The sequence below is a fragment of the Anolis sagrei genome, chromosome 1, assembly GCF_037176765.1.
Source record: "Anolis sagrei isolate rAnoSag1 chromosome 1, rAnoSag1.mat, whole genome shotgun sequence".
In the NCBI taxonomy this organism is placed as follows: Eukaryota; Metazoa; Chordata; class Lepidosauria; order Squamata; family Dactyloidae; genus Anolis; species Anolis sagrei.
This window is the reverse complement of record NC_090021.1, coordinates 4,969,968-5,041,830: the sequence shown is the minus strand read 5'-3', so window position 1 is coordinate 5,041,830 and position 71,863 is coordinate 4,969,968. Positions and strand designations below refer to the sequence as shown.

Sequence of the window (71,863 nt, the reverse complement as noted above, 5' to 3'; positions counted from 1 at the left end):
GATGCCCGCATCACATAACAGCAAAAGACAATAACATCAGTTAACAAAGACAGCAATTCTAGCAATAACAACAATTAACAGAAAACAATAGTTATTATAGGCAAAAACAACCATAAAACCAATAAAATCAATACAAACCTCATTGACGGTCAGCGTTTCACAATCTCGTAGTTAAATTCCAATTCCACAGTTGTCAGTCCTGTCAGTCCTATCCATCTGGTTTCCATATCTAATTGTCAGATTGCCCAAAGGCCTGGTCCCACAACCACTTCTTTACCTTCCTCCTGAAGGCGAGGAGGGATGTTGATGCCCTGATTTCCCCCGGGAGTGAGTTCCACAGGTGAGGGGCCACCACTGAGAAGGCCCTGCTCCTCGTCCCCACCAGCCTCACTTGTGATAGCGATGGGGTCGAGAGCAGGGCCTCCCCAGATGATCTCAAATTCCGGGATGGGACATAGAGAAAGGTGGGATAGAAATAAATAAATAAATATGCTATTCTGCCGAATCTCTCACTCATGACTTCAACTGCCACATAGTATGACTATTATGGCACAACCGGGAAGATTAAGGGAAAACTACACGTGTCTGGCTATTTTCCCAGTGACCATCGGTATGCCCTGTATGTACTTTAATTCCCTCAAAATAAAACTCTAGAGACAAGACTAAATTCAACCAATTAGGTTTACTGAATAATCAAGGTATAAAGGTGCAGTTTGATATTGATATAGAGTTAGAATAATAAGGAAGAGGTATAAGGTATAACTCTGAGGTAACAACAACTATATTTTCTATGAAATAAGCACTCTATAAACTCTGGGGCATGTACTAGCTATGTTCTATATAACATCTACTATAATCTATACACTCTAAGGCATGTAAAACTATAGACTATGGCATGTACATGTACTATATAATCTATAAGGCAAATATATTCTAATCTATGAGGCATGTATGTGCTAAGGATGGCCTGTTCAGACTGCTAGGCCAGATCAGACACTTTCTAGCTAACTACTAAAAACTATGTCCAAAAAGAATGGAATAGAAGGTCCTTCCACCAGGCTCTGAGCCAGATTGGCCTGAACCAACCGAGCTCGGCCTCTAGGGGGATCCTAAGCTACTACTCTAAAACTTAGCAGAATGGAACAGTCCACCTCCAGGGAGCAAACAGGGAATCATAGAATCATAGAATCAAAGAGTTGGAAGAGACCTCATGGGCCATCCAGTCCAACCCCCTGCCAAGAAGCAGGAATATTGCATTCAAATCACCCCTGACAAATGGCCATCCAGCCTCTGCGTAAAAGCTTCCAAAGAAGGAGCCTCCACCACACTCCGGGGCAGAGAGTTCCACTGCTGAACGGCTCTCACAGTCAGGAAGTTCTTCCTAATGTTCAGATGGAATCTCCTCTCTTGTAGTTTGAAGCCATTGTTCCGCGTCCTAGTCTCCAAGGAAGCAGAAAACAAGCTTGCTCCCTCCTCCCTGTGGCTTCCTCTCACATATTTATACATGGCTATCATATCTCCTCTCAGCCTTCTCTTCTCCAGGCTCCAGTCCTTTAGCAATAGCTCTTTTTTCCTTTTTTCCTTCCATCCTTCCTTCTTTCTATCTTAATTAATCCCTTCCCTCCTTTCGCCTTTTCTGCCTTTTCCATTTCTTCCTTCTTTCCCTCTGCACTTGGCCGCTCCCTCCCTCCATTCAGATTTAGCTCCCCCTCCTCATCCTCGCCCTCTGCAGCCACCGGGTGAGAGAACAGCAGCAGCAGCAGCAGGACAAAGGAGTGACACAAAGACCAGTATTCCATTTTTGGCATATCAGTTTTTTGTGCCAAATTTGGTAAACATCCATCATTATTTGAGTTCACAGTGCTTTTTGGATGTAGGTAAACCACAACTCCACAAAACTCAAGTCCAATGCCCTTCAGTTTACTTCAGGAGACTGTTATTGCTGTTGTTGTTGTTGTTGTTGTTGTTATTGTTAATATTGCTCCTGCAGTAATTCTGTTTTCCTGCCTGTCAGAAAGAAGGGGCTGGACTAGATGACCTTTGGGGGTCCCTTCCAACTGAGAATAATAATAATAATAATAATGATGATGATGATGATGATGATGATGATGATGATGATGTCTCTTTTCCCCAAACTCCCCCAGTATGTTCTGTTGATCATGGGAGTTCTGTATGCCAAGTTTGGTTCAGATGCATTTTGGAGGATCTCAGAATGCTCTTTGATGGCTGGTGAACTATAAATCTTCAGAACTGCAATTGCCAAATGTCAGGGTCTCTTTTCCCTAAACCCCTCCAGTATGTTCTGTTGGTCACTGCATTTGAAAGGTTGAGAACCACTGGTTTATACCCTGCTTCTCTCCCTAAGGGACCTACAGCAGCTCACAATACAATACAACTCAAAGCACATTTAATTTAAAATACAAAACAAAAATCACACAAAACATAATAATATCCAGAAGTAGGATATAAATAAATGTTACGCATTAAAAAACATGTAAAAGGAAGGAAGTGAGGGGCTGCTGTGCTATTCAGCTTTGAATGTGTTTTGATACCTTTCCATTGATTGTTTAAAGCAGGCATGGGCCAGATTACACCCTCCTTGTGTTTTGGACTTCAATTCCCACTACTGGCTGTTAGGAATTGTGGGAGTTGAAGTCCAGAACACAAGGAGGGCCCAAGCTGGCCCATGCCTACTTTAAAGAATAGCAACGATAGTTAATTCTATTGTAATGTTTCATATATTTGTAGATTTAAAATTGTATTGAAAAGTAAGCTGCTTTGGCCCCTTCTACACAGCTGTATAAAATCCACACTTAACTGGCTCACATGACAGTGTGGACTCTGATAATGCAGTTCAAAGCAGATATTGTGGATTATCTGCCTTGATATTCTGGGTTATATGGCTGTTTTGAAGGGCCCTTTCAGACAGGCCCTATATCCCAGGATCTGATCCTCGGTTTTCTGTTTATCCCAGATTTATCTGGCAGTGCAGACTCATATCATCCAGTTTAAAGCAGAAAACCTGGGATCAGATCCTGGCATACAGGGCATCTGGAAGGGCCCACAGTCTCCTTGTGGAGACAAAAAGTGGTGTATAAATAAACATAATAATGAAATTGTAGAACAGAAATCTGTTCCTAGTTTGAAAGTGTTATTTTCTGTTTAATTGTGCGGCCCTTACTCTGAAAGTAGTAGTTCTCATCCAGAAACTACTATCCAGTGTGGCTGCCACAAACTATGATGACAAGAGGTCATGGGAGTTTGGCCGATAGGCTGATCAGTAAACATATTCATGGGTTCCTGCAGTTATAGTAAACCTGTTACCCATGATGCTACGACATGCTTGAAGTCGAAATTTCATTTATTTGTAAATAGAAATAAATGTTTCACAAATATATAAAACAAATAGTCCCGTGTAAACTGTGGTCCAGCCCTCCAACAGTCTGAGGGACAGTGAACTGGCCCCCTGTTCAAAAAATTTGGGGACCCCTGCTTAATGTCTGGCAGTGCTAAGCTCCTCCCTCTTTGGCATCTATTAGGTTTTTGTAAGCAATTCCCCATTCCATATAAATTTAGTCAAATCCTTCCTCCAAGGTTTGAAAATTCTCTGTTCTGTCGCCGCTGGAGCCGAAATTAAATGCTTCTAAAAGAGGATGCAAGGCTTGCGTCCAGCGGGAAGCCCGGGGGCCCGAGAAGGAGCCTTTATAGGAACTTTTCCTATTAAGCAGGCTTTAGGAGACTTGGAGCTTAAATACAACAGTCTTTATTAATGAACAAGCAAGAATTGTAAAGTTTCTAAAGTCTATTGGCTTTGCAGTCTTGTTTGCAAGAAACAGGCACTATCTTCAAGAAAACTTTAACAGAAAAATTCCCCTTTAAAGCTCCTCCCAAGCTGCTGTGAACTTAAACCTGACTGGTTTGAGTCTGCTACCTGCGTCTCAGAACCGAAACAGACGTACCATCAAGCTTGAAATCACTTAAGTGAAGATGAAGAGCTGTTATTCCCTCTGGAGGTCCTCAGGGCTGTGAAGCTGTTCCCTGGAACCCTTTGGGAATCCGTAGAAGCCTTCAATCTGTTCTTCCCCAGGAAGTCTTAAAAGACGAAGCTTTTGGACAGGAGGAATGTCTGTATGCATCCTCTGCCTTTGCTTCTGTTCTGGAACAGCTGTTCCAGGAGCTCCAGATGTATTTGCTGTGTTTAAATGTTTGTGTGCAATCCCATGCTTGGGATTTTGCAGCAGGGGGTTTCCTGTTATAATTTGCATTTATAGGGTAAGCCACCTGCCAGTTATAGTTAGGTTCCCTGATCCCGCCCCTTGTTGAGTTTTGGAGGGAAAAAAGCCATTTTGAGTTAGTTCTCACAGAGAAGCCTCTCACACAGGACATAGAACGAAGTGGCTCCTGTAGAAAAGCTTCGTCTTTTACAGCTTGGCCGGGGTTATACAGCCCTACGGCTTGGCCAGGAGACATACAGCCACAGCTTGGCTGAGGGACTCCAGCCGGCCATCACAGCAATCTGGACTCCTTCTTTTTCCCTGGAGGTCTACAAAGCTCTGTTGAGGCAAGGGTCACTCGCGGAAGCCAGACGCAGTTGGTACTGGGTGCAGGGGCTCCACGTCAACAGAGGCAAGTACAGACTGCCCAGATTAGAAGCTAGGATTTCCCCTTTAGTTAATTATAGTTAAGAAGACAGTGCCTGTTCCCTGCGGACAAGTTTGAGAGAACTGATACTTTAAAGCTCTACAATACCTGTTTGTTCCTTAATAAAAGAACTTTGTTGGACTTACTTTAAGCGTTCTAAAGTCTCTGTTTGGGGGAATCTAAGGGCCTTTATTCTGAGGCAGCCCCGGCGTCCCGTTGGGCACAGAGAATTTATGTCCTGTGTACGGTCTAATGTACAGGCCCAGCGTGCGACAGCACAGTAAAAGACGGAGCTGGTGGCTTCTGCCACCCGGGAATAGAGAAAAAGACTTTACAGCTACAGAACAGTGTTTTAAGAAGCCTGTACAAGCCATTTCAAGTCTTCATTACCTGGATTCATCCATCTGTGTGTCTGAGGAGTTTCGGCCATCTTGAAGAGGAGCCCATCTGTCTGCGTCTCTTCATTTTCGGCCATTTTGGAAGACCAGAAGGGAGGGGCTGGCAGCCTCCTTCTTTGCTTCAGCTCTCATCCCACCATTTTAAAGATCTACTCAGTTTGCAAGTTGCTACATTTCTCCTCCAGCTTTTGCATTGCAGGTCTGCATGGAATTGCAACATTCTTCTCGTCCTTTCTAAAGTATCTACATAGCAAGCTCTGCTAGGTCCTGCTACAGTTTCCAGCAGGAGCAAGCTTTTCCCGCCCTTTTTGAAGCTCAGCTCTGCAGAAGCCTTTGGTGCTTGGCTTCCAGATTCCTGGAAAGGGTTTTTTGCAATCGCCTTTGGCTTTTTGCAGCCTTTCAGCAAGAGTTCAATGTGCATCTGAATTATTGCATCTGCTGTGTTTATTCTCTGCTTTAAAGTTATAAGGTTTTGAGTGTGTTTGCAACTGCATTGATTGAATTGCTTGCTCTGTCCTAACTGCATTGCTTTAAAGTGATAAGCCATTTGTGTGTGCACATTATTGCTTTGATATATTGCTTGTTTTATCTGTTATATCTGCATTCTTACACTGACTGCTTTGTAATTGCATTGACATATTTCACTGCTCTATTGACTGGATTATTACTATACTGACATTATTTGTTATTGTGATTGCATTTCTATACTGTGTGGGCAATTTGCTGTCATGGCTGGCATCTCAGGTTCCCCAAAGTCTGAAGGTAAAGCTTATAGCCTCCGTTCCCAGGGTTCTAGACACCCATCGCACAAAGCCTTATATGCGCTTTTACAGCAGGAATCTTTGCTTACAGATAAGCTTGAAAGTGTATGGCTTTCTATTGTTGACCTCGACAGCCAGCGTTCTGAGGATTTGGAGAAATCCCAGGACATTGAGGCAGAGCTTAAGATTTTGATTAATAAGTGGAGAGTTTTAGTTGATGACATCACTCAGTTGCTTAGTAGAATAAACAACCAGGATGCAGATTGTAGGGCAATCCAGTTTTTGAACCGTGTTAAGACTAGGGAGGCTAGCTATGCTCATTTGTTTTATGCAGCTGACTTTAATCCCTCCCCCAGAAGGGACAAAGATGGTCAAGCTTCGCCCGTTGGCAGCGTGATCCCAGAGCCGCTTAAGCATTCCCCAAAGGCTTTAAGTGTGCAGAGCAGTCAGGGAGGTGCTTCTGGCCAAAGCAAGCACAGCCACACCAGCAGGAAGCATAGCAGCAGACATGGCTCCACGTCAGGATCGTCTGTCTCCAGAAGCAGCTCCTCATCGATGGCTGCCCTTTACAACAAAGAAGCCAAGCGGATGGAATTGCAGCAAAAAATTCTTGAAGCTGAAGCTGAGGCAGCAGCGGCAGACCTAGGCCTGAACTTCGAGCGGGCTCAACTAGAGTTAGAGACAAAGCAAAAGCAGTCACAAGCCGAGTTAGAGGCGAAGCAAAAGCAGTCACAAGCCGAGTTAGAGGCGAAATTAAAGTTGTCGCGCATCCAGCAGGAGGCAGCGCAGAAAAGAGTCCGTGCCGACATCTTGGCAAAGGCGCTGCTAGGAGAACTATCTCAAGAAAATGTCAACCGTTTGCCAACGCCTCCTACCATACCTCTTTTGCCAGCCCACGTTGGTTTCCAAGACGGCAACCTGGTGCATGCGGACAGCGACATCACGCCACGCAGGCTGGTCGAGCAATTCAGGGCCAGGAGCCCACAGCCGCCAACTCAGGCACCAAAGCCCAGCCCAGAAATCAGAGTTTCGCCCATTCCTGAGGCCACAGGTGTTCCTTGGAATGGATCTTCGACATTTCAGAAGAACTTCACCTTTACCCCTGACCAAACACCCCTTCCGTTCCTTCAGACTCCTCAGTTGCAGCTTGAGTCTTTGTTTAGGAACCCGAGAAAAGATTTGAGGGACAAAGGTGTGGAGAAATTCTCTGACCGGCCAGAAGATTTCCTACTTTGGAAAAAGACTTTTCAGCGAGCCATTCAGAGTTTAAGACTCTCCTCTGAGGAACAATTGACTCTTTTGATCGCCTGGCTTGGTCCAGTATCGGCTCAGCAGGTGAGAAGGATTTTCTCAGCTCTCATCGACCAACCGGATAGAGCACTGGATACTGCATGGACGAGGCTTGATCAGCGCTACGGGACCAGCACCCAAATTGAAGCCTCGCTGATGGACAGACTTCATAAGTTCCCGGTGCTCAAACCAAAAGACTTTGAACAGCTTTGGGACTTGTCAGACTTATTGATTGAGCTTCAGTCTGCCAAGGGAAACCCACATCTTCCAGGGTTTTCCTGCCTGGACCAACACTTGTCCCAAACTGCCATCATCCAGAAGCTGCCATTCTCCTTACAAGAAGAGTGGGGCAGAGAAGTCTTCAGATTCAAGCAGGCCAACCATCAGGTCTACCCACCGTTCACCAATCTTGTGGACTTCGTCACAAATGCTGCCATGCAGTTCAACGACCCACAGACGGGATTTCCAACTCTTTATGGGACTCCAAGGTCGGATAGGCACATCAAAGAGCCCGGGAAACCTGCAAAGGACAGTGGCACCGAGAGAAGCATCGCCGTCAAGTCCACGGAGACCAACTCATCTCCAGCTGACACCAAGATGACGCCCGAGGATGTTTTGTGCCCACTGCATGCAAAGCCCCACAGTTTGGCCGACTGCAGGGAGTTTGCCAAGAAGCCTCACGCAGACAAGGTCGAGATCCTCAAAAAGTCCAGGATCTGCTTCAGGTGCTGCGGTGCAACTCCCCACCAGTCAAAGTCATGCAAAGAAAAGGTAAAGTGCGAGGTGTGCCAATCCGAAAAGCATTGCTCAGCCATGCATGACAAGGATTTCGTGCCCTCCAAGGTCAAGAGCGGGGCCACCAGTCAACGCTCCACAGAAGATTCAGCTGGACCTTCATCGGTCACTGAGGCACCCTCTGTGGCCTGCACACAGTTGTGCGGCAGCCCAAAGAAGACTAGGATTTGCCACCCTATTTGTCTGGCAGAGGTTTTTCCTGCCAGCAAGCCTTGGATGAAGAAGAAAATGTACGTGGCCCTTGACAACCAAAGCGACGGTTCCCTGGCCACCCCTGACTTCTTCAAAATCTTTAAGGGGCAGGCAAAGACTATTGACTATTGTATTTCTACTTGTACAGGCAAACAACGAAGACAGGGCCGCGTTGCGTCTGGATTTATCATTTCGCCATGTGGCAAAGACATTCGTTTTGAGTTGCCTGACCTTATTGAGTGTGCATCCATCCCACGCAATAAGGACCAGATTGCTACCAGAGAGATGATGCAAGCGCATCCTCACCTGAAAGGACTACAGGACCTCATTCCACCCTTTGAGCCGGGCATCGACATAGTCCTGCTCATTGGATCCAACTGCCCCAGCTTGATGAGCATCCGAGCTGAAAAGAGAGGTCCTCCTGGTGCACCTCTGGCGCAGAAGACTCCTTTAGGATGGACCATACAGGGACCTGTATGTGTCGACAGAATGCATCCTCCGTCTTCTCTGTGTCCAGATCAGCCAAACACCCTCAGCTGTGGCAGAGTCACCCTCATGCAGAGTTGCCTCAGCCACATTTCTGTTTGCTGCCAAGGAGTTTCATCTGAGTTTTCATCCATCTGCGATGTATCCCAGGACGACGAGAACACTGCGCTCTCCCGAGATGAACAAGAGTTCCTGAACATCATGAGCTCCGAGGTCACTCTCGGCGAGGAAGGGAATTGGATCGCCCCTTTGCCCTTCAAAGCAGACCGGCCTACCCTGCCTCCCAACAGACAGGTAGCAAAGAAGAGACTGCCGTCTTTGAGACGCAAGATACAGCGTGATCCCAAGACCAAACAGCAAATCGGTCAGGCTCAAGTTTTACACCAGCTGAGCATCCCACGCCAATTCACGGCCAGGAGCCCTTTACAGAGCTTGCACACCGAACTCCATGTCTTTTGCGACGCTTTGGAGAAAGCTATCACAGCTGTGGCTTATGCCAGACAAAAAGGCTCTAGTTCTTGCTCTTTGGGTTTTGTTAGGGCCAGGGCCGAGATTGCTCCATCTGATGCCACCATCCCTAAGTTAAAAGTGCCCCCAGATAGGACCCCAGTGTCAATAGGTATTTGAGTACAGAAAAGGTTTCATGATTGTTTAATGTACCGCGTGCATCTCACATGGGGGGTTTGTGGGAACGTATGATTGGTTTGTACAGAAAGACTTTAAATGCTATGTTTCTAAAGTATAAGAATTTGACTCACAATGTTTTGGTCCGTTTATTATAGTGTAGATTTCTCATCATTGAGAAATCTAGGCCAGGAGTGTTCTGGAACAGCTGTTCCAGGAGCTCCAGATGTATTTGCTGTGTTTAAATGTTTGTGTGCAATCCCATGCTTGGGATTTTGCAGCAGGGGGTTTCCTGTTATAATTTGCATTTATAGGGTAAGCCACCTGCCAGTTATAGTTAGGTTCCCTGATCCCGCCCCTTGTTGAGTTTTGGAGGGAAAAAAGCCATTTTGAGTTAGTTCTCACAGAGAAGCCTCTCACACAGGACATAGAACGAAGTGGCTCCTGTAGAAAAGCTTCGTCTTTTACAGCTTGGCCGGGGTTATACAGCCCTACGGCTTGGCCAGGAGACATACAGCCACAGCTTGGCTGAGGGACTCCAGCCGGCCATCACAGCAATCTGGACTCCTTCTTTTTCCCTGGAGGTCTACAAAGCTCTGTTGAGGCAAGGGTCACTCGCGGAAGCCAGACGCAGTTGGTACCGGGTGCAGGGGCTCCACGTCAACAGAGGCAAGTACAGACTGCCCAGATTAGAAGCTAGGATTTCCCCTTTAGTTAATTATCTTGCTGTAACCAACTGAAAAAATGGCCCTTTCCCGCCAAAAAGCAAAAAGGGGGCGGGACCAGGGATCCTAACTATAATTGGCAGGTGGCTTACCCTATGGTTGCAGCCTATAACAGGAAGCCACCCTGCTGCAAAATCCCAAGCCTGGGATTGCAAACAAACATTTAAACACAGCAAATAAATCTGGAGCTCCTGGAACAGCTGTTCCAGAACATTCTCCCTCCTTTAAATATTGGTAGAGTTTGGAATAAAAACAGCATTTTGAGTAAGATCATCATTTTTATCACCGCTATTCTTCCCACCCAAATTAATTGAATTCTTTGCCATTTTTTCAAATTTTCTTCAATCTCCTTCTACTTTTTTTCATAATTATTTTGAAAGAAGTTATTGTCAGAACATGTGATGGATTCCTAGAGCGTAACTTTGGAGAGTTCCTGTGACGTAGTTACATTCCAAAAGATCTGATAACCACGTGCTCTTGCTTCCAACGATGTACGGCTAGGTGAACGGACGTGTTTTCTCTACTTCTGTAAATAGTATATAGTTTGTAGTTTAGTATTTGCAATAAAGAAACCGGTCTAGGCTTTGGAGTTGATCCAAGGAAGCATGGTGAATTTGTTCTCTTTGTGCTTTCCAAGCAGACACTGGAGAGTCAAGAAGTATTGAGGTAAGAGAGAGAGGTCATTTATCTCAATAAATCAAGAGTTATTTTTGTTGTTTAGCCATAATTTTTGACATGTTACTTTTGAGGCTTCCTTACCAGCTGAAAAGATCTTTAATATATTGTTATTGTTTTTGACAGTTTTAATTAAGAACACGAACTTCTCTTTATTCACTTTAAATCCTTCCACATTCCCATACTCATTAATCATTTCCATCAAGGTTTGAATGCTTTTCAATGGCTCTTGTATAATGCACACCATATCATCAATATATGCTTTAAGTTTGAATTCCTGTCCTTTTATTTTGACTATTTTAATACAGCTGTCTTCCTGCATTCTAATATTTAATATTTCTAACATCCATATGAAAAGAAAAGGTGACAAAGAGAATATTGTTCTCTGCCTATATGTACTTCTCATGGCTCCGGTTTTTATTTATTTTTTATCCCTCAATTATTAAATATGAGGGTTACCCGGAAAGTAAGATTACAAGGCATGTAGCTCTCACGGATAATTTTCACAGGAGAAGTTGGTATCAATGCCGTGTTGCGAGAAGCCAGCAGAAGCGAACGAGCAGTACCCGTCGTCAGTGGCTCATCAACTGGCGTTGTGGTGAAGGTCAGAGATGAGCGTCCTCATTTCGTTTCCCTCCAAGTACAAAGTTCCTGCTGTTCAAAGGATATTTGGAAGGTGTGACGATGTGTAAGTTTTATTCTTTGGTTATGTGTAGTTTGGACAGTGGTTTAGGGATGGTAAGTATGGGAGATTATATTTTGTTAGAGATGGTGGCTAGTGGCTTGAGCTGAGTTACCATAGCAACGGGGGCGGAGCCAACTATCACTTCACGGTGCAGCTTTTTGAAAGTGGCAGTCTGTGGCCGGTGAGCTACAGGAAGGGACTGATTTCTCTAGTGGGAGAAACAGGGAATTAGTCAGTACGCCAGCGAGCTACTGAGTGAACTGAATCTCTTGGTGGAGATTCAGGGAATCAATTAGTGACCAAGTGGTTGCAGAGAAGGACCCGGTACAGGGGGTTGTTGATTCTAAATTAAGAATCAAGGTTTGGCTGGGTTTAAGCCTGTTGTGCCAGCTGTGAAACCTTATGAAGTGTTTGCCTGAGTTTACTCATGAAACCTTTCCAATGTATCCATCAAGATTTGTGCCTCTTTTAAAGAACAATTATACATTGTTATACTCCTGTTAAAATAAACTTGTTACTTTTTCCTCAAGCCTTGCCTGATACAGTTTCTTATAAGCTGAACAGCCTGGAATAGTAAAGTCAAGCCAGGAAAGTAAACGCTACGCTATCACTGAAACAAAGCCTTCTGTAATTAACAGTTCCTTTGTAAAGTAGTTCCTAGGCTGATATTGATCGTTGCCCGGCTTCCCTCATAGATTAGGTGGCAGTGGGTGTTTTACCACTCGCACCTTCACATTCGGTGGCATTAAAACGGAACTCCTTTACAATTTGTGGCAGCAGTTTAACGACCCCTTCACATTAGGTAAGGTTACAAGATTTTTTTTAATATAAAGAATATATTGGAATAAATAATTTACATGGATTATAGCATAGAGATTACATTATTTTTCCACACCATTCACTTCAATACATTTTGTCATCCGTGGGATGAGTCATGCTTTTCTTGACTAGTGTTTATGAAAAGGTCGTCTCCACATTTCCCAAACGGATGTGATGTCATATTTACCTTTTCATTAAGCTTATGGTGCACTTACTTCCAAATGGACCCCCCCGGTAGCGCAGTGGGTTAAACGTTTGTGCCAGCAGGACTGGAGACTGACAGGTCGCAGGTTCGAATCTGGGGAGAGTGCGGATGAGTTCCCTCTGTCCGCTCCAGCTCCACAATGCGAGGACATGAGAGAAGCCTTCCACAAGGATGGTAAAACATCAAAACATCTGGCCGTCCCTTGGGCAGCGTCCTTGCAGACGGCCAATTCCCTCACACCAGAAGCGACTTGTAGTTTCTCAAGCTGCTCCTGTCATAGAAAAAAACAACAACAACCTTATTTCCAATAGGTTATGGAATTTCCAATACTGGAAGCTTTTCGAGCTCCAACATTTTGAGTTTAAAGAAGGGATTCTCAGCAGGCAATGACCAAGTGACAAAAAGAGGGAACTTTCTGCAACTCTGCATTACACTCATGAGATTCTATGGCACATTAGACTTGAGTAAATACAACACACACAGTGCCTAGTAGGGTCTCAGCAGGGAAGGTCAGCCTGGAAGATGCCGGTCTCTCGGTAGGTGCCCTCTTCCTCCTCCCCCTCCTGTAGTCCCTAAAATGTCAAGAGAACGTGTCCCAATGGAAGCATCAGCAGAAGATACCAGCAGAGTGAGTAGGGAAGGATGAGCTTCAGCTCCAGGTGCCAAGCACTTTCCCCCGGGAGATGTAGGGCTTTTGGAAACTGGCATCCCTGAAACATCCCTGAGCAGTTGCCAAGGCTTTGCAAAGTATGAGTGGCTCCAAGAAAGGAGGAAAGGGGGTAGGGAAGAAAAGGCAATAGGGACCCATGGGAGTAGCATAGAATCCTGGAGGCAGGGGAGACCACCTCCCAAAGGCCATCTAGTCTGACCCCTTCTGCAAGGGAGGAAAGCACACAACCCAAGCCTGGTCATCCAGCATCTCTTTCACAGAACTGTAGAGAAGGAGACTCCACCAGACTCCCAGGAATTCTATATGAGATTTGGAAGGGACCTCAATGGTCATCTAGTCTGGCCCCTTTTGCTAGGCGGGAAGACACACAATGCAAGTCCCCCCAATAGATGTCCACCCAGCCTTTGATTTAAAGAGCTCCAGAGATGGAGACTCCACCAAACTCCATAGAACTCTATATTACATGTGGAAGGGACCTCAAAGGTCCTCTAGTCTGACCTCCACCCTTCTTGCCATGCAGGAAGACATACAACCCAAGCAAGCTCAACAAATAGCCATTCAGCCTCAGTTCCACAGACCTCTAGAGATGGAGACTCCACCAAACTCCAAAGAAGTGTATATTACATGCGGAAGGGGTCTCAAAGGTCATCTAGTCTGACCTCTACACTTCTTGCCATGCAGGAAGACATACAACCCAAGCAAGCTCAACAAATAGCCATTGAGCCTCAGTTCCACAGACCTCTAGAGATGAAGACTCCACCAAACTCCAAAGAAGTCTATATTACATGTGGAAGGGACCTCAAAGGTCCTCTAGTCTGACCTCCACCCTTCTTGCCATGCAGGAAGACATACAACCCAAGCAAGCTCAACAAATAGCCATTCAGTCTCAGTTCCACAGACCTCTAGAGAAGGAGACTCACTCCACCAGACTCCTTAAATGTCAGGGAACATGTCCCAATGGAAGCATCAGCAGCAGACACCAGCAGAGTGAGTAGGGAAGGATGAGCTGCAGCTCCAGGTGCCAAGCACTTTCCTCTGGGAGATGTCGGGCTGTTGGAAACTGGCACCCAAAAACACCCCTGAGCAGCTACCAAGGCGTTGCAAAGTATGAGTGGATCCAAGAAAGGAGGAAGAGGGAGAGGGAAGAAAAGGCAATGGGGACCCATGGGGATAGCACAGAGACCTGGAGGCGGGGGAGACCACCTCCCAAAGGCCATCTAGTCTGACCCCTTCTGCCAGGGAGGAAAGCACACAATTCAAGCCTGGTCACCCAGCCTCTGTTTTACAGAACTCTAGAGAAGGAGACTCCGCCAAACTCCCAGGAATTCTATATGAGACTTGGAAGGGACCTCAAAGGGCATCTAGTCTGTCCCCTTTTGCTAGGCAGGAAGACACACAATTCAAGTCTGCCCAACAGATGGCCATCCAGCCATTGATTTAAAGAACTCTACAGATGGAGACTCCACCAAAGAAGTATATATTACATTTGGACGGGATCACAAAGGTCATCTAATCTGACTTCTGGTCGCTTCTGTCCGGGAAGTAGCAGCCAATAGTGAAAGGACCAAGGCAGAGACATCTCCAGCTCATCCCCTGTTTGGGTATCAGCCAGCACGTTAACGGTTTAAATCTAGAAATATTTTCTAAGATCTACAGAGACACTCGCTGGAACACCCCAGCAAGCGAGAGTCCAAAAGTGGCAGGCTCAAACCCAGAACCTCAACCAATGGCTGATACCAAATGAGAGCTTCCCCCCTGGGCACACACAAGACTGGGCGACTTGGAAGGCGCTGAACAGACTGCGCTCTGGCACCACGAGATGCAGAGCCAACCTCAAGAAATGGGGCCACAAAGTGGAATCCACGACATGCGAGTGTGGAGAAGAGCAAACCACTGACCACCTGCTGCAATGCACCCTGAGCCCCACCACATGCACAATGGAGGACCTTCTTGCGGCAACATCAGGGAAACCAGTCAGTTGTATTACATTTCTAACAGAGCAAAACAGACAAAATACAAAATTTGTGAGTTTGGTAGTTGATTAAATGCCCTTTGACATCAACTACCAAACTCACAAATTTTGTATTTTGTCTGTTTGTTTGTTTTGCTCTGTTAGAAATGTAATACAACTGACTGGTTTCCCTGACACGACAAATCAATAAATCTAATCTGACCCCTTCTGCCAGGCAGAAAGACACATAGTCCAAGGCTGCCCAGGAGATAACAACCCGGCTGCTGTTCCACAGCCTTCTAAAAAGAGATTCCACCAGACTCCAAGAAGGTCTCTGTGAGGATGTTTGGAAGGGGCCTGAAAGGGCATCCAGTCTGGCCCCTTTTGCTAGGCAGAAAGACACACAATCCAAATCTCCTCAACTTTGATTTAAAGAGCTCTAGAGATGGAGACACCACCAAACTCAAAAGAAGTCTCCATATTATATTCGGAAGGGACCTCAAAGGTCATCCAATCTGACCTCCCTCTTCTTGCCATGCAGGAAAATAGACAATCCCAGCCTGCCCAAGACATAGCCATTCAGCCTCCGTTCCACAGACGTCTAGAGAAGGAGACTCACTCCACCAGACTTCCGGGAAGTCTATAAGAGCGGGTGGATTAAGAAAGGAGGGAGAGGGAAGAAAAGGCATTAGGGACCCATGGGAGTAGCACAGAATCCTGGAGACGAGAGAGACCTCCTGCCAAAGGCCATCTAGTCTGACCCCTTCTGCCAGGGAGGAAAGCACACAGCCCAAGCCTGCCCAGGAGATAGCAATCTGGCCTATGTTTCACAGACCTCTAGAGAAGAGATTTCATCAGGCTCCAAAAAGGTCTATATGAGGTTTGGAAGGGGCCTCAAAGGTCATCTAGTCTGACCGCTTGTGCTAGGCTGCAAGACACACAATCCAAGGCCCTCCAACAGATGATCATCCAGCCTTTGATTTAAAGAGCTCCAGAGATGGAGACTCCACCAAAGAAATCTATATCACATTCGGAAGGGATCTCAAAGGTCATCTAGTCTGGCCCCTTTTCCTAGGCAGGAAGACGCACAATGCAAATCCCCCCAATAGATGGCCACCCAGCCTTTAAAGAGCTCCAGAGATGGAGACTCCACCAAACTCCACATGAACTCTATATTACATGTGGAAGGGACCTCAAAGGTCCTCTAGTCTGACCTCCACCCTACTTGCCATGCAGGAAGACATATACAACCCAAGCAAGCTCAACAAATAGCCATTCAGCCTCAGTTCCACAGACCTCTAGAGAAGGAGACTCACTCCACCAGACTCCTTAAATGTCAGGGAACATGTCCCAATGGAAGCATCAGCAGCAGACACCAGCAGAGTGAGTAGGGAAGGATGAGCTGCCGCTCCAGGTGCCAAGCACTTTCCCCTGGGAGATGTAGGGCTGTTGGAAACTGGCATCCCTGAAACATCCCTGAGCAGTTGCCAAGGCGTTGCAAAGTATGAGTGGCTCCAAGAAAGGAGGGAGAGGGAGAGGGAAGAAAAGGCAATGGGGACCCATGGGGATAGCACAGAGACCTGGAGGCGGGGGAGACCACCTCCCAAAGGCCATCTAGTCTGACCCCTTCTGCTAGGGAGGAAAGCACACAATTCAAGCCTGGTCACCCAGCCTCTGTTTTACAGAACTCTAGAGAAGGAGACTCCGCCAAACTCCCAGGAATTCTATGTAAGACTTGGAAGGGACCTCAGAGGTCATCTAGTCTGACCCCTTGTGCTAGGCTGAAAGACACACAATCCAAGGCCCTCCAACAGATGATCATCCAGCCTTTGATTTAAAGAGCTCCAGAGATGGAGACTCCACCAAAGAAATCTATATCACATTCGGAAGGGATCTCAAAGGTCATCTAGTCTGACCCCTTTTGCCAGGCAGAAAGACACACAGTCCAAGCCTGCCCAGGAGATAGCAATCCGGCCACGGTTTCACAGCCTTTTAGAAAAGAGATTCCACCAGGCTCCAAGAAGGTCTATATGAGATTTGGAAGGGGCCTCAAAGGGCTTCTAGTCTGGCCCCTTTTGCTAGGCAGAAAGACACACAATCCAAATCTCCTCCACTTTGATTTAAAGAGCTGTGTGTGTGTGGTGGAGGCTCCTTCTTTGGAAGCTTTTAAGCAGAGGCTGGATGGCCATCTGTCAGGGGTGATTTGAATGCAACATTCCTGCTTCTTGGCAGAATGGGGTTGGACTGGATGATGGCCCAGGAGGTCTCTTCCAACTCTTTGATTCTATGATGGAAACTCCACCAAACTCAAAAGAAGTCTATATTACTTTGGGAAGGGATCCCAAAAAGTCATCTAGTCTGACCTCCTCCCCTTCTTGCCATGCAGGAAGATGGACAATCCCAGCCTGCCCAAGAAATAGCCATTCAGCCACAGACCTCTAGACAAGGAGACTCCCTCCACCAGACTCCCGGGAAGTCTATATGACAGTGTTTCTCAACCTGGGGGTCGGGACCCCGGGAGGGGTCACGAGAGGGTTTCAGAGGGGTCGCCAAAGACCATTAGAAGACACATATTTCTGATGGTCTTAAGAATCCTTTTGGCATAGTCGTTTGGGTTCACAGTGTTCTTTAGATGTAGGTGAACTACATCTCCCCTAAATCACTGTCAGTTCATCCAAAATCCCTCCAGTATTTCCTGTTGGTTATGGGGGTTCTGTGTGGGACGTTTGGCCCATTTCTATCAGTGGTGTGATTCAGAGCGCTCTTTGATTGTAGGTGAACGATAAATCCCAGCAGCAACTCCCAAATGTCAAGCTTTCCCCAAATTCCACCAGTGTTCACATTTGGGCATATTGAGTATCCGTGCCAAGTTTGATCCAGATCTATTATTGTTTGAATCCATAGTGCTCTCTGGATGTAGGTGAACTACAACTCCAAAACTCAAGGTCAATGCCTACCAAACACTTCCAGTATTTTCTCTTGGTCATGGGAGTTCTGTGCGCCAAGTTTTGTCCAATTCCATCATTGGTGGGGTTCAGAATGCTCTTTGATTGTAGGTGAACTATAAATCACAGTAACTACAACTCCCAAATGGCAAAATCAAATCCAACCCCACCAGTATTGAAATTTGGCATATTGGGTAAGGTCAGGTAAAAGTTTTCCCCTGACATTAAGTCCAGTCATGTCCAAGACTGGGAGTTGGTGCTCAATTTCTACTCCGAAGAGCTGGTGTTGTCCATAGACACCTCCAAAGCCAACATGACTGCATGGAGCTCAGTTATTGGGTATTTGTGCCAAATTTGGTCTAGTGAATGAAAATTCATCTTGCATTTCAGATATTTCTATTATGATTCATAACAGTAACACAATTACTATTAGGAAGTAGCAATGATAATAATTTTTGGTTGGGGGGTCACCACAACATGGGGCACTGTTTTAAGGGGTCACGGCATTAGGAAGGTTGAGAAACACTGCTATATGAGGTTTGGAAGGGACTCTAAATACCATCTAGTGTGCCCCCCTCCCCTTTCTCCTTCTTGCCATGTTGGAATATACAATCCAGTCGGGCAGGCCCCGCCCCTTTGGTGTCATAGAGACGCCGACGTCACCCAGGCCACGCCCCCTTGGTGACGCCATTTCTGCCAGGAAGGAGAAGAAGCAGAAGGTGAGGATTTGGGACTCTCTCTCTCTCTCCCTCCGCCTTCACCTTCCCATCCCGTTCTCAGCACAGGTTTCAAACTCTGAGCCTTCTGTTTTGATTTTAATATGTACTAGTTGTCCCCTGCCACGCATTGCTGTGGCCCAATGGGGGTTCTGTGTGGGAGGTTTGGCCCAATTCCTTCATTGGTGGCGTTCAGAATGCTCTGTGATTGTAGGTGAACTATAAATCCCAGCAACTACAACTCCCAAATGTCAAGCTTCTATTTCCCCCAAACTCCACCTGTGTTTACATTTGGGCATATTGAGTATTCGTGTAGAGTTTGGTCCAGATCCATCATTGTTTGTGTCCACAGTGATCTCTGGATGTAGGTGAACTACAACTCCAAAACCAAAGGACACTGCCCACCAAACCCTCCCAGTATTTTCTGTTGGTCATGGGAGAGCTGTTTGCCAAGTTTGGTTCAATTCCATAATTGGTGGGGTTCAGAATGTTCTTTGATTGTAGGTGAGCTATAAATCCCAGCAACTACAACTCCCAAATGTCAAGCTTCTATTTCCCCCAAACTCCGCCTGTGTTTACATTTGGGCATATTGAGTATTCGTGTAGAGTTTGGTCCAGATCCATCATTGTTTGTGTCCACAGTGATCTCAGAAGGGGAGAGAGGTGAACTACAACTCCAAAACCAAAGGACACTGCCCACCAAACCCTCCCAGTATTTTCTGTTGATCATGGGAGTTTTATGTGCCAAGTTTGGTTCAATTCCATAATTGGTGGGGTTCAGGATGCTCTTTGATTGTAGGTGAGCTATAAATCCCAGCAACTACAACTCCCAAATGTCAAGCTTCTATTTCCCCCAAACTCCACCTGTGTTTACATTTGGGCATATTGAGTATTCGTGTAGAGTTTGGTCCAGATCCATCATTGTTTGTGTCCACAGTGATCTCTGGATGTAGGTGAACTACAACTCCAAAACCAAAGGACACTGCCCACCAAACCCTCCCAGTATTTTCTGTTGGTCATGGGAGAACTATGTGCCAAGTTTGGTTCAATTCCATAATTGGTGGGGTTCAGAATGTTCTTTGATTGTAGGTGAGCTATAAATCCCAGCAACTACAACTCCCAAATGTCAAGCTTCTATTTCCCCCAAACTCCACCTGTGTTTACATTTGGGCATATTGAGTATTCGTGTAGAGTTTGGTCCAGATCCAACATTGTTTGTGTCCACAGGGATCTCTGGATGTAGGTGAACTACAACTCCAAAACCAAAGGACACTGCCCACCAAACCCTCCCAGTATTTTCTGTTGGTCATGGGAGTTTTATGTGCCAAGTTTGGTTCAATTCCATAATTGGTGGGGTTCAGAATGTTCTTTGATTGTAGGTGAGCTATAAATCCCAGCAACTACAACTCCCAAATGACAAAATCATTTTTTGAGTGAAGGACATACATTGGGTTGTTAGGTGTCTTGTGTCCAAATTTGGTGTCTCTTCGTCCAGTGGTTTTTGAGTTCTGTTAATCCCACGAACGAACATTACATTTTTATTTATATAGATTATGTAGAAACACGTTTCACTGTGCGTCCTTTTCGTCTGTGTATTTTATGGAGTTTTTATATTGTTTACAATGTGTTTGAGTTCTGCTCTTTACTTAATAAGGCGATCCCTCATTACGTTAATCTCACAAACGAACATTACATTTTTATTTATATACTAGCTTATTAGAGAAAGTGGGTAATGGCGGTTCTGTATGCCAAGTTTGGTCTTTATTGGTCATGGGATAACGGCTGCATTGTTTTCAGGAAGTGAGTGAAGGTACTTGAAGGTACTATATCCTCTAAACAGCAGCTGGATATAGAGTGGGTCATGGGGGCTCTGTGTGCCAAGTTTGGTCTTTATCAGTCATTGGATGAGGGTCGCAGTGGTTTCAGTAAGTGAGTGAATGTACTGCAAGTCCCATCATCCATGATCCACCCTCCTCCAAATGTAGATAGGGTCATGGGGGCTCTGTATACCAAGTTTGGTCTTGATCAGTCATTGGTTCAGGGTCACAGTGGTTTCACAAAGTAAGTTTAGGTACTGCAAGTCCCATCATCCATGGTCCATCCGCCTCCAATCTGCACTAGTATGTAGAGTGGGTCATGGGGGCTCTGTGTGCCAAGTTTGGTCTTGATTGGACATTAGATGAGGGTTGCAGCAGTCTTGGGAAGGGAGTGGAGGTACTTGAAGTCCCATCATCCATGGTCTGTCCTCCTCGAAAGCGCACCAGGATGTAGAGTGGGTCATGGGGACTCTGTGTGCCAAGTTTGGTCTTGATCAGTCATTGGTGAGGGTCTCAGGAAGTGAGTGAAGTGACTGCAAGTCCCATCATCCATTGTCAAATTCTTCCAAGCCGCACCAGGATGTAGAGTGGGTCATGCCGGCTCTCTGTGTAAATTGTGGTTCTGATCCATCATTGTTGGCAGTTGTAATGGTCTTAGGAAGTACTTACTTATTTACTTAGGCGATCCCTCGTTGGACGAGTAAGATGGTCTTCCTTGATGACTATTTTTGTGGGTTTGTAGGTGGCTGTGGAGCCCTATTCTTGACCTGCATCTTCTCCCACAGTGAAGGCATTGGTTTCCAGGTGGAAGGCGGTCCCGGTCAGGGTTGGCTTGACGAGCCTTCCTCCTGGCACGTTTCTCTCTTTCACCCTCCACTCGTGCCTCCTCGAATCCTGCAGCACTGCTGGTCACAGCTGACCTCCAGCTGGAGCAGTCAAGGGCCAGGGCTTCCCAGTTCTCAGTGTCTATGCCAGAGTTTGTTATTAGATTCTTGTGGGTTTTTTCGGGCTATAGGGCCATGTTCTAGAGACATTTCTCCTGACGTTTCGCCTGCATCTATGGCAAGCATCCTCAGAGGTAGTGAGATAGCCCGAAAAAACCACAAGAACCTATTGATTCCAGCCATGAAAGCCTTCGACAATATAGTTGTTATTATTCTTGTGTTGTCGAAGGCCTTCATGGCCGGAATCACTGGGTTCCTGTGAGTGTTTTCAGGCTGTATGGCGAACATGTTCCTGCAGCACTCTCTCCTGACGTTTTGCCTGCTTTCCTTCGTGTAGCTGAGACTGGAGGAAAAAACAGCATGTTCTCAAGCATCTAATACAATTATGCAATATAATAAACCTGAACATGGTGGAGATTGGAGGTCCCAAGTACATGTCAACATTTTTTTTTTTTAAAAAAAGCAAGAAAGCATAATCTCTCCTGTACTAATCAGAAGAGATAATAATTATAACAATTAAAAAAAGAAACTAAAAATAATGTATTGTCGAAGGCTTTCATGGCTGGAATCACTAGGTTCTTGTGGGTTTTTTCGGGCTATAGGGCCATGTTCTAGAGGCATTCTCTCCTGACGTTTCGCCTGCATCTATGGCAAGCATCCTCAGAGGTAGTGAGGTCTGTTGGAATTAGGACAATGGGTTTATATATCTGTGGAATGGCTGGGGTGGGGCAAAGAGCTCTTCTCTGCTGGAGCTAGGTGTGAATGTTTCAACTGACCACCTTCATTAGCATTTGAAGGCCTGCCTGAGCCTGGGAAAATCTTTTGTTGAGAGGTGTTAAGATGTGCCTGGTTGTTTCCTCTCTGCTATTTTGCTGTTGTAATTTTAGAGTTTTTTAATACTGGTAGCCAGATTTTGTTCATTTTCATGGTCTCTTCCTTTTTGTTGAAATTGTCCACATGCTTGTGGAATTCAATGGCTTCTCTGTGTAGTCTGACATGGTGGTTGTTGCTAATGCTAATGAAGGTGGTCAGTTGAAATATTCACACCTAGCTCCAGCAGAGAAGAGCTCTTTGCCCCACCCCAGCCATTCCACAGATATATAAACCAATTGTCCTAATTCCAACAGACCTCACTACCTCTGAGGATGCTTGCCATAGATGCAGGCGAAACGTCAGGAGAGAATGCCTCTAGAACATGGCCATATAGCCGGGAAAAACCTACAACAATCCAATATAAATATTATATTATATTACAAGCCCAGTGCAGGAGACAAGAAGGACAGCTCCTTTCACAAGGGGGAAGGGGTTGAAGGAGGGAAAACCCTTTCCCCCTATTTTCCTGTCATTTCCTCCCCCCCCCCCCCATGTTCTCAGAAAAGACAGTAAACACAAGACCCAGACCTTGGCCTATGTAAGCCACATCGAGTCCTTCGGGAGATGCTAGCGGGGTACAAATAAAGTTATAATAATAATAATCACCTCTCACCAAAAGATTGCCCCGGGCACTGCCAGGCCTTCAAATGCTAATGAAGGTGGTCAGTTGAAACATTCACACCTAGTTCCAGCAGAGAAGAGCTCTTTGCCCCACCCCAGCCATTCCACAGATACATAAACCCATTTTCCTATTTCCAACAGACCTCACTACCTCTGAGGATGCTTGCCATAGATGCAGGCGAAACGTCAGGAGAAATGCCTCTAGAACATGGCCCTATAGCCCGAAAAAACCCACAGGAACCTAAACTAAAAATAGACAGCAACTTCTCCCCATACCTACACAGGCATCAAAACTGCAGGAATCTTTCCCAGCTTTCTGACATATCCTTAAAATGATTTTGATAAGGCAATGGCATACGTTGCATTATTTGAATTCAGACTTTTTTTCCAGATTTATCCAGCTATTTACAAAGGCTTTTGGCCAATAATTGGCTTTTAAAACCAAATATTTTAAAGTCATTGCATTTGACATGTCTTGAGCCAGCAAACTGCATGCAGTACTGTAAATAAAAGCCTTATCTTCTGTATCAGTAGCATACAATATACTGTATTATTACTGTTAGGTGGTGAATGTTTTCATCTCCCTTCTCACTAAGCAGATTCTGCAGTCTAATCCTAGCAGGACTGTGAAGGCATCTACAGCAGTGGTTCTCAACCTTCCTAATGTCACGACCCCTTAATACACTTCCTCGTGTTATGGTGACCCCCCAACCATAAAATTATTTTTGTTGCTACTTCATAACTGTCATTTTGCTGCTGTTGTGAATATCTGGTATGCACGATGTACGTTCATTCGCTGGGCCAAATTTGGCACAAATACCCAATATATCCAAATCTGGATACTGGTGGGGTTGGTGGGGGGGATTGAGTTTATCCCGTGGGAGTTGTAGTTGCTGGGATTTATAGTTCACCTACAATCAAAGAGCATTCTGAACTCCACTCATGATGGAATTGAACCAAACTTGGCACACATAACTTCCATGACCAACAGAAAATACTGGAAGGGTTTGGTGGGCATTGACCTTGAGTTTTGGAGTTGTAGTTCACCTACATCCAGAGAGCACTGTAGAGTCAAATGATGATGGATCTGGACCAAACTTGGCATGAATATTCCATATGACCGAATTCTCAGTATGCCCAAATGAGAACACTGGTGGAGTTTGGGGAAAACAGACCTTGACATTTGGGAGTTGTAGTTGCTGGGATTTATAGTTCACTTACCATCAAAGAGCATTCATTGGAATTGGGCCAAACATCCCACACAGAACCCCCATGACCAACAGATAATACTGTTATCTGATGGTCATTGGTGACCCCTCTGACACCCCCTCACGACCCCTCCAGGGGTCCCAACCCCCAGGTTGAGAAACACTGCTCTACAGGATATCATTGGCTCAGTGAGGTCACAGTGCACTACTTACTCTTAAAGGTTAGTTGCCTCTGCAGGTATCTGAGGGTTGAGGTATCTGCAGGTATCTGAGGGTTTTACCTGCTGCATCTTCAGAGGTTCAGTTGGTGGTCAAGCGAGTGGGGTGTGCAGAATATCTGTGGGATCTCCAGGGTCAGAGGAAAGAAGCCTTGTTTGTGCCAAGGAATTGTGAATGTTGCAGCCTTGGGGCCCACTCCCCACACCCAACCCGCATTCTCTCCCTGTCCACTCATAGAATCATAGAAGCAAAGAGTTGGAAGAGACCTCCTGGGCCATCCAGTCCAACCCCATTCTGCCAAGAAGCAGGAATATTGCATTCAAATCACCCCTGACAGATGGCCAGCCAGCCTCTGTTTAAAAGCTTCCAAAGAAGGAGCCTCCACCACACTCCGGGGCAGAGAGTTCCACTGCTGAACGGCTCTCACAGTCAGGAAGTTCTTCCTCATGTTCACTGCCCCGGAGTGTGGTGGAGGCTCCTTCTTTGGAAGCTTTTAAACAGAGGCTGGATGGCCATCTGTCAGGGGTGATTTGAATGCAATATTCCTGCTTCTTGGCAGGGGGTTGGACTGGATGATGGCCCATGAGTTCTCTTCCAACTCTATGATTCTAGGGAGGAGGGAGCAAGCTTGTTTTCTGCTGCCCTGGAGACTAGGGCAAGGAACAATGGCTTCAAACTACGGGAAAGGAAATTGCACTTGAATATTAGGAAGAACTTCCTGACTGTAAGAGCTGTTCAGCAGTGGAACTCTCTGCCCCAGAGTGTGGTGGAGGCTCCTTCTTTGGAGGCTTTTAAACAGAGGCTGGATGGCCATCTGTTGGGGGTGCTTTGAATGTGATTTCCCTGCTGCTTGGCAGAATGGAGTTGTCATCTACCAGGCAGAGGGCCTTCTTGAGTGTGGCCCCTTATTTATGGAATGCCTTGCCTGTTGAAACTCGAACCATCCGAGACCTACTTGCTTTTCGGAAAGCCTGTAAAACCTTTCTCTTCCGACAAGCTTTCGGCGGGTGAATAACTCGGGGCGATGTTGACAGATTAGAGAGATGGGCCAAAACTAACAAAATGAAGTTCAACAGTGACAAATGCAAGATACTCCACTTTGGCAGAAAAAATGAAATGCAAAGATACAGAATGGGGGACAATGCCTGGCTCGTGAGCAGTACGTGTGAAAAAGATCTTGGAGTCCTCGTGGACAACAAGTTAAACATGAGCCAACAATGTGATGTGGCGGCAAAAAAAGCCAATGGGATTTTGGCCTGCATCAAGAGGAGCATAGTGTCTAGATCTAGGGAAGTAATGCTACCCCTCTATTCTGCTTTGGTTAGACCACATCTGGAATATTGTGTCCAATTCTGGGCACCACAATTCAAGAGAGATATTGACAAGCTGGAATGTGTCCAGAGGAGGGCGACTAAAATGATCAAGGGTCTGGAGAACAAGCCCTATGAGGAGCGGCTTAAGGAGCTGGGCATGTTTAGCCTGAAGAAGAGAAGGCTGAGAGGAGATATGATAGCCATGTATAAATATGTGAGAGGAAGCCACAGGGAGGAGGAGGGAGCAAGCTTGTTTTCTGCTTCCCTGGAGACTAGGACGCGGAACAATGGCTTCAAACTACAAGAGAGGAGATTCCATCTGAACATGAGGAAGAACTTCCTGACTGTGAGAGCCGTTCAGCAGTGGAACTCTCTGCCCCGGAGTGTGGTGGAGGCTCCTTCTTTGGAAGCTTTTAAGCAGAGGCTGGATGGCCATTTGTCAGGGGTGATTTGAATGCAATATTCCTGCTTCTTGGCAGATTGGGGTTGGACTGGATGATGGCCCATGAGGTCTCTTCCAACTCTTTGATTCTATGATTCTATTTCCCGCTTCTTACTGTTATTTTAAAGCAAATTGTATTGTTTTAATCTACTTATGTAAACCGCTCCAAGCCAAATGGGAGTGGCGGTATACAAGTCAAATAAATAAATAAATTGTACAACTATATCCTATGTTACAACTTGGAAGTTAGTCGCGAAAAAACCTCCATGATTTCATGGGCAAAAAGATCTGTGGAGAAGTAAAGATTTCGAGATTTGGGAAAACCTGTGGAACAAAGGCTTCAAATTTACAGTGGCAACTTCAATTAGGGACAACTTACATAAGATGTTCTGCAGATGTTATCTATCTCCAGCTCTCCTGGCCAAAATAGATACCACACAATCAGGATCCTGATGGAGGTGCAAAATTAAGAAAGGGACCTGTCTTTGATGTGTGGTGGTCTTGTGAATTGGTGCAGGTCTGCTGGAAAATTTATTTATTTATTTATTTACTTTGCTTCTATACCACTGTATCTCAAGCCCGAAGGCGACTCACAGCGGTTCACAAACAGTAAAAACAGTAGAAACAGCAGTGGTTCCATACAACTTATAACAATTGACTTAACACATTATCCATAAATTACCAATAAGCCATTACAATGCACAATTATTACAAAAAACAACCGTACCCAATCTTCTCATCATCCAAGCGTAGTCCAGGTTCGTCGTCCATTGTTCCATTCCTATGTTCCATTACCAGATTGCACTAAATTACTCAAACGCCTGCACAAACATCCAGGTTTTCACCTTTTTGCGGAATACCATTAGAGATGGTGCTAGTCTAATGTCCATAGGAAGGGCGTTCCACAGCCGAGGAGCCACCACCGAGAAGGCCCTATCTCTCGTCCCCGCCAGCCGAGCTTGAGAAGCAGGCGGGATCGAGAGCAGGGTCTCCCCGGAAGATCTCAAAGTCCTGGTGGGTTCATAGGCAGAGATGCGGTCAGATAGGTAGCTTGGGCCGGAACCGTTTAGGGCTTTAAAGGCCAACGCCAGCACTTTGAATTGAGCCCGGTAGCAGATCGGTAGCCAGTGGAGTTGGCGCAACAGGGGGGTTGTATGCTCCCTGCGCTCCGCTCCTGTTAAAATCATGGCTGCCGAGCGTTGGACTAGTTGGAGCTTCCGAGCTGTCTTCAAAGGCAACCCCACGTAGAGAGCGTTGCAGTAGTCTAAACGGGATGTAACCAGAGCGTGGACTACCGTGGCCAAGTCAGATTTCCCAAGGTACGGGCGCAGCTGGTGCACAAGCTTTAGCTGTGCGAATGCTCCCCTGGTCACCGCCGAAACCTGGGGTTCCAGGCTCAGCGATGAGTCCAGGGTCACACCCAAGCTGCGAACCTGCGTCTTCAGGGGGAGTGCGGCCCCATCCAACACAGGCTGTAACCCTATGCCCTGTTCGGCCTTGCGACTGACCAGGGGTACCTCTGTCTTGTCTGGATTCAATTTCAATTTGTTCGCCCTCATCCAGACCGTCACAGCGGCCAGGCACCGGTTCGGGACCTCGACAGCCTCCTTAGTAGCAGGTGGGAAGGAGTGACAGAGTTGGACATCATCCGCGTACAGATGACACCGTACCCCGAAACTCCGGATGATCTCCCCCAGCGAAAAGAATCATAAAGGGAAAAAACAAAATGTTCCACAACAAATTAAAAAAAAAAAAAAAAACCACGCCGTGTTCACCTTCAGTCTGCTAGCACGTAGCCAGTTCGAAAGAGCTTCCAGACATAAGGTGAAATTGTCTGGTATTGACGTTGCTCCCGGCTCCAAGCGCAGAAGGAGTTGGGTATCGTCCGCATATTGCTAACAGTCCAGGCCAAAACTCCGAACCAAACTAGCAAGGGGTCTAACGTAGATGTTATAGTGCACCTTGGGGGACCCCACAAAAGAGGGGGGATCTATCGGAGACTTGATCCATGTACTCCACGCACTGACTCCAGTTCCGGAGAAATGAGTTGAACCAATTAAGGGCCTGACCGCGAACTCCGGACATGGCAAGACGGTGAATCATTAGATCGTAATCAGTTATATAGAGCAGTGTTTCTTAACCTGGGGGTCGGGACCCCTGGAGGGGTCGCGAGGGGGTGTCAGAGGGGTCACCAAAGACCACCAGAAAATGCAATATTTTCTGTTGGTCATGGAGGTTCTGTGTGGGAGGTTTGGCCCAGTTCAGTTGTTGGTAGGGTTCAGAATGCTCTTTGATTGTAGGTGAACTATAAATCCCAGCAACTACAACTTCCAAATGTCAAGGTCTATTTCCCCCAAACTCCACCAGTGTTCATATTTGTGTATATTGAGAATTCGTGCCAAGTTTGGTCCAGATCCATCATTGTTTGAGTCCACAGTGCTCTGTGGATGTAGGTGAACTACAACTCCCAAAACTCAAGGTCAATGCCCACCAAACCCTTCCAGTATTTTTGTTGGTCATGGGAGTTCTGTGTGCCAAGTTTGATTCAATTCCATTGTTGGTGGAATTCAGAATGTTCTTTGATTGTAGGTGAACTATAAATCCCAGCAACTACAACTCCCAAATGCCAAGGTCTATTGTCCCCAAACTCCACCAGTGTTCATATTTGGGCATATTGAGAATTCGTGCCAGTTTGGTCCAGATCTATCATTGTTTGAGTTTACAGTGCACTCTGGATGTAGGTGAACTACAACTCCCAAAAATACATCATGTATCTCAGATATTTACATTACAATTCATAATAATAGCCAAATTACAATTATGAAGTTGCAACAAAAATAATTTTATGGTTTGGGGGTCACCATAACATGAGGAAGGGTATTAAGGGGTCGCGGCATTAGGAAGGTTGAGAACCACTGATATAGAGCCTTCGATGAACAGCATCACAGCACAAGGAGGAATATACACTCTACATGACTTCCTTATATACAATTCTATATAATTACACATAGCAATCTCTGATTGGTTCCCAACTCATTAACTTCACTCAGACCCAGGATTACATCATTCACAATCACCTGGACTAGGCCAGAACACATTCCCCAAATGAAGTTCTATATACAGTTAATGCATGACTCAGCATTTCCAATAGAAGCCTATTAGTAGTGCAGGACTCAGCTATATTACATTACAATACATTGTAAATCCTGACAATATATATATCACCAACCAGTGATCCAACATCCATCCGTGTGTGTGTGTGTGTGTGTGAGCGTGCGTGTGTGCCTACACTGCCATATAATCCAGTCCTAAGTAGATAATCTGGATTTTACATGGCAATGTGGAAGGGGTGACTTTGGGTGCATCCCTCCCAAGAAAGGGAGGGAAAGAAGTAAAGGAAGGAGAAGGAAGGGAAGTAGAGAAAGGGAGGGAGGGAGGGAAGGAAGGAGGGAGGGAAGGAGGGGGTTGGACCGGATGACCTTTAGGGCTCCCTTCCAACTGGTTGACCATCTGTTGCGAGAGCTTTGATGGTGTCTTCCTTTACTGCCAAATGAGGTTGGGCTGGATGGTCTTTGGGGCTCCTTTCCAAGCAATGTCAGTTTTGTGTGTCCCTATTACCCCCATCATGGCACCTTCCTCCTTCCCTTGTGATGTGGTTGTGTGTGTGTGGGAGATAGAGAGTTAGAGTGTATGCACATTGCTGCTGCTGCTGCTTCCGAACTCTCATTCTGTGTCCTCAGCGTGAGGGTGGGTGGGTGTTGTTGTCTTCTTCCTTTTTTGAATTTAAAGGTGTTTTGTGGGGGCTTTTCTCAGTGATGATCACTCCTTGGATTGTGAGGAGTTTTGTTGGCAAATTTGGGGTCATTTGGCCCCGTAGTTTTTTTGTTTTTAAGGTACTCATTATGCACGGAGCATTTTTATATACATAAATATAGATTATAAGCACAGTGCAGGAGGCAAGATGGAACTGCCTTCATTGCCCCTCTTTTCACTCTGATCTCTGAAAATCGTGGATTTTTTGAAAGAAACTGGAAGCTCGCTTTGGCTTACTTGACATGAGGTCTGAAGAAATAAAAGAGAAGAGGAATTAATTGAGCTAGAAATATAAAGGGTTAAATAAAAGGTCTACAAACTGCGTGAGGTGAAATGATGGAAGTCAATGTAGTGCAGTGGTTTCTCCACCTTCCTAATGGTGTGACCCCTTAATACAGCCCCCCATGTTGTGGTGACCCCCAACCATAATATTGTTTTCATTGCTCCTTCATAACAGTCATTTTACTACTGTTATAAATCATAAATATCTGATATGCAGGAGGCATTTTCATTCACTGGACCAAACTGGGTACAAATACCCAATACACCCAAATGTGAATGCTAGTGGGGTTGGGCGAGGATTGATTGTGTAATTTGGGAGTTGTAGTTGCTAGGATTTATAGTTCACTTATAATCAAAGAGCATTCCGAACTCCACCAGCGATGGATTTGAACCAAACTTGGCTCCCATGACCAATGGAAAGCATTGGAAGGGTTTGATGGGCATTGACCTTGAGTTTGGGAGTTGTAGTTCACCCATATCCAGAGAGCACTGTGGACTCATGCCATGGTGGATCTGGACCAAACTTGGCATGAATACTCAATATGCCCAAATGTGAACACTGGTGGAGTCCGGGGAAAATAGATCTTGACATTTGGGAGTTGTAGTTGCTGGGATTTATAGTTCATTACAATCAAAGAACATTCTGAACTCCACCAACAATAGAATTGGCTCAAACTTCCCATATGGAATCCCCATGACCATCAGAAAATACTGTGTTTTCTTATGATCTTTGGCGACCCCTCTGACACCCCCTCGCGACCCCCTCAGGGGTCCCGACCCCCAGGTTGAGAAACACCGATGTAGCGGGTAGGTTGTGGGGTTGCGGTACTGTGGGTGGTGGGTTGTCTTTGTATATAGATATTATATATCAGTAAATAATTTACATTGTCTGATAAAATCTTTAAAAATATCTAAATGCCCCCCTCTTTCCTCCTTTTAAAGGCTTTTAAAAACCTATCTATGCAATCTAGCTTATGGAGAGGCAGAGGAGTAATATCCTTTTGCATATATCCTCAGGTTGGTCTACCTCAGCCCGCTGGACATGGCATGCTATTTTATTTCAATGTACTGTGTTTAATTTGTATGACTCCTTGTGTTACATTATGTTTACTTAATTTAATTCTCAGCTAATTTTTGGTTGGTTTTATAAGTTATATTGAGACCATTTATTCCTTGTTTACGTCTTTATTGCTACGCAGCTCTTCTTGGCATTGAATGTTTGCCATTTTTGTTATTTCCTGGAAACCACTTTAGTAGAAGCACTTTAGTAGAACCAAGAACACTGCACACCGCACACTGCACTTATTTTATAATCCTACATTGATTCCTCCCGCCACATCAGCACTTTTAATCCTGTACCCACTACTCTGGCCGGCCCAGTTTTAATAGTGTCTCGTTGTACTGTTATTGTTATTGTTTATTTTGCTTTGTTGTTGTTCATTCGTTCAGTCGTCTCCGACTCTTCGTGACCTCATGGACCAGCCCACGCCAGAGCTCCCTGTCGGCCGTCACCACCCCCAGCTCCTTCAAGGTCAGTCCAGTCACTTCAAGGATGCCATCCATCCATCTTGCCCTTGGTCGGCCCCTCTTCCTTTTGCCTTCCACTTTCCCCAGCATCATTGTCTTCTCTAGGCTTTGCTGTCTCCTCATGATGTGGCCAAAGTACTTCAGCTTTGTCTCTAGTATCTTTCCCTCCAGTGAGCAGTCGGGCTTTCTTTCCTGGAGGATGGACTGGTTGGATCTTCTCGCAGTCCAAGGCACTCTCAGCACTTTCCTCCAACACCACAGCTCAAAAGCATCTCTCTTCCTTGGCTCAGCCTTCCCTAAGGTCCAGCTCTCACATCCGTAGGTTACTACAGGGAATACCATGGCTTTGACTAGGCAATGGATCTTGGTTGCCAGTCTGATGTCTCTACTCTTTACTATTTTATTGAGATTGGACATTGCTCTCCTCCCAAGAAGTAAGCGTCTTCTGATTTCCTGGCCACAGTTTGCATCTGCAGTCATCTTTGCACCTAGAAATACAAAGTCTGTCACGGCCTCCACGGTTTCTCCCTCTATTTTCCAGTTGTCAATCATTCTTGTTGCCATAATCTTGGTTTTTTTGACGTTTAGCTGCAACCCGGCTTTTGCGCTTTCCTCTTTCACCTTGATTAGAAGGCTCCTCAGCTCCTCCTCGCTTTCGGCCATCAGAGTGGTGTCATCTGCATATCTGAGGTTGTTAATGTTTCTTCCAGCAATTTTCACCCCAGCTTTGCATTCATCCAGCCCCGCACATCCTCGCATGATGTGTTCTGCATACACGTTAAAAAGGTTGGGTGAGAGGATGCAGCCTTGCCGGACGCCTTTCCCAATCTTGAACCAGTCTGTTGTTCCGTGGTCAGTTCTGACTGTTGCTACTTGGTCCTTGTACAGATTCCTCAGGAGAGAGGGAAGGGGGCTTAACTGTTTTTAATTTGCTTTAGGTACTGTATTGTTGTACTGTGTTTTTGGGGCTTCGGCCTATGTAAGCCGCATCGAATCCTTCGGGAGATGCTAGCGGGGTACAAATAAAGTTAATAATTAATAATAAAAGAACGAAGAAAGAGGGGCCAGGGGACAGTTCCACCTTGTCTCCTGTGCTATTCTAATAATATGTTATAATATAATATATTGTATATACATATAATATTTATAATATTGTAATGTAATGCAATATAATACTAGTAATTGTTTTTAAATGCATAATGATTTTGTATTCTGTATATCTAAACTGTTGTAACCCGCTCTGAGTCGCCTAAGGGCTGAGAAGAGCGGTATACAAATAAAATAAATAAATAAATAAATAATAATAACCACCCTGAGTCCCCTCGGGGGGAGAGGGCGGGTTATAAGTAAAATTATTATTATTAGTAGTAGTATTATTAGAATTAGTATTATATGTATACCCTGCTTTATCTTGCCAAAGGGAGATAAATATTAGGCATCACCCTTTTTTCCTTCTACCATTAATTCTCTATTCTTTCCTTTCCTTTTTTCTTTCTGGATTCTTTCCCTTGTTTAAGAATCAGTGGTTGCCTTTGTTGGCATATGTGTATGTCCTTGAGACCCTGATGTCTGCATTTCTTGGTATTCCCATTTTCAACATGACCCATGAAGGGAAAAGGGGAAAATCTTGCAGGTAAAGAAGGTTTCTGTCTTTCATCACTGATCTTTTGCTTCTTTCTTCACCAGGGAAATGAGGATTCTATGGAGCCAACTCTTGGGTTAATATAGGAAGACGGAAGAAATAATCTCAAGGTGATGATCTTGCCGATTCCTGACTTCACTTACAGATAAGAAAGGGAAAAAAGTAGTGCCAAGTATCTGTACTGCAATTCAACACACATATCACTGTTGACATGGAGGAGAAAGCATTTAAATGCCTGGAGTGTGGAAAGAGTTTTACTCAGAGGGATCATCTGCAGCAACATGAAAAGACCCACACTGGGAAGAAGCCCTATAAGTGTCTGGAGTGTGGACAGAGCTTCAGTTATCGTTCATATCTACATAGACATCAAAGAACACATACTGGGGAGAAACCCTATGCATGCTTGGAGTGTGGAAAGAGCTTCACTGAGAATAGAAGTCTATGTGTGCATGAAAGGACTCATACTGGGGAGAAACCCTATAAATGCCTGGAGTGTGGAAACAGCTTCACTCATAGTTCAAATCTACGTAGACATCAAAAGACCCACATTGGGGAGAAACCCTATAAGTGTCTGGAGTGTGGACAGAGCTTCAGTCATCATTCATATCTACATAGACATCAAAGAACACATACTGGGGAGAAACCCTATAAATGCCTGGAGTGTGGAAAGAGCTTCACTAATAATTCAAATCTACATGTGCATAAAAGGACTCACACTGGGGAGAAACCCTATAAATGCCTGGAATGTGGACACAGCTTCACTCATAGTTCACATCTACAAAGACATCAAAGGACCCACATTGGGGAGAAACCCTATAAGTGTCTGGAGTGTGGACAGAGCTTCAGTCATCATTCATATCTACATAGACATCAAAGAACACATACTGGGGAGAAACCCTATAAATGCCTGGAGTGTGGAAAGAGCTTCACTAATAATTCAAATCTACATGTGCATAAAAGGACTCACACTGGGGAGAAACCCTATAAATGCCTGGAATGTGGACACAGCTTCACTCATAGTTCACATCTACAAAGACATCAAAGGACCCACACTGGGGAGAAGCCCTCTAAGTGTCTGGAGTGTGGACAGAGCTTCAGTCGTCATTCATATCTACATAGACATCAAAGAACACATACTGGGGAGAAACCCTATGCATGCTTGGAGTGTGGAAAGAGCTTCACTGAGAATGGAAGTCTACGTGTGCATGAAAGGACTCACACTGGGGAGAAACCCTATAAATGCCTGGAGTGTGGACAGAGCTTCAGTAACAATGGAAATCTACGTAAACATCAAAGGACTCACACTGGGGAAAAACCCTTTAAATGCCTGAAGTGTGGACAGAGCTTCATTGATACTTCAAGTCTACATAGACATCAAAGAACTCACACTGGGGAGAAACCTTATACATGCCTGGACTGTGGGCAGAGCTTCACTCAGGGTTCAAGACTGCGTTTACATCAAAGGACTCACACTGGGGAGAAACCCTATAAATGCCTGGAGTGTAGTCAGAGCTTCACTCAGGGTTCAAGTCTGCGTTCACATCAAAGGACTCACACTCGGGAGAAACCCTATAAATGCCTGGAGTGTGGAAAGACCTTCAGTAATAATTCAAATCTACATGTGCATAAAAGGACTCACACTGGGGAGAAACCCTATAAATGCCTGGAGTGTGGACAGAGCTTCAATAACAATGGAAATCTACGTACACATCAAAGGACTCACACTGGGTAGAAGCCCTATAAATGCCTGGAGTGTGGCAAGAGCTTCATTCACAGTGGACATCTACGTAGACATCAAAGGACTCACACTGGGTAGAAACCCTATAAATGCCTGGATTGTGGACGACGCTTCACTCGAATGTGCCTGGAATGTGGACAGAGCTTCACTTGGGGTTCAAATCTGCATTCACATTAAAGGATTCACACTGGGGAGAAAGCTGATACCTGCCTGGAGTGAGGAAAGAGTTTTACTGAGAGTGAACTTCTACATTCACATCAAATTACTCACATTGGGGAGAAACCCTATAAATGCCTGGATTGTGGACGACACTTCACTCGTAATTCAAGTCTATGTTCGCATTAAAGGACCCACACTAGGGAGAAACAATGAATGGAGTGTGGAAAGAGCTTCTCTGAGAGTTCAAAGCTACATAGACATCGAATTCAAATTGGAAAGAGCAGTAGTATTTGACCCCAGAGAGACTCCCTAAAACAGAACTTTGCCAACTTTTCATGTTGGTGACACTTTTTTTAGACATGCATCCTTTTGCAATGGATGTATGATTAAATGATTTTCGGAACGGTCCCAGATTACAAGTATGGATGACATGATTTTAATAGTGATTATAATGTTTATATGTTTTAAGGTGCATTTTTCTTCAAATTTTTAGTTTCTTAAATTTTAACTTAAATGTATTTGTTGTTCTGAAAGACATCAAATAGTTGCCATTTGTAAAGCCGCCTTGAGTCCCCTTCAGGGTAGAGAAAGGCGGGATAGAAATAGAGTAAACAAATAAATACAACATGACACTGCCAAACCCCCCACCCATAACTTCCGGTGCCACCTAAGGAAGGAAGGAAGGAAGGAAGGAAGGAAGGAAGGAAGGAAGGAAGGAAGGAAGGAAGGAAGGAAGGAAAGAAGTTGTGTGAAACTAATGTTACAAAAAAAAAACCCACTCTTATCCTGCATTAATAAATTCCCTTTGTGACAACCCTGAAATCTAGTTTTTATCTTCTTTTCTAGATCCATTCCATAACTACACATGCCATAATGGGTTTTTTTGTTCTGTCCCCACCTTATATCTTTTCCAAATCACTAATAGACTTAGACTCTAATGGGATGTCTATGGAAAACTTTATTAATTCTATCTTTTCTATTCCATAAATACGCATGCCAGCCAAACCTTAGGTGATATCCCTCCAGATTGAATAAAGCTCGATTTTCTACTCTTACCCCTTCCTTTAGCCAGCTGAAGCCTAGTGCTTTGTAATAATACCTAACTCATTTTGAAAGCATTGTGCTTCCAGACTCTAACGGAAGTGGAGAAAGGGAGCCTTGGATTGCGGCTCTGGAGACCAGGGGCTGAATCTCCGCTTGGCCACGAAGTCCACTGGGTGACCTTGGCTGTGTCACGCTCTCTCGGCCTCAGAACAAAGCCAGGGCAAGCAGATTTTGAACAATGTATTGTCGAAGGCTTTCAAGGCCGGAATCACTGGGTTGTTGTGGGTTTCCTAATCTTGCCCCTTCCTTTAGCCAGCTGAAGCCCCCCAATTCGTATTCATACTTAAGCCCCTCTCTCTTGGGCATCTCTTAGGTTCTTGTAAGCAATGCTAGCTTTTTTCCCATTCCATATAAATTTAGTCAAATCCTTCCTCCAAGGTTTGAAAGGTCTCCTTTAAATATTAGTAGATTTTGGAATAAAACAGCATTTTGAGTAAGATCATCATGTTTATCACCGCTATTCTCCCCACCCAAGTTAATTGAATACTTTTGCCATCTTTCCAAATTTTCTTCAATCTCCTTCCACATTTTTTCATAATTATTTTGAAAGAAGTAATTGTCAGAACATGGTTTAAATGCAGTGAAATATTGTCATAGTTTAAACTGTGTGATGAAGCAATACAATGTAAGATTTAAAAGCATAGAGCTATGATGGATTCCTAGAGCGTAACTTTGGAGAGTTCCGGTGACGTAGTTACATTCCCAAAGATCTGATAACTATGTTCTCTTGCTTCCAATGATGTACGGCTAGGTGAATGGATGTGTTTTCTTTACTTCTGTAAATAGTATATAATTTGTAGTTTAGTATTTGGGAGAACAGGGAGACACCTGTTCTACCCTACAACCACTGTCTTGTGGGGTTCCTCAGGGTTCAATACTGTCTCCCATGTTGTTCAACATCTACATGAAGCCGCTGGGAGAGATCATCCGGAGTTTCGGGGTACGATATCTGTACGCGGATGATGTGCAACTCTGTCACTCCTTTCCACCTTCTTCTAAGGAGGCTGTTCAGGTCCTGAACCGGTGCTTGGCCGCTGTAACGGTCTGGATGAGGGCGAAGAATTTGAAATTGAATCCAGGCAAGACAGAGGTACTCCTGGTCAGTCGTAAGGCCGAACAGGGCATAGGGTTACAGCCTGTGCTGGACGGGGTTACACTCCCCCTGAAGACGCAGGTTCGCAGCTTGGGTGTGACCCTGGACTCATCGCTGAGCCTGGAACCCCAGGTTTCAGCGGTGATCAGGGGAGCATTCGCACAATTAAAACTTGTGCGCCAGCTGCGCCTGTACCTTGGGAAGTCTGACTTGGCCACGGTAGTCCACACACTGGTTACATCCCGTATAGACTACTGCAACGCTCTCTACGTGGGGTTGCCTCTGAAGACTGCTCGGAAGCTTCAAATGGTCCAGCGATCGGCAGCCAGGATGCTAACAGGAGCGGCACTCAGGGAGCATACCACTCCTCTGTTGCGCCAGCTCCACTGGCTGCCAGTTTGCTACTGGGCACAATTCAAAGTGCTGGCTTTAGCCTTTAAAGCCCTAAACAGTAGGCTTGTTTGATCGTGTTCGTTAGTTTCTAAAGTCGTTATTAATTCGTATTTAAATAAGCTTACGATCCAATATTGAGCCATGCAGGAATAGTGTGAAGAGTAATTAAGAATCGAAACAATTTTTCCAAATTTTCGTAATTATTTCGACGGCAAAGAAGGAGAGAAAAGGTGCCAGCGTTGCCTTTCCTCCCCATCCTCCTCCTCCTCCTGGAGATATTTTATTATCTTATTACTTATTTTATTATTTTATTTTATTATTTTATTATTATTTTATTATTATTATTATTTTATTTTATTATTTTATTTTATCATTTTATTATTTTATTAATTTTAAGTGATTTTAATTTGTATTTTTACTAACTTAATGTATTTTAATTTCATCCTGAATTTCAGAAGTTCCCCCTGTCCTGTTTGGAGGTGTTTTTAGCGCATTGGGAAATCGCGTCCGCCATTAACGAATCGCTAGGTTCTTGTGGGTTTTTTCGGGCTATAGAGCCATGTTCTAGAGGCATTTCTCCTGACGTTTCGCCTGCATCTATGGCAAGCATCCTCAGAGGTAGTGAGGTCTGTTGGAATTAGGACAATGGGTTTGTATATCTGTGGAATGGCTGGGGTGGGGCAAGGAGCTCTTCTCTGCTGGAACTAGGTGTGAATGTTTCAACATCACCTTTATTAGCATTTGAAGGCCTGCCTGAGCCTGGGGAAATCTCTTGCTGGGAGGTGTTAATCTGTGCCTGGTTGTTTCCTCTCTGTTGTTTTACTGTTGTAATTTTAGAGTTTTTTAATACTGGTAGCCAGATTTTGTTCATTTTCATGGTCTCTTCCTTTCTGTTGAAATTGTCCACATGCTTGTGGATTTCAATGGCTTCTCTGTGTAGTCTGACATGGTGGTTGTGAGAGTGGTCGAGCATTTCCGTGTTCTCCAATAATGTGCTGTGTCCAGGCTGGTTCATCAGGTGCTCTGCTATGGCTGACTTCTCTGGTTGAAGGAGTCTGCAGTGCCTTTCATGTTCCTTGAACATGGCTCTATAGCCCGAAAAAACCCACAAGAACCTAGTGATTCCAGCCATGAAAGCCTTCGACAATACATTAACAAATCGATTCGTAATTAACGAGATTTTATAAATTTCGAAATTTCGAAATCTTAAATTTCGGAAGTCCTCAGAAATTCGAAACGCTGGCGCCCCCTGGAAACAAAGTGAGTTTAGAACCAATTTTTTTCTTGATCAAACAAGCCTACTAAACAGTTCTGGCCCGACCTATCTGTCCGAACGCATCTCCTCCTATGAACCAGTTAGGACGTTAAGATCGTTTGGGGAGGCCCTGCTCTCGGTCCCGCCGGCTTCACAAGCACGCCTGGCGGGGACGAGAGACAGGGCCTTCTCAGTAGTGGCCTCCCGGCTGTGGAACGCCCTTCCTACAGACATTAATTCAGTCCCCTCCATATTGACATTCAGGAAGGAGGACCTGGCTCTTTGATCAGGCGTTCAACTAAGCAGTGCAATTGATTGATTTTTGGAATATGGATTAATGGACAACGAGATCGGATGCTGATTCTATTGATGAGACATGATGGATTGTTGTTTTCCTGTATTGTTGTATTGATGTTCTGATGTTAATTAATTGATATTACTGTTTTAAATGATTTATGATTTTGTACTGTGTTGTTGATACTGGTTGTTAACCGCTCTGAGTCGCCTGATGGCTGAGAAGAGTGGTATACAAGTGAAGTAAGTAAGTAAATAAATAAATATTTAATCATAGGTGAACTGTAAATCCCAGCAACGACAACTCCCAAATATCAAGGTCTATTTCCCCAAACTCCACCAGTGTTCACATTTCGGCATATGGAATATTCATGCCAAGTTTGATCCAGAACCATTATTGTTTGTGTCCATAGTGGTCTCTGGGTGTAGGTGAACTACAACTCCCAAACTCAAGGTCAATACCCACCAAACGTTTCTAGTGTTTTCCGTTGGTCATGGGAGTTCGGTGTGCCAAGGTTGGTTCAATTCCATTGTTGGTGGAGTTCAGAATGCTCTTTGATTGTAGGTGAACTATAAATCCCAGCAACTACAACTCCCAAATGACAAAATCAATCTCTCTGGGTATTTGTGCCAAATGTGAATGAAAATACATCCTGCATATTGGATATTTGCATTAGTATTCATAACACTAGCAAAACTACTGTTATGAAGTAGCAACGAAAATAATTTGATGGTGACCCACCACCACGACATGGGGAACTGTATCCAGGGGTCGCGGCATTAGAAAGGATGAGAAACACTGTGCTAGAGCCAGCCATAGCAGAGCACCTGATGAACCAGCCTGGACACAGCATATTATTTGAGAACACAGAAATGGTGGACCCCACCAACAACCACCATGTCAGTCTACACAGAGAAGCCACTGAAATCCACAAGAAGCAGGTGGACAATTTCAACAGAAAGGAAGAGACCATGAAAATGAACAAAATCTGGCTACCAGGATAAAAACTCTAAATTTACAACAGCAAAACAACAGAGAGGAAACAACCAGGCACATCTTAACACCTCCCAGCAAGAGATTTTCCCAGGCTCAGGCAGGCCTTCAAATGCTAATGAAGGTGGTCAGTTGAAACATTCACACCTAGCTCCAGCAGGGAAGAGCCCCTTGCCCCACCCCAGCCATTCCACAGATATATAAACCCATTGTCCTAATTCCAACAGACCTCACACCTCTGAGGATGCTTGCCATAGATGCAGGCGAAACGTCAGGAGAGAATGCCTCTAGAACAGTGTTTCTCAACCTGGGGGTTGGGACCCCTGAGGGGGTCGTGAGGGGGTGTCAAAGGGGTCGCCAAAGACCACCAGAAAACATTTTTTTTTGTGCTGGTCATTGGGATTCTGGATGAGAAGTTTGACCCAATTCTATTGTTGGTCGAGTTCAGAATGCTCTTTGATTGTAGGTGAACTATAAATCCCAACAAATACAACTCCCAAATGTCAAGATCTATTTTCCCAAGACTCCATCAGTGTTCACATTTGGGCATATTGAGTATTGGTGCCAAGTTTGGTCTAGATCCATCATTGCATGAATCCACAGCACTCCTCTGGATATAGGTGAACTACAACTCCCAAACTCGAGGTCAATGCTCACCAAACCCTTTCAGTGTTTTCTGTTGTCATGGGAGTTCTGTGTGCCAAGTTCAGTTTAAATCCAGCGCTGGTGAAGTTCAGAATGCTCTTTGATTATAAGTGAACTATAAATCCCAGCAACTACAACTCCCAAATTACAAAATCAGTCCTCCCCCCAACCCCACTAGCTTTTACATTTGGGCATATTGGGTATTTGTGCTCAATTTAGTCCAGTGAATGAAAATCCATCCTGCATATCGGATATTTACATTATGATTTATAACAGTAGTATACTGACAGGTATCAAGTAGCAACGAAAACAATATTATAGTTGGGGGTCACCACAACATAGGGAACTGCAAATATCAAAATCAACACCCAAATATCAAAATCAATCCCCCTTCCCAACGCCACCGGTATTCAAATTTAGGCATATTGAGTATTTGTGTCAAATTTGGTCCAGTGAATGAGAATACACCCTGCATATCAAATATTTACAATTCATAATAGTAGTTCTGAAGTACTAATAATTTTAATGATTGGGGGTCACCACAACATGAGGAACTGTATTACGGGGTCACGGCCTTAGGAAGATTGAGAACCACTGCTCTAGAACATGGCTCTATAGCCCGAAAAAACCCACAAGAACCTACTGAGCTAGAGCCTCACAATGGACAGCAGATGGCAGCACCTTCCCTGCAGCCAAGACAGCCTGGCAGCCCTCGAGGAGGAAGGAAGGAGAGAAGCCCAGAGTGGGAGGGGCGCCAAGGCCATCTAGCCCCGCCCCCTTTGGCCGCGCAGGCCCCTCCCCTTTTTGTAAGCCCCGTAGCCACGCCCCTTTGCGTCATAGAGGCGCGTCGACACACAGGCCACGCCCCCTTCTCCTTTTCCGCCGCCATTTTTGCGAGGAAGACAACAAGGAAGGAAGGAGAAGGAGGAGGAGAAGGAGGAGAAGGAGAAGGAGAAGGAGAAGGAGAAGGTGAGGAGTTTGGACCGAGCCCCCCCCCCCTCTCTCTCTCTTTCTCGTTCCTTTCCCTCCTTCTCTGTTTTCCAACGGGGGCTCATTTCGGGACGAAGGGAAGAGAGAGGGAGGCCTTCCTTCCTTCCTTTCCCAACTCATCCGCGGCCTCCTCCTCCTCTTTCCTGAGGGATTCCTTCCTTCCTCCCTGGAGGCCAGGCCCAGAAAGAGAGAGAGAGGGAGACATCCGGGCCCTTCTGGAGTGAGTCTCCTCGCAGAGCCTTGTGTTTATATCTCTGTTCTGTGCCTTTTAATCTGTATTTGGAAGGAACAAGACGCAATCCCAAGCTGCTCTCTCTGCCCACTCCTCACACCCAAGATGCCCTCCCTGCCCAATCCCCACTCCCGAGCTGCCCTCCCTCCCTACCCACTCTCAGGGGGCCGTCCCTGCCCACTCCCCACACCCAACCCGCACTCCCAAGATGCCTTCCCTGCCCACTCCTCACACCCAAGGCACCCTCTCTGCCACACCCAAGGCCTCACCCATCCCACTCCTCACCCCCAAACTGCCCTTCCTGCCCACTCCCCACACCCAAGCCCCCCCTCCTCATACCCAGCCCCCTCCCCAATTCCGAGCACAATTCAAAGTGCTGGTTTTGACCTACAAAACCCTGTACGGTTACGGCCCAGTGTATCTGTCCAAACGGATCTCCCTCTACGTCCCATCTCGAAATTTGAGATCGTCTGGGGAGGCCCTGCTCTCGACCCCGCCACTATCACAAGTGAGGTTGGCGGGGGCGAGGAGCAGGGCCTTCTCAGTGGTGGCCCCCTCACCTGTGGAACTCACTCCCCGGGGAGATTAGATCGGCGACTTCCCTTTTGGCGTTCAGGAAAAAATTGAAGACCTGGATATGGGACCAAGCTTTTGGACATTCTGGCAGCTAAGGAAAGATCTGACGATAAACAAGAGCGAACGGAATGGAATGGATAAACGGACTCTGAACACTGAGCATGAGATTGTTTTGCTATTTTACTATGTATTAATGTTTTAACTTGTTAATTGTTTAAATTGCTTTTATGTATTGTTTGTTTATTAATTTAGGCATCAAATTGTGCCTTCGTTTGTAAGCCGCCCTGAGTCCCCCCTCGGGGGGGGGGGGAGAAGGGCGGGGTAGAAGTAATTGAAATAATAAATAAATACCCAGCCCCCTCCCTTCCTTTCCCACTCCCCACCCTCAAGCTGCCCTCCCTTCCCACTACCATACCCAAGGGAACTCGATGCCCACTCCTCATACCCAAGCCACACTCCCAAGATGACTACCCTGCCCACACCCAACCCGCCCCCCTCCTCCCCCCCATGCCCAAGGTGGCCTCTCTGCCCACACCCATGCCAGATTCCCAAGCTGCTCTCTGCCCACACTCAAGGTGCCCCCCCCACCCGCACACAAGCTACATTCCCAAGCTGCCCTTCCTGCCCACTCCCCACACCCAAGGCACCCTCTCTGCCCACTTCACCACACCCAAGGCTTCACCCATCCCACTCCTCACCCCCAAACTGCCCTTCTTGCCCACTCCCCACACCCAAGCCCCCCCTCCCCACTCCTCATACCCAGCCCCCTCCCTTCCTTTTCCACCCCCCACCCTCAAGCTGCCCTCCCTTCCCACTTATCATACCCAAGGGAACTCGATGGCCACTCCTCACACCCAAGCCACACTCCCAAGGTGCCCTCCCTGTCCACAACCAAGCCTCCCTCCTTCCCCCCCCCCCCATGCCCAAGGTGGCCTCCCTGCCCACACCCATGTCAGATTCCCAAGCTGCTCTCTGCCCACACTCAAGGCGCCCCCCCGCCCACTCACACACAAGCTGCATTCCCATGCTGCCCTTCCTGCCCACTCCCCACTCGCAATTAGTTCACAAGGCACCCTCTCTGCCCACTTCGCCACACCCAAGGCCTCATCCATCCCACTCCTAACCCCCAAACTGCCCTTCCTGCCCACTCCTCATATCCAGCCCCCTCCCCATGGCCACCTCATCTTTCTGTTCATAGAATTCTTTGTCCCACCACATCCCCAAGCTTCTCTCCCTGCTCACTCCCCAAAACCAAGGCGCCTTCCCTGCCCACACCCAAGCTGCCCTCCCTACCCGCTCCTCACACCCAAGCTGCCCGCCCTCCCTACCCACTCTCAGGGGGCCTTCCCTGCCCACTCCCCACACCCAACCCGCCCTCCCAAGATGCCTTCCCTGCCCACACGCACGCCACCCTCCCTCCTTCCCCCCATGCCCAAGGTGGCCTCCCTGCCCACACGCAAGGTGCCCTCCCCCCCACCCGCACACAAGCTTGCCCGCACCCAAGCCACCCTCCCTCCCCCCCATGCCCAAGGTGGCCTCTCTGCCCACTTCGCCACACCCAAGCCCCTCTTCCCACTCCTCATATCCAGCCGCCTCCCCATGGCCATCTCATCTTTCTGTTCATAGAATTCTTTGTCCCACCACATCCCCAAGCTTCTCTCCCTGCCCACTTCCCAAAACCAAGTCGCCCTCCCTACCCGCTCCTCACACCAAAACCGCCCTCCTTGTACCCAAGCTGCCCTCCCTGCTCATTTCCCCCATACACACTGCATTCCCATGCTGCCCTTCTTGCCCACTCCCCACACCTAAAGCACCCTCTCTGCCCACTTCGCCACACCCAAGGCCTCACCCATCCCACTCCTCACACCCAAACTGCACTTCCTGCCCACTCCCCACACCCAAGTCCCCTCCCCTCTCCTCATACCCAGCCCCCTCCCTTCCTTTCCCACCCTCCACCCTCAAGCTGCCCTCCCTTCCCACTTACCATACCCAAGGGAACTCGATGCCCACTCCTCACACCCAAGCCACACTCCCAAGGTGCCCTCCCTGTCCACAACCAAGCCACACTCCCTGCCCAGACCCGTGGGCCCTCCCTGCTCAATCCCCACACACAAGCTGCATTCCCAAACTGCCCCCCCCCTGCCCACACCCAAGCCCCCTCTTTCCCACTCCTCATACCCAGCCCCCTCCCCATGGCCACCTCATCTTTCTATTCATAGAATTCTTTGTCCCACCCCATTCCCAAGCTTCTCTCCCTGCCCACTCCCCAAAACCAAGCTGCCCTCCCTACCCGCTCCTCACACCCAAGCTGCCCGCCCTCCCTCCCTGCCCACTCTCAGGGGGCCTTCCCTGCCTACTCCCCACACCCAACCCGCACTCCCAAGATGCCTTCCCTACCCACACCCACGCCACCTTCCCTCCTCCCCCATGCCCAAGGTGGCCTCCCTGCCCACTCCCCAGACCCATGCCGGATTCCCAAGCTGCTCTCTGCCCACAATCAAGGTGCCCCCCCTCTCCCGCACACAAGCTGCATTCCCATGCTGCCCTTCTTGTCCACACCCCACACCCAAGGCACCCTCTCTGCCCACTTCACCACACCGAAGGCCTCACCCATCCCACTCCTCATCCCCAAACTGCCCTTCCTGCCCATTCCCCACACCCAAGCCCCCCCTCCCCACTCCTCATACCCAGCCCCCTCCCTTCCTTTCCCACTCCCCACCCTCAAGCTGCCCTCCCTTCCCACTTACCATACCCAAGGGAACTCGATGCCCACTCCTCACACCCAAGCCACACTCCCAAGGTGCCCTCCCTGTCCACACCCAACCCGCCCCCCTCCTCCCCCCCATGCCCAAGGTGGCCTCCCTGCCCACACCCATGCCAGATTCCCAAGCTGCTCTCTGCCCACACTCAAGGTGCCCCCCCCCCGCCCGCACACAAGCTGCATTCCCATGCTGCCCTTCTTGCCCACTCCCCACACCCAAGGCACCCTCTCTGCCCACTTCACCACACCGAAGGCCTCACCCATCCCACTCCTCACCCCCAAACTGCCCTTCCTTCCCATTCCCCACACCCAAGCCCCCCCTCCCCACTCCTCGTACCCAGCCCCCTCCCTTCCTTTCCCACTCCCCACCCTCAAGCTGCCCTCCCTTCCCACTTACCATACCCAAGGAAACTCGATGCCCACTCCTCACACTGAAGCCATATTCCCAAGATGCCTTCTTTACCCACACCCAAGCCGCCCTCCATCCTCCCCCATGCTCAAGGTGGCCTCCCTGCCCACTCCCCACACCCAAGGCACCCTCTCTGCCCACTTCGCCAAACCCAAGGCCTCACCCATCCCATTCCTCACCCCCAAACCGCCCTTCCTGCCCACTCCCCACATCCAAGCCCCCCTCCCCACTCCTCATACCCAGCCCCCTCCCTTCTTTCCCACTCCCCACCCTCAAGCTGCCCTCCCTTCCCACTTACCATACCCAAGGGAACTCGATGCCCACTCCTCACACCCAAGCCACACTCCCAAGGTGCCCTCCCTGTCCACAACCAAGCCGCACTCCCTGCCCAGACCCGTGGGCCCTCCCTGCTCAACCCCCACACACAAGCTGCATTCCCAAACTGCCCTTCCTGCCCACTCCCCACACCCAAGCCCCCCCTTCCCACTCCTCTTATCCAGCCCCCTCCCCATGGCCACCCCATCTTTCCATTCATAGAATTCTTTGTCCCAATGTTAAAAACAGGGCTGTGGTGTTTTCTGGGAAATTCTGGTTAATGAGTATGATGGTGTCTGCTGCGGGGCCCTTGGTGAATACAGACACACATCCAAGCTGGTTGTCATTTGTGTTGTGTTTGAGATTGCTGATTTTTTTCTGCATAGGGCTCACTACACACTACATTCAGTGGGCTGAGTCCTTAATGTTGTGTGTAGTGAGCCCAATTCAGGTTTGTAGTTGTGTGGCCAGACATTTTGCCAAAATATATCTGGGGGATCCGATGGCACTCACTATGAGTCTGACTGGAGTGGAGTTCTTGTGGATTTTTGGAAGTCCATAAAGTCTAGAAGGCAGGGCTTCCGATTTGTGTAAGATATTTTTATCATTGCAATTGGCTGGCCAAAGTGCTCATTCTAATTCCATGAAGTCACTTCAAGAGTCTTGCTCTGCTGTTAAGATTAATGAAGGCGTTCTTGTTCAAAGTGTTTGTTTTTCCTGCCAATTTTATTGGTTGGGTCCTGAAGATGCCAGCCATAGATGCAGGCAAAATGTTAGGAGAGAATGCTGCTGGAACATGGCCATAAAGCCTTTGACAATATACGGGACTATTGTATCAGTACTGTTTGTTTTTCAATTTTTGCACCCGTTGTCATTACTTGCCTTTCAATTTGCTGGATTCAACTTTGAAAAATTCATAAGGATTAATTAGTCCGTCAAAATAAAGTCAAGGTGCCACTCCCTCAGCCTCCTAGGCGGAGAACTTTGGCTTTGGATACTCACCCTGCCTTCCTTATTTTCTTCTTCCTCCCTTCCCTTCCCCTCATAGCTTTCCCCCTTTCATTTCCCTTCCTTACTTCCATCTATTTACTTCTTTTTCACTCCCTCTCTCCCTCCGTTTTCCTTTCTTTCCCTTCCTTTTCTCCTTCCTTCCTTCCTTCCTTCCTTCCTTCCTTCCTTCCTTCCTTCCTTCCTTCCCCTCTTTGCTTCTCCTCATACACACGTCACTTTTCTTTCCCAGTGACGTCACAGAGGGCCACTTCACCTGGCAATAGTCTTTGTGTCACAAATGTCATGATTTTCCTGCTTCTTGGCAGGGGGTTGGACTGGATGGCCCACAAGGTCTCTTCCAACTCTATTATTCTATGAAATGGACAGACATAATATAATTTACATACATAATTTAATTTTTTTAATTTGCTGGAAGAAACATTAATAACCTCAGATATGCAGATGACACCACTCTGATGGCTGAAAGCGAGGAGGAGCTGAGGAGCCTTCTAATCAAGGTGAAAGAAGAAAGCGCAAAAGCTGGGTTGCAGCTAAACATCAAAAAACCAAGATTATGGCAACAAGAATGATTGACAACTGGAAAATAGAGGGAGAAAATGTGGAGGCCGTGACAGACTTTGTATTTCTAGGTGCAAAGATTACTGCAGACGCAGACTGTGGCCAGGAAATCAGAAGACGCTTCCTTCTTGGGAGGAGAGCAATGGCTAGTCTCGATAAAATAGTAAAGAGTAGAGACATCACACTGGCAACAAAGATCCATTGCCTAGTCAAAGCCATGGTCTTCCCTGTAGTAACCTACGGATGTGAGAGCTGGACCTTAGGGAAGGCTGAGCGAAGGAAGATCGATGCTTTTGAGCTGTGGTGTTGGAGGAAAGTGCTGAGAGTGCCTTGGACTGCGAGAAGATCCAACCAGTCCATCCTCCAGGAAATAAAGCCCGACTGCTCATTGGAGGGAAGGAGACTAGAGACAAAGCTGAAGTCCTTTGGCCACATCATGAGGAGACAGCAAAGCCTAGAGAAGACAATTATGCTGGGGAAAGTGGAAGGCAAAAGGAAGAGGGGCCGACCAAGGGCAAGATGGATGGATGGCATCCTTGAAGTGACTGGACTGACCTTGAAGGAGCTGGGGGTGGTGACGGCCGACAGGGAGCTCTGGCGTGGGCTGCTCCATGAGGTCACGAAGAGTCGGAGACGACTGAACGAATGAACAACAAGAATTTAATTTTCATATCTGTAAATATATGCTAGTTTCTGTCCCATGTACAAAGAAACCTACAACCCGTTTTCAGCCAGTTGCCACTGCAAGAAGTTGACTGTTAGATATGGGTGGTCCTGGTGGGGGATGTTGGGAGCGACAGTCCAAAAAGGCTCCTTTCCCCCATTGCTTTGGAAGTTCTGGCCTGCAGCATTTGGGGCAAAGGGACAAAAGCCAGATCCTCCCAGTTTCCTATTGACTTATGAGATTTGTAAGGTTTGTCTTAGGCTAGAAGCAACCTGGGGCTCCTTGGTGGCCTCCCATCCAAGTCCGAGCCAGGGCTAGCCCCGCTTACACAGGATCTGTTTCCTTTAGGGAACTGAGGTCAGGTAGCCAGAATATATTGTTTGTTTTTGTTATTGGTATTGTGGCTAGTAGTAGTAGTAGTGCCAAAAGAGGGTAGTGGTGATGCCACTATTATTGTTACCATCATTGTCAGTACTATTGTCTATTTATTTTATTTGTCGTGTCAGGGCAACCAGTCAATTGTATTACATTTGTAACAGAACAAAACAAACAAACAGACAAAACACAAAATTTGCAAGTTTGGTAGTTGATTAAATGTCCTTTGACCAGTATCTGGCCAGTTGGAGTGCCTCTGGTGTTGCTGCAAGAAGGTTGTCTATTAATGTTATTACTGTTTTGCTGTCACCACTACTCTTACTATAAATAATAGATTATTCATCATGTCAGTATGGCCCCTTCTACACTGTCATATAAAATCCAGATTATCTGCTTTGGACTGGATTATATGGCAGAGGCCTGAGATTGGCCTGCTATCCCTCCACTGCCTTTCTGCCTGCTTTGTGCGGGTTTCCTGTCCTGCCTCATCCGCTCCATTCTTCCCAGCTGAGAACAGGCTCCATGGAAGCCTCACCCCCTTTTGAGTGCCATTTCTTCCAGGTAGAAAAGGGGGGGGGCGAGGCCTCCCCCAAAACAGATCTTGCCAATGGCTGCAATGTGCATAGGAATGTGATCATAGTTTTTTTTTAAAAAAAAAACCTATAGTCCGGCCCTCCAGCGGTCTGAGGAACAGTGAACTGCCCCCCCCCCCTGTTTAAAAAGTCTGAGGACTTGTCAGCTCACAGCAGTTGTTCCCAATGAAGACACTGGACTGCACTCTGGTATCAAAGAGAATCTTTACTACTGGATACATGGACATATGAAAAACCGAGATTGACCGGCTGCCACCGGTCGCTCCTTATATACACACCCCTGCAATTGAAAGTCCAATTCTCGCCAAACCAAAACCCCGCACAACATTCCCGCCAACTGTGAGCCGTTGTCTTCCAAAGTCGACAGCTGCAGAGTTCTTATCACTGTCCGACGTCAGGACCCTAGTTTTCAGCGCCAAAACTAAGGGCCTGGAAACTGGATCCTGACAGGACCCCTGTTTTATACCAACTCCTAAGACCACTTGTATTAAGCGCTGCCACTTTTTCTTTGCCCATCATTTTTATACCATATATTGTTAATGTGTGAACTCCATACAGTGCTTCTCATCCCACTTCCCCTTAGTTCTGTTACCCTTATGTCCCTTGTTTGTTCCCCCCTCTTGGCATTGAATGTTTCCCATTTTTGTTATTCCCTGGAAACCGCCCTGAGTCCCCTCCGGGAGAGGGGACAGGTGATAAATATATTATTATTATTATTATTATTATTATTATTATTATTACCATACAACCCCCCTGTCGCGCCAACTCCACTGGCTACCGATCTGCTACCGGGCTCAATTCAAAGTGCTGACGTTGGCCTTTAAAGCCCTAAACGGTTCCGGCCCAAGCTATCTATCTGACCGCATCTCTGCCTATGAACCCACCAGGACCTTGAGATGTTCCGGGGAGGCCCTGCTCTCGATCCCGCCTGCTTCTCAAGCGCGGCTGGCGGGGACGAGGGACAGGGCCTTCTCGGTGGTGGCTCCTTAGCTGTGGAACGCCCTTCCTACAGACATTAGACTAGCACCATCTCTAATGGTATTCCGCAAAAAAGTGAAGACCTGGCTGTTTGAGCAGGCGTTCGAATAATTAGTGCAATGATTGGTTAATGAACACTGGAATGGAACAATGGATGACGAATCTGGAACATGTTTTTGATGATGAGACGACAGTGAATGGATATTGTAGTAACTGTATTAATTGTGTAATGCGTTAGGTTGTTAACTGTTTTTATACTGTAGCACTGAATTTTTGCTGTTCGTATTTGTTGTGAACCGCTGTGAGTCGCCTTCAGGCTGAGAACAGTAAAGTAAAGTAAAATAGATAGATAGATAAATAAATAAATAAATAATGTATTTATATGCCTCATTATCTCCCCGAAGGGAGATAAATATTAGAAGGAGTTCCCCTCTCTTTTCCTTCTATCATTCATTCTTTTTGTTCTCCATCCCTTTTTTCTTTCTGGACTCATTCCCTTCTCGTTTAAGAATCAATTATTGCCTTTGTTAGCATCTGTGTATGTGCTTGAGACCCTGATGTCTGCGTTTCTTGGTATTCCCAGTTTCAACATGACCCATGAAAGGAAAGGGGGAAAAGGTTTGAGGTAAAGAAGGTTTCTGCCTGTCCTCACTGATCTTTTGGTTCTTTCTTCACCAGGGAAATGAAGATTCTATGGAGCCACCTCTTGGATGCAGTAAGGAGACCAATAATATAGGAAGAAGAAGAAATAATCTCAAGGTGATACCCTTGCTGAATTTTTGAGTTCACTTACATATAAAGGGAAATAGTGCCAAGTATCCATATTGCAGTTCAACAACCTTATCACTGTTGACATGGAGGAGAAAGCATTTAAATGCCTGGAGTGCGGAAAGAGTTTTTCTCGAAAGGTTAATCTTCAGCAACATGAAAGGACTCACACTGGGGAGAAGCCGTATGCATGCCTGGAGTGTGGAAAAAGCTTCCCTCATACTTCAAATCTACGTTTGCACCAAAGGACTCACACTGGGGAAAAACCCTATAAATGTCTGGAGTGTGGAAAGAGCTTCACTCAGAGTTCAAGTCTACATTCACATGAACGGACTCACACTGGGGAAAAACCCTATCAATGCCTGGAGTGTGGAAAGAACTTCATTGAAAGCGGACACCTACAACTGCATCAAAGGACTCACACTGGGGAGAAACCCTATAAATGCTTGGAGTGTGGACTGAGCTTCACTCAGAGTTCAAGTCTACATTCACATGAACGGACTCACACTGGGGAGAAACCCTACAAATGCTTGGCGTGTGGACTGAGCTTCATTCAGAGTTCAAATCTACATTCACATCAAAGGACTCACACTGGTGAGAAACCATTTAATTGCTCGAAGTGTGGACAGAGTTTCACTCAGAATGGAAGTCTACGTGTGCATCAAAGGATTCACACTGGGGAGAAACCCTACAAATGCTTGGAGTGTGGACAGAGCTTCATTCGTAGTGCAGATCTGCGTTCGCATCAAAGGACTCACACGGGGGAGAAACCTTTTAAATGCTTGGAGTGTGGACAGAGCTTCACTCAGAGTGGAAATCTACGTGTGCATCAAAGGATTCACTCCAGGGAGAAACCCAATAAATGCTTGGAGGGAGTGTGGACACAGTTTCACTAACAGTGGAGACAGTGCATGTGTCAACAAGAGTAGACATACCTAATTTCTCTCCTAACTACAAGTGCAATTAAATCCTCCAAATGCCCATAAAGGGTCATAAATCTCTCCCTAACTGGGGTCCAGATCAAAAAAGAGGAGGCTGGGCAGTCATGACTGAAGGTGACTGAAGCCATAATTCTCAGAATACAAACAGAAGACCGGGCGATAGTAAGTATGGCTGATAGAACGGGGAAGGGGAAAAGGAGGAGGAGGGAAAAAATGACCAAGATTGTAACTGCATTAGAACATCTTCAATTTATGGAGACAATGACATCTCAAGAATTCATCAATACGGGTTAAAGAAAATTAGTATAAGTTAATATGGAAAAGGTACCTTGCACCAGTAAGAATAGCAAATATAAATAAAAACTACTCAAAAAATTACTGGAGAGGATGCCAAGAATCAGGAACATATATACATATGTGGTGGCAATGTAAATATGCAAATAATTTTGGGGGGAAATTATTTAGAGAAAAAGAGTATATAATGAACATTAAAATAGAAAGAAGTCCTAGTATAGCTTTATTATCATTATATAATAATATACAATTGAAAAAAGAGGATAAAGATGTGATAACAAACTTATTAACAATAGCAAGACTGCTTATAGCAAGGAATTGGAAAAGAGAAATAAATATACAACTAGAAGAGTGGTACAAGGAAGAATGGAAATTGGCAATAAATGATAAGCTGGCATGTATATTAAAAGTTCAAAGAGGTAAATGGAAACGAAATGATTTTGATGAAATATGGAGAAAATTTATTGAAAAAGTATTTTAAAAGAAAGAAGGAAAGTTACCTCCACAAGAAGAACTGAAATTTTGGAAAGATGATATGTAAAAGCTGTGGCTTGGGAGGGGGAGGGGAGCACAGTGGTGAGAGACAGAAAATATGTATAAGCAGAAAAATAACAGTAGATGCCAAAAGTTAAAGTATGATCGATTGTATTGGATAATATGAATCTGCTGTAAAATAAACAATGTATACTCTGGCCCGGCCTAGTTTTATCTTGTTTGATGTACTGTTTATTGCCTGTGGTTTCGTTGTTTTAATATTGCTTTAATTGTTTTAATTTGCTTTAAGTGTATTGTTGTGTTCTGTATTGAGGCCTTGGCTGCATCGAGTCCTTTGGGAGATGCTAGCGGGGTACAAATAAAGTTTAATTAATAATATAAAAAATGTATTGAACTATGATAAAATAAAAAAATATTTTAAAAAAGGAACATGTTAAATTAACCACAGATAGTAAGTATGGCTGATAGAAAGGGGAAGAGTGAGGAGGAGGAGGAAAATATTGAACAAGATTATAACCGCATTGGAATATCTTAAACAGAAGCGGCCCTAGGTAATTTTCAACGGTAAGCAAACAGTATTTTGGTGTCCGTCCCCCCAACCAATCACTGATATATATTTTCTGTTCGTCATGAGAGTTCTGTGTGCTATATTTGGTACAATTCCATCATTGGTGGAGTTCAGAGTGCTCATTGATTTTAGGTGAACTATACATCCCAGTAACTACAACTCGCATATGTCAAGGTCTATTTTCCCCAAAGAGCGCCTCAAGAACGCCCCTGGGCAAAATCAACTATACTGTGAATGCTTACTTTGCGTAACGGGTTGAGCCGCCCCTGATCTTAAATTAAGCATGGAGAGTTTAAGACAGGGAAACAAGCAGAGAAGAGAACAAACTACACAAATTTATAATCGTCTCGGGCTAATAGTAACTAAGGTAGAAGAATGCCAAGAAAATTTCAAAGAGACAGAAGCCGAGATGAGAAGATAAAAAGATGAATTGATGGCTTTGAAAAATGTAAATTGAAAACCCCTTCAAAAAGTTGGTGACCTTGAAGACCGCTCATGAAGAACCAGAAAAGACCAAGGACAAGCCAGCTGGACAAAAAGCACCAAAAGATCTGGAAGCTGCAGAGAGAGGTGAGCTGACAGAGACAGGCTTACCGCAGAAATTATTTGCTATGGGAAATCCAAAAGACATGGAAGAAAAAGAATCTTAAGGAACTTGAAGGACATGGATTTTGATTTGGAAAAAAATAAAAATACTGAGAAGCAATTATGAGATCTTAAATGACAGAAAATAAGAGAGGAGAATAGAAGAATTGAAACAAGATCCAGTATAGAGACATAAGAAGGAAAATCAGAAAATAATGGAAATCAAGGATATGGATAAATTGACATTCTTACTGAAAACAATAAAAAAATGGAAAGGGGATAAAAAGACAGGCTGGATGGTTTTGGAAGACTACCTTAACAAGAATGATAACTAAGAAGATTAACAACAGGCATGTAGCGGGGGGGGGGGGGGGCTTGAGGGGCTTCAGCCCCCCCCCCCCTGAAATTCTCATGATGGTTCGTGAAAAGGCCTTACTGGTGCATTATTTAAACTGTTTTGTTTATTCATATCATGATCTGATCACCATAGTCAATATATCCCATATGCATGGGGGTATTGGGGTAATGATACGAAAGGTTTGCTAGGCTAGACCCTCTTTCACTCAGACTCAGCCCCCCCCCCGAAACTCAGCCCCCCCTGAAACCCCCCCTGAAATTTTTTTGCCCCCCCCCCCGAAACTCAGCCCCCCCCAAAACCCCCCTGAAAAAAAATTAGCCTCCCCCCCCCCCCCCCGAAACGAAATCCTGGCTACGGGCCTGATTAACAATAAAGACTGAGGGATAAATTTACACTTTACCTTTTTCCTTGGATATATAATGTGATGAAATGTTTCCTCTTTTTCTTTTTTGAGGGTAGAAGGAGGAAGAACGAAAGTCAATAATTTTCTTTTGTAAAATATTTTTTCCTTTTTAAATAATTTTTTTTCTTCTCTTTTCTTTTTTTGAGTTAGTTAAAAACCATTGTTTTTAGTTATATAATTTACATGTATACTGTTATATTGTATCCTATGTTTATTTCTGTTTAAAACTAATAAAAACTATTGGGGGGGGGGGGAAGACAAAATAAGAGTGGAGAATAGAAAACTTGAAACAAGATCCAGTACAGCCTAAGAACTGTGGAATAATGAAATTTGGACAAATGGGGTTAAATGGGTGAAAGAAGTTGCAAGAGGGGAGAGCGAGGGAAGGGCAGCGCAGTCCCCAAGGGAGAGTCTTCTGGCCTTCTTCCAAAAGTCCTGGCGCTAGCCGTGTCTTGATAGAGATCTAGCTGTTTGAGCAGTTCAATACCTCCTCCCAAAGTTTTAACTGCATGTTTTTTCCCGTCCTTATAAAGTAATATTGTGGCAGGGAAACTCCACATAAATCTAATTCCAGCCTTGTTTAGACATCTAGTTAGCGGTCGTAAAGCCTCTCGGTCTTTCCTCGCTTCTTTTGCCAAGTCTGGGTAAATAAATATTTTGTAATCCTTATAATGTAAGTTCCAAATAGTCCTTCAGTTTTTAAAAACAAAATCTTTAGTCTTCTCCCCGCCAAAAGCGACGATAACACTGTTCTACAAAATTTCAGTTTTTCTCAGCTGCGGAAATGAAATGTGCCGTTTCTTAATAAATTTAACATGCTGAATTCAAATATAATAATTAAATGTGTTAATTGGCTCTGGTTTTTATGCAACAGCTATTTCAATTTTCTCCACAATAGGTAATTCGTTAATATTATGATAATGCGCCTAACCTTACTGCATGCATATAAACCGTGAATATTTACTAAATTTTAGTCAAATTATATTGCCAATAGTTTATACATGAGAAATATTTATTTAATTAGTCTATTGTTTATGTTTGTGCAGCAAGAAATTCTATGAGTAGGCCTAATGCAGTTGAAAAGTCTGAAAGTTTAAATGTCGCTTTAATCATGACTTTAGTTTTTCTCCTGTTTGCTTCTCTTGACTTTTCTTTTGTATTCAAGGAAAGGATTGTCTTTTGCAATGCTCCAGCAGGAGTCTGACAGCATTGACGGAGTCCATTGGCCTTGATCTCTTTTTTCCATAGTGCTTTATTTACACACGTGCGAGGCAGAACTACAGTAAAAAGAACAATGTAAAACGATGTTTAACGATACTGCCTCAGTCTTCAACTGACTGACCCTCACCGTTCAAAAGTCTGGCCTTATATAGGGCTTTCTGGCTTTTGCACACGACACTAATACTGCGTCATCAAACTTTCTAGAGTATTCTAGAATCTTCCATAGTGTAAGTTGCAACATCTGAACATTAGGAAGAACTTCCTGACTGTGAGAGCCGTTCAGCAGTGGAACTCTCTGCCCCAGAGTGTGGTGGAGGCTCCTTCTTTGGAAGCTTTTAAGCAGAGGCTGGATGGCCATTTGTCAGGGGTGGTTTGAATGCAATATTCCTGTTTCTTGGCAGGGGGTTGGACTGGATGGCCCATGAGGTCTCTTCCAACTCTTTGATTCTATGATTCTATGCATTTTTTCAACCATACGTGATCACGTGATTGCTTATATCATAAAAACTAGAGCCAATATACATTTTTAAATGTCATTTTCATTTTCAGCACCCCCAAATCATAAAAGAACAACTATTTTCAGGCCTGAAACTTTTTCTCTGTTGAACAGTGTAACATCCCGAGGGGATAAAACCTGAAAGTTCTTGGGGGGGGGGGATCTATGAGCTCTCTCGATATCATTTTCGGTAAGACTTATGCCATAATTAGCACACACTTCTACCACAACCTGGCTTAAGTCCTTGATATGTTCCGGCACCTCCTGAAGATGAAAATTCCTTCTCTGAAGATGGTTCTCCGAATCAATCAATCTAGATCTCAGAGTCAATGTCTCTTTTTCTAACTGCTCAATTCTTTCTTCATTATTATCTGCATGTTGTTTAATTTCTGACAGAGTTGCTTTAATCTCTCCAAATTCCAATGCTAAACTTTTAATAGAAGAGTTTGTTTCATTCATTAATGCTATTAAATAATCCAGTTTGTCATCCGTAGACATCACCTTCTTTGGGGCGTCAGGGTTTCCTCCAGCCTGTTCCATGATGATTTATAATGGCTTCGGTGCCCAGGTGTCAGGAGCCCGGAGTATGCCTGGCTGATTCATAGAATCATAGAATCAAAGAGTTGGAAGAGACATCGTGGGCCATCCAGTCCAACCCCATTCTGCCAAGAAGCAGGAATGTTGCATTCAAAGCACCCCTGAGAGATGGGCATCCAGCCTCTGTTTAAAAACCTCCAAAGAAGGAGCCTCTACCACACTCCAGGGCAGAGAGTTCCACTGCTGAACGGCTCTCACAGTCAGGAAGTTCTTTCTCATGTTCAGATGGAATCTCCTCTCTTGTAGTTTGAAGCCATTGTTCTGCATCCTAGTCTCCAGGGAAGCAGAAAACAAGCAGTCTGTTATTTGATGTTATTATTTGCTTCTTTTTATTTTGTTGTATTGTGATTTTGGGCCTGGCCTCACGTTAGCTGCCCCAAGTCCCCTTTGGGGAGATGGTGGGGGGTACAAATAAAGTTTATTGTTGTATTGTCGAAGGCTTTCATGGTAGGAATCACTGGGTTGTTGTAGGTTTCTTGGGCTATATATCTCCATGTTCTAGAAGCATTCTCTCCTGATGTTTCGCCTCCATCTATGGCAAGTATCCTCAGAGGTTGTGAGGTTGTTATTATTATTATTATTATTATTATTATTATTATTATTATCTAGTCCGAGCCCCGCTTCTTGCCATGCAGGAAAACATACAATCCAAGCCTGCCCAACAAATAGCCATTTAGCCTCTGTCAAAGAACTCTAGAGAAAGAGTCCACCAGACTCCAAGAAATTCTATGTTAGATTTGGAAGGGACCTCAAAGGGCATCTAGTCTGGCCCCTTCTGCCAGGTACAAAGACACGAAGCCCAGGAAATAGCAATCCGGCCTCTGTTTCACAGATTTCTAGAGAAGAGATTCCACCAGAGAACAAGAAAGTCTATGTGAGGTTTGGAAGGGGCCGCAAAGGTCATCTAGTCTGACCCCTTCTGCAAGGCTGCAAGAGACACAATCCAAGTCCCCCCAACAGATGGCCACCCAGCCTTTGATTTAAAGAGCTCCAGAGATGGAGACTCCGCCAAACTTCAAAGAAGTCTATATTACATTTGGAAGGGATCTCAAAGGTCATCTAGTCTGACCTCCCCCCTTTTTGTCACACAGGAAGACATACAATCCAAGCATGTCTAACAAGTAGCCATTCAGCCTCTGTTCCACAGAACTCTAGAGAAGGAGACTCACTCCACCAGACTTGGGAAGTCTATATTAGGTTTGGAAGGGACCTGAAATACCATCCAATGTGCCCACCCCCCTATTGTCATGCTGGAATACACAATCCAAGTGTTCTAACGAGGTTGTGCTCTGCCTCCAGCCCTGAGGAGAGGCCCAGAAGACACAGAAGGATAATAATAAGGAAGAGAAGGTGAACCAGCTGCTGTTCCTGATTGGGGAGTTTCGTTCCTTACTATGTGCTTGCATGTGGGGGGAAGGGAGGCCAGGCAGGCCTTCCTGGGGTGTGCCCCCCCACTCCTGAGTCCTGGAGGGCCTTCCTTCCCTTCCTTCCTTGGGTGGGAGCAGCAGGGCTTCCCTCCCTCTTGGGGCTCCTGGGGGCCTCCCACCCAAGTCCTCCCCAGGGGTGGCCCTGCTCAGCCTCGCAGGCCAGCCAGGAAAGAGCGGGGGCCTCAAGGGGACTCAGGCCAGGCAGACCCAGAAGGGACCTCTTGGGTTGTTGTAGGTTTTTCGGGCTATATTTTTATTTATTTATTTAATTTATTTATTATTCAAACTTACATGCCGCCACTCCCCTGGGGCTCGGAGCGGCTTACAAGAATGGCTAAAATCTAACACAGTTTAAAAACAATTTAAAACTATTTTAAAACAGCCATGGTCCAGAGGCATTCTCTCCTGACGTTTCACCTGCATCTATGGCAAGCATCCTCAGAGGTAGTGAGGTCTGTTGGAAAGGGTTTATATATCTGTGGAATGACCAGGGTGGGACAAAGGACTCTTGGCTGCTGGAGTTAGGTGTGAATGTTTCAACTGACCACCTTGATTAGCATTTAATGGCTTGGAAGTGCCTGGGGGAATCTTTTGTTGAGTGGTGATTAGATGTCCCTGATTGTTTCCCCTCTGCTGTTTTGCTGTTTTAATTTTAGAGTTTTTTAATACTGGTAGCCAGATTGTGTTCATTTTTATGTTTTCTTCCTTTCTGTTGAGATTGTCCACATGCTTGTGGATTTCAGTGGCTTCTCTGTGTCGCCTGACGTGGTGGTGAGAGTGGCCCAGCATATCTGTGTTCTCCAATAATAATAATCTGCTGTGTCCAGGTTGGTTCACCAGGGGCTCTGCTATGGCTGACTTCTCTGATTCCTGCCATGAAATTTATTTATTTATTTATTTATTTACTTCACTTGTATACTGCTCTTCTCAGCCAACGGCGACTCAGAGTGGTTAACAACCAGTATCAACAATACAGTACAAAATCATTAGTCATTTAAAACAGTAATATCAATTAATTAACATCAGGACATCAATACAACAATACAGGAAAACAACAATCCATCACGTCTCATCAATAGAATCAGCATCCGATCTCGTTGTCCATTAATCCATATTCCAAAAATCAATCAATTGCACTGCTTAGTTGAAAGCCTGTTCGAAAAGCCAGGTCTTCACTCTCTTCCTGAATGTCAATAAGGAGGGGGCCAATCTAATGTCTGTAGGAAGGGCGTTCCACAGCCGGGGGCCCACTACTGAGAAGGCCCTGTCTCTCGTCCCCGCCAGGCGTGCTTGTGAAGCCGGCGGGACCGAGAGCAGGGCCTCCCCAGACGACCTTAACGTCCTAACTGGTTCATAGGAGGAGATGCGTTTGGACAGATAGGTCGGGCCAGAACCATTTAGGGCTTTCAAGGCTAAAGCCAGCACTTTGAATTGTGCCCGGTAGCAAAGTGGCAGCCAGTGGAGCTGGCGCAACAGAGGAGTTGTATGCTCCCTGAGTGCCGCTCCTGTTAACAACCTGGCTGCCGATCGCTGGACCATTTGAAGCTTCCGAACAGTCTTCAGAGGCAACCCCACGTAGAGAGCATTGCAGTAGTCTGTTGTTGTTCATTTGTTCAGTCGCCTCCGACTCTTCGTGACCTCATGGACCAGCCCACGCCAGAGTTCCCTGTCGGCCGTCACCACCCCCAGCTCCTTCAAGGTCAGTCCGGTCACTTCAAGGATGCCATCCATCCATCTTGCCCTAGGTCGGCCCCTCTTCCTTTTGCCTTCCACTTTCCCCAGCATCATTGTCTTCTCTAGGCTTTGCTGTCTCCTCATGATGTGGCCAAAGGACTTCAACTTTGTCTCTGGTCTCCTTCCCTCCAGTGAGCAGTCGGGCTTTATTTCCTGGAGGATGGACTGGTTGGATCTTCTCGCAGTCCAAGGCACTCTCAGCACTTTCCTCCAACACCACAGCTCAAAAGCATCTCTCTTCCTTCGCTCGGCCTTCCCGAAGATCCAGCTCTCACATCCGTAGGTGACTACAGGGAAGACCATGGCTTTGACTAGGCAATGGATCTTGGTTGCCAGTCTGATGTCTCTACTCTTTACTATTTTATTGAGACTGGACATTGCTCTCCTCCCAAGAAGGAAGCGTCTTCTGATGTCCTGGCCACAGTCTGCATCTGCAGTCATCTTTGCGCCTAGAAATACAAAGTCTGTCACGGCCTCCACGGTTTCTCCCTCTATTTTCCAGTTCTCAATCATTCTTGTTGCCACGATCTTGGTTTTTTTGACGTTTAGCTGCAACCCGGCTTTTGCGCTTTCTTCTTTCACCTTGATTAGAAGGCTCCTCAGCTCTTCCTTGCTTTCGGCCATCAGAGTGGTGTCATCTGCATATCTGAGGTTGTTAATGTTTCTTCCAGCCATTTTCACCCCAGCCTTAGTCTATAAGTAGTCTATACGGGATGTAACCAGAGTGTGGACTACCGAAGTCAGACTTCCCAAGGTACGGGCGCAGCTGGCGCACAAGCCTTCGACAATACATTGGACCCCTTGGGGTTGGGATGGCGCTTCTGGGGGGTGGGCCCTTCCCCTCCCTCCCTCCCTCCCTCCTTCCTCCTGAGTGTTCAGCCTGGGAATGATCCCTACTAGTCTGGGCTTGGGAGCTGCTTGAGCCTCACAAGGGAGAAGGGAGGGAGGCACCTTCCCTGCAGCCAAGGAAGCCTGGCAGGAGAGAGAAGGAAGGAAGGAGGGAGGGAGGGAAGCACAGAGTCTTCTGTGTGCCCAGGAAGGAGTCTCTAATTTGGTATCAGCCATTGGTTGAGATGCTGGGTTTGAGCCTGCCACTTTTGGACTCTCGCTTGCTGAGGTGTTCCAGGAAGTGTCTCTGTAGATCATAGATTCCGGCCATGAAAGCCTTCGATGACGCATTGGACCCCTTGAGGTTATGATGGCTCTTCTGGGGGGTGGGCCCTTCCCCTCCCTCCCTCCCTCCCTCCCTCCTGAGTGTTCAGCCTGGGAATGATCCCTACTAGTCTGGGCTTGGGAGCTGCTTGAGCCTCACAAGGGAGAAGGGAGGGAGGCACCTTCCCTGCAGCCAAGGAAGCCTGGCAGGAGAGAGAAGGAAGGAAGGAGCCCAGAGTGGGAGGAGGGGAGACCCAAAGGCCATCCAGCCACGCCCCCTTTTGCCGCGCAGGCCCCGCCCCTTCTGTAAGTCATGTGGCCACGCCTACTTTGCGTCATAGAGGCGCGTCGTCACCCAGGCCCCGCCCCCTGCGCAGCCGCCATTTCTGAGAGGAAGAGAAGGAGTCAAGACAGAGAAGGTGAGGCGGGTTCCTGAGCGGAGTCTCCCTTCACTTCCCTTCCCTTCCTCCTCTGTTTCCCATCCGGGTCCCATTCCGGCCTCTCCCAAGCGGACAAAGGCAGGATGAGGTGGGCCAGGAATGAGGCCTTGGGGGCCTCTTGGGCCTCCTTTGTGGGGCAGGCAGGGCTGGGCCGGGAGGGGAGAGGCACCCAGGGGAGAGAGGGAGGTGGGCCTTCCTTTCCAAACTCAGCCGCCGCCTCCTCTCTCCTGAGGGATTCCTTCTCTCCCTGGAGGCCAGGCCTTGAGAGAGAGAGAGAGAGGCCCAGGCCCTTCTGGAGTGAGTCTCCTCCTCGCAGAGCCTGCCTTCCGCTTCCCCTTCAGCTGAGGGATTTCAAACTCTGCGCCTTGTGTATATTTTAACTAGCTTGGGGACCCGGCGTTGCCCGGGTTATTAGAGAAAGTGGGTAATGGTGGTTCTGTATGCCAAGTTTGGTCTTTGGATAATGGCAGCATTATTTTCAGGAAGTGAGTGAAGGTACTTGAAGTCCCATCATCCATGGGCCATCCTCCTACAAACAGCAGCAGGATATAGAGTGGGTCATGGGGGCTCTGTGTGCCAAGTTTGGTCTTTATCAGTCATTAGATGAGGGTGGCAGTGGTGTCAGTAAGTGAGTGAAGGTATTGCAAGTCCCATCATCCAAAGTCCACCCCCTTTCAAACTGCAGCAGGATGTAGAGTGGATCATGGGGGCTCTGTGTGCCAAGTTTGGTATTTATTGGTAATTGGATGAGGGTTGCAGTGGTCTGAAGAATGAGCAATGGTACTGCAAGTCCCATAATCCACGGTCCATCCCCGGCCAAACCACACCAGGACGTAAAGTGGGTCATGAGAGGTCTCTGTGCGAAGTTTGGTCCTGATCAGTCACTGGATAAGGTTAACAGCGGTCTCAGAATGTGAGTGGTGGTACTGCAAGTCCCATCATCCATGGTTCATACTCCTCCAAACTGCAGTAGGATGTAGAGTGGGTGATGGGGGCTCTGTGAGCCTATTTTGGTCTGTATTGGTAGTGTTGTGACCCAGCCCCCTTTGGCCTTTCCTTTCCTCTCTTTCTCATCTCGGAATGTTGGATTTGAGGCTGGCCAATCAGAGACCATATGCAAATTTCCTTCTGTCATGCCCCGTTTCTGCCATGAACCCTCTTCTCCACCAGGGGCTCCTATTGAAGCTGGCCAATCAGAGACCATATGCAAATAGCAGCACAGCGGCAGCCAATCAGAATGCTGCCACATACACCTTCCGCCCTTCTGCCCTCCGCCCTTCCTCTGTCCGATACAAACACTCTCTTTTATTATATATACAGATATGTCTTTTAGAGGAACACGTTTTAATATTATTATTATTATTATTAACTTTATTTGTACCCCGCTAGCATCTCCCGAAGGACTCGATGCGGCTTACAAAGGCCAAGGCCATAAAACACAACACAAACAAAATAACACCTAAGGCAAATTAAAAACAATTAAAGCAATATAAACAACAAGCAATAAACAATACACTAAGACACAATAAAACTGGACCGGGCCAGAGTAATGGGTACAGGATTAAAAGCGCTGATGTGGCAGGAGGTATATAAGGCATTATAGGGCAAGTGCAGAGTGTGATGTGCAGCAATCTTAGTTCTACTAAAGTGCTCATGGGACTTGGAATTGGAGATCCCTAATCTAGAAAGGCACGTCGGAGAGGCCAGGTCTTCAAGTTCTTTCTGAAGACTGCCAGTGTAGGGGCCTGTCTAAGATCTTTGGGGAGGGTGTCCCAGAGTCAAGGGGCCACCACAGAAAAGGCCCTGTCTTACGTCCCCACCAAATGTGCCTGCGACACAGGCGGAATCGCAAGCAGGGCCTCCTTTGTGCGTCAGGCAGAGCTGGGCCAGGAGGGGAAGAGGCACCAGGGAGGGAGGAGGCCTTCCTTTCCCAACTCAGCCGCGGCCTCCTCCTCTTTCCTGAGGGATTCCTTCCTTCCTCCCTGGAGGACAGGCCTTGAGAGAGAGAGACAAAGAGAGAGACACCCGAGCCCTTCTGGAGGGAGTCTCCTCCTCGCACAGCCTGCCTTCAGCTTCCCATCCCATTCTCAGCACGGATTTCAAATTCTGCTTCTCGTGTTTTGATCTGTGTTCTGGCCGCGGACTTTATTTTAGGTGTTGTGCCCCCCCCCCTCTTATTTGGGTTGGGAGTCACTTTTTTAAACCCACAAGTGTCATGAGGGTTCAGTGTTCCAAATGTGGTCCAATTCCATTGTTGGTGAGGGACACATGCTCTTTGATTGCAGGTGAACTATAAATCCCAGTAGCTACAACTCCCAAATATCAGGGTCAATCCCCCCCCCCCCCCAAATTCCTCCAGTATTCAAATTAGGGCATATCGGGTATGTGTGCCAAGTTTAGGTCCTTCGTTCATCTGGAGAGGCCCTGCTCGCGATCCCTCCTGCGTCGCAAGCGCGTCTGGTGGGGACGAGGGACAGGGCCTTTTCCTTGATTGCCCCCCGACTTTGGAACGCCCTCCGCAAAGACATCACACTGGCCCCCATGTTGGCAGTCTTTAGGAAGAGCTTGAAGACCTGGCTATTCCAATGTGCCTTTCCAGAATAGGAAACCTCAGCATGATGTCCCAGAAGCACTTTATCAGAGTTTGAGATTCTCTGCACTTTGCACCTACCCTGGAAGTCAACACCCCACCTGTCACACCCAGCACTTTTTAATCTGTACCCATTACTTTGGCCCGGCCCTAGTTTTTATTGTGTTATGGTGTATTGTTGTCTTACTGTTATTGCTTTTAATGTTTTTGATTTGCTTTGCGTTGTTTTTATGCTGTTGTTTGTTGAGGCCTTGGCCTTTGTAAGCCGCATCGAGTCCTTCGGGAGATGCTAGCGGGCTACAAATAAAGTTTAATAATAATAAAAGTTTAGTCCAGATCCATCCTTGTTTGGAATCACACTGCTCTCTGCATGCAGGTGAACTACAACTCCCCTAAATGAAAGTCAGTTCCCCCCAAAGCACTCCAGTGTTTTCTGTTGGTCATTGAAGTTCTGTGTGCCAAGTTTGGCCCAGATCTGTCATCAGTGGGGTTTACATTACTGTTTGATTGCAGGTGAACTATAAATCCCAACAACTACACCTCCCAGTAGGCAAAGTCAATTTCCCCCAAGCCCCGCCAGTATTCAAATTAGGGCATATCGGGTCTAGACCCATTGTCGTTTGGGTTCTCAGTGCTCTCTGGGTGTAGGTGAACTACAGCTCCCAAAAATCAAGGACACGTCATTGGTGGGTTTGTCTCTGGAAGTGGGAGCCCAAAGGGCAGTGGTTCTCAACCTGTGGGTCCCCTGAAGTTTGGTCATCTAGTCTAACTCTCTTTACTCTGCCAGGCAGGAAAAGCACAACCAAAGCCCTCTCAACAGATGCCCACCCCGTCTTTCCATAATAATAATAATAATAATAATAATAATAATAATAATAACAACAACAACAGAATCCAAGAGTTGGAAAGGACCCCCAAAGGCCATCTAGTCCTACCCCCTTCTGCCAGGCAGGAAAGATGGCCACCCAGCCTCCGCTTAATAATAATAATAATAATAATAATAATAATAATAATAGAGAAGGACCCCAAAGGCCATGTAGTCCGACCTGTTTCTGCTTTCATGCAGGGAAAACACAATACAAGCTCTCCCAACAGATGTCCACCCAGCCTCCACTTAATAATAATAATAATAATAATAATAACTCGCTTCTGTTATTAATAATAACCAGCCTCCACTTGCTCCATATGCTGTGTCCAGGCTGGTTCCTCTTGAAGTAGTCTGCAGTGCCTTTCATGTTCCTTGATTTGTGTTTGGGCAATGCTGCGTTTGGTGGTCCCTATGTAACACTCTAATATTAAATATTATAATATGATTTAAAGTAATATTTAATATATGATATTAAAATATTATAATTAGATTAATATGAAAGGCACTAACAATTAACATATTATAAATAATGAATAAGAATGTATTAGTATGGCAGACACTCTTATATTAAATATAATATGTAAAATATTTAATGTATGATATTAAAATATTATACATCAATATATTAATATGGAAGACACTCTTAAATATAATATTTCAAATAATATACTTATAATATTAAAATATTATAAATGGAAAATATTAATATGGCAGGCACTAGTGATGATTTAAATCATTGTAAATAAAAAATATATTAATATAGCAGTCACTCCCGCTTGTAATTTGGCAAGGCACCAGCACTATTGTGCAGAGGCAGCAAAGGGCTCGTAAAACTACAGCTCCAGGATATTGTTGTTGCTGTTGTTGTTTGAAACACAACAAGATGAGTCCACAGCAAACAAGATCACTCTCGTGGATGTTGTATTGGATCACACGTCGGACACTTCCCAAGTGTCTAGGACTGTGATGTATCGGCGAATAATGTGTGCAGATCCCAGTAGGGCGGCCTTTTGCAGCTGACAGGTGGGGATTTTGTCAGCGCTGATGGGTTTTAAGTGCAGGCCAAGGTCTTGAGGCACTGCACCCAGTGTTCCAATCCTCTCTGGAACCCCCTTGACTGATTTGTGCCAGAGTCTTTGCAGTTCAATCTTTAAACCCTCATATCGTGTCAGCTTTTCCAGTTGTTTCTCTGCAATCCTGCTGTCGCCTGCGATTTCAACATTGACGATCCAAACTTGGTTTTTTAACACGATCATAAGGTCTACATCCCACTTCGAAGTTTAAGATCTTCTGGGGAGGCCCTGCTCTCGACCCCGCCAGTGGCACAAGTGAGACTGGCGGGGACGAGGAGCAGGGCCTTCTCAGTGGTGGCCCCCCACCTGTGGAACTCACTCCCCGGGGAGATCAGATCGACGACTTCCCTTCTAGCGTTTAGGAAAAAACTAAAGACCTGGATGTGGGACCAAGCTTTTGGCCATGCTGACAACTGATTAAAGGACCTATCGATAGACAAGGACAATGGAATGGAATGGATATATGGACTCTGATATATGGACTCTGACATGAGATAGTTTTTATGATTTTAATAGGTATTGATGTTTCATTTTAATTGTTGAACTGTTATATTTTGTATTGTTTGTTGTGTGATTTGGGCATCTAATTGTGCCTCCTTTGTAAGCCGCCCTGAGTCCCCCCCCGGGGTGAGAAGGGCGGGGTATAAGTAGATGAAATAAATAAATAATAAATAAATATTGTGCTCCAAAACCCTGTCAGTCTGATTCTGGGATGAGTATTTTACCTGTTCATTTTCAATTACTTTTTCAGGCTTGTGATCCCACCAGTTCTTTGTCTCAGGCAGATGGTATTTGTGGCACAAGTTCCAATGAATCATCTGAGCAATGGTGTTGTGCCTCTGCTTGTAGTCTGTCTGCGCAATCTTCTTGCAGCAGCTGAAGATGGGATCTATTGTTTCATCTGCTTCTTTCCAGAGTCTACACTTGGGATCTGTTGCCCACTTTTCTATTTTGGCTTTGATGGCAACATTGTTGTTGTTGTTGTTGTTGTTGCTGTTATACTCTTTAGCAGACTGACCACTGGGGGATAAATATCTCTTAACTAGGCATGTTTTAAATAATGTTTTGTTGAAGGCTTTCTTGGCCACAATCACTGGGTTGCTGTACATTTTTGGCCTGTCTAGTCATGTTCCAGCAGCATTCTCTCCTGATGTTTCCCCTGCATCTGTCGCTAATGGCACCTTCAGAGGTTCTCTTGGCAGTGAAGCAAATGGAGTAATATTCCTGTGGAATAATATCCAGGGCGGAAGAAGGAACCCTTGTCTGTTTGAAGCAAGGGTGAATGTTGCAATTAATAAGTTTGCATTAGCATTGGGGTAGCCATGAAGTCTGCAGAGTCAATCAGTGAGGATATCTGCAGAGAGGTGGCCTGGCCCCTGTTGCCTGGAGGCACCCTCTGTTTGGGAGGTGTTAACTGGCACCTGATTGCTTGTTTCTGAGTGCTGGACACAGAATCTTATTTGAAAACGCAGGAATGCTGGGCCATTCATACCTGCTTCAAGCAGACAAGGGTTCTTTCTCCCACCCTGGACATTATTCCACAGGGATAGAGACACTCCACTTGCTTCATTGTCCAACAAAACCTCTGAAGACCCTGATGTTTGCATTTCTGGGTGTTTCCATTTTCAACATAACCCATGAAGGGAAAGGGGGAAATTGTGGAGGTAAAGGAAGTTTCTCGCCTTCATCTTTGATCTTTTACTTCTTTCTTAACCAGGGAAATGAGGATTCTATGGAGCCGCCCCTTGAATGCAGCAGTGAAATCAATAATATAAGAAGAACTTCTCTCTCGGTGATGGACTTGCTGAAATCTTGACCTCGCATACAGACAAGGAAGGAAAAAAGAAGACTGAAGCTTCTGTATTGCAACCATACACCCATATCATGGCTGTCATGAAGGAGAAAGCATTTATATGCCTGGAATGTGGGAAAGGTTTCACTTGGAGTGGTGATCTGAAGCGACATCAAAGGACTCACACGGGGGAAAAACCCTATACATGCCTGGAGTGTGGAAAGAGCTTCACTCATAGTGGAAATCTACGTTCACATCAAAGGACTCACACGGGGGAGACACCATATACATGCCTGGAGTGTGGAAAGAGCTTCACTCACAGTGGTAGTCTATGTTTACACGAAAGGACTCACACTGGGGAGAAACCCTATACATGCCCTGAGTGTGGAAAGAGCTTCACTCATAGTTCAGCTCTACGTTCACATGAAAGGACTCACACTGGGGAGAAACCGTATACATGCCCAGAGTGTGGAAAGAGCTTCACTCATACTACAGGTCTACGTTTACATCTAAGGATTCACACTGGGGAGAAACCGTATACATGCCCAGAGTGTGGAAAGAGCTTCGCTCATACTTCACATCTATATCAACATCAAAGGACTCACACTGGGGAGAAACCCTATACATGCCTGGAGTGTGGAAAGAGTTTCACTGAGAGTGGAAGTCTACGTACACATCAAAGGATTCACACTGGGGAGAAACCCTTTACATGCCTGGAGTGTGGACAGAGCTTCATTCATTGTTCAGGTCTACGTTCACACCAAAGCACTCACAGTGGGGACAAACCCTATACATGCCTGGACTGTGGGCAGAGCTTTACTACAAATGGAAATCTAAATTCACATCAAAGGATTCACACTGGGGAGAAGCCCTATAAATGCCTGGACTGCGGGCAGAGCTTCACTACGAGTGGAAGTCTACGTTCACATCAATGGATTCACACTGGGGAGAAACCCTATAAATGCCTGGAGTGTGGGCAGGGCTTCACTACGAATGGAAATCTACATTCACATCAAAGGATTCACACTGGGGAGAAACCCCATACATGTCTGGAGTGTGGGCAGGGCTTCACTACGAGTGGAAGTCTACGTTCACATCAATGGATTCACACTGGGGAGAAACCCCATACATGCCCTGAGTGTGGGCAGGGCTTCACTACGAGTGGAAGTCTACATTCCCATCAAAGGATTCACACTGGGGAGAAACCCTATACATGCCTGGACTGTGGGCAGAGCTTCACTACGAGTGGAAGTCTACATTCACATCAAAGGATCCACACTGGGGAAAAACCCTATACATGCTTGGACTGTGGGCAGAGCTTCACTACGAGTGGAAGTCTATGTTCACATCAAAGGATTCACACTGGGGAAAAACCCTATACATGCTTGGACTGTGGGCAGAGCTTCACTACGAGTGGAAGTCTACGTTCACACCAAAGGACTCACACTGGGGAGAAGCCCTATAAATGCCTGGCATGTGCAAAGAGCTTCTCTAATAGTACTGGTCTACGTTCACACCAAAGGATTCACACTGAAGAGAAACCATATACATGCCTGGAGTGTAGAAAGAGCTTCACTCAGAGTGGAAGTCTACGTTCACATCAAAGGATTCACACTGGGGAGAAACCCTATAAATGCCTGGAGTGTGGGCAGAGCTTCACTCAGAGTGGAAGTCTACGTTCACATGAAAGGACTCACAATGGGGAGAAATCCTATAAATGCCTGGAGTGTGGAAAGAGCTTCATTCATAATTCAGGTCTACGTTCACATCAAAGGACTCACACTAAAGAGAAACCCTATAACTGCCTGGAGTGTGGAAAGAGCTTCAGTGAGAGTAAAAGTCTACGTTCACATCAAAGGAGTCACACTGCGGAGAAACCCTATACATGCGTGGAGTGCGGAAAGAGCTTCACTGAGAGTTCAGGTCTACTTTCACACCAAAGGACTCACACTGGGGAAAAATCCTATATTTGCCATGAGTGATGACAGAGCTTCACCCATTGTTCCAAGTTTATGGTCACATCAAAGAACCTACACTGGGAGAAACCCTATAACTGCATAGTGTGTGTAAAAAGCTTGTCTGTGAATGGAAATCTACATAGACATCAAAGGACTCACACTGGGGAGTGGCATACATGTCTGGAGTGTGGAAAGATCCTCATTCATAGTCCAGGTCTGCGTTCACATCAAAGGACACACACTCGGGAGAAACCCTATAAATGCCTGGAGTGTGGAAAGAGTTCAGATCTACATTCACATCAAAGGACTCACACAAAAGAGAAACCATATACATGCCTGGATTGTGGAGAGAGCTTCATTGAGTATAGAAGTCTATGTTCACATCAAAGGAATTACACTGGGGGAGAAACCCTATAACATGTCCGTCCCCCCGTCCCCGTCCCCCACCATGGGAATGCTTGGTTCCACAACCCCAGTTTTAATTGAGCTCCCCTTGCAAGTAACCTGCTCCTCCTGTTATCTCACCCAAGTTTTTAATCATTTTTAATCATTTTATTCTGCACATGTGGCCCACCCATTGTCACTGTGATTGTAATTTTATATTTCTAATGTATTTATATGTGTTTTTTTATTGTTATGTAATTATGATGTTGTTGCCTGTTGTTTGTGTTCTTGGTTTTACTTTGTTGTAATTTGTTGTTTGGGCTTGGCCTCATGTAAGCCGCCCCGAGTGTCCGTTGGGGGAAATGGTGGCGGGGTATAAATAAAGATTATTATTATTATTATTATTATTATTATTATTATTATTAACACATTGTGTGGAAAAAGCTTCTCTGGTAGTTGAAATCTTCATAGAAAGAATTAACATTGGAGAGAACAGCGGTGTTTGACTCCAAAGAGAGTTTCCCAGATAGAGCTTTCCAGACTTTTCATGTTGGTGAAACTCTTTTTAGAAATGGATATTTTTGTGACACAGTAATTTAGTTTAATTAGCAAGCCAGAGGTTAAGCCACCCCATATAAGACTTTCAATATATAATAATAGTATGGAGAGAGACGTTTCAATAGAGAGACAGCAGACTGAGAGATAGCTTTTATCCTGGAGCTGTAACTATGCAAGACTCCGTGATTTTGCATTGATGTTGCATTGGGGGCTGTGTGGTGGTGGTTGGGGTATGGAGGAACGGTTGTGTTGGTTTTGTGATGTGTGCTGAGGAAAGCATTGGATTTGGTTTTGCCGTGTACAACGACAATAAAGTTACTCTCTCATTCCATTCTACATCACCTTTACTGTATAAATCAGTTATTTGGTATTGTCGAAGGCTTTCATGGTCAGAATCACTGGGTTGCTGTGAGCTTTTTGGGCAGTATGGCCATGTTCTGGTAACATTCTCTCCTGACATTTCACCTCTCCTGACATTTCTTCAGAGGTCTGTTGGAAGTGAGATAAGTGGTGTGTGTGTGTGTGTGTATACACACACATTTGGAATAATGTCCAGGGCGGGAGAAAGAACTCTTGCCTGTTGGAAGCAAATGTAAATGTTGCAATTAGCAAGGTTGATGAGCATTGAGTGGTCATGAAGCTGCCAAATCAGTCAGTGAAGGTATTTGAATAGAGGTGACCTGGCTGTTGCTGGCTGGGGCATCCTCTCTTTGGAGGTGTTACCTGGCCCTTGATTGTTTGTTGT

General features: G+C 45.9%; 3 protein-coding genes across 3 annotated transcripts; all 3 read left to right on the top strand.

The window, feature by feature from the left end:
* The first annotated feature begins 18,544 nt into the window (after positions 1–18,544).
* Positions 18,545–37,421, top strand: LOC132761667 (zinc finger protein 420-like). The gene is made up of 2 exons (XM_067473239.1): positions 18,545–18,581; positions 33,324–37,421. Exon 2 carries the CDS (start codon positions 33,491–33,493, stop codon positions 35,009–35,011), a length of 1,521 nt encoding a protein of 506 aa, XP_067329340.1. The 5' UTR covers positions 18,545–18,581; positions 33,324–33,490; the 3' UTR covers positions 35,012–37,421.
* Positions 37,422–42,135: 4,714 nt separating this feature from the next.
* Positions 42,136–53,111, top strand: LOC132761679 (zinc finger protein ZFP2-like). Its single transcript, XM_067473202.1, has 2 exons — positions 42,136–42,164; positions 51,095–53,111. Exon 2 carries the CDS (start codon positions 51,271–51,273, stop codon positions 52,078–52,080), a length of 810 nt encoding a protein of 269 aa, XP_067329303.1. The 5' UTR covers positions 42,136–42,164; positions 51,095–51,270; the 3' UTR covers positions 52,081–53,111.
* Positions 53,112–61,826: 8,715 nt separating this feature from the next.
* On the top strand, positions 61,827–71,641 carry LOC132761653 (zinc finger protein 850-like). Its single transcript, XM_067473163.1, has 2 exons — positions 61,827–61,874; positions 68,144–71,641. Exon 2 carries the CDS (start codon positions 68,311–68,313, stop codon positions 70,198–70,200), a length of 1,890 nt encoding a protein of 629 aa, XP_067329264.1. The 5' UTR covers positions 61,827–61,874; positions 68,144–68,310; the 3' UTR covers positions 70,201–71,641.
* The last annotated feature ends 222 nt before the right edge of the window (positions 71,642–71,863 follow it).

Excerpts from the sequence above, each read along its gene's own strand:
- LOC132761653 (XM_067473163.1), top strand. The coding sequence starts at position 68,311 with ATGGCTGTCATGAAGGAGAAAGCATTTATATGCCTGGAATGTGGGAAA.
- LOC132761667 (XM_067473239.1), top strand. The coding sequence starts at position 33,491 with ATGGAGGAGAAAGCATTTAAATGCCTGGAGTGTGGAAAGAGTTTTACT.
- LOC132761679 (XM_067473202.1), top strand. The coding sequence starts at position 51,271 with ATGGAGGAGAAAGCATTTAAATGCCTGGAGTGCGGAAAGAGTTTTTCT.